The 65,079-nt window shown below is 41.7% G+C and overlaps 9 protein-coding genes across 10 annotated transcripts; 4 read left to right on the top strand and 5 right to left on the bottom strand.

The window, feature by feature from the left end:
• Window positions 1-1,073: 1,073 nt before the first annotated feature.
• Window positions 1,074-2,952, bottom strand: LOC106116142 (influenza virus NS1A-binding protein homolog A-like). Its single transcript, XM_013309922.1, has 4 exons — window positions 2,507-2,952; window positions 2,187-2,432; window positions 1,937-2,151; window positions 1,074-1,849 (listed from the first exon to the last, which is right to left on the bottom strand). Exons 1-4 carry the CDS (start codon window positions 2,937-2,939, stop codon window positions 1,652-1,654), a joined length of 1,092 nt encoding a protein of 363 aa, XP_013165376.1. The 5' UTR covers window positions 2,940-2,952; the 3' UTR covers window positions 1,074-1,651.
• A 281-nt stretch (window positions 2,953-3,233) lies between these two features.
• On the bottom strand, window positions 3,234-7,310 carry LOC106116240 (kelch repeat and BTB domain-containing protein 7-like; the record flags this gene model as incomplete). Its single annotated transcript, XM_013310032.1, has 4 exons — window positions 7,011-7,310; window positions 3,731-4,296; window positions 3,477-3,635; window positions 3,234-3,380 (listed from the first exon to the last, which is right to left on the bottom strand). Coding segments are annotated over exons 1-4 (1,074 nt in total), but the record flags the coding sequence as incomplete, so codon positions are not given.
• Window positions 7,311-8,844: 1,534 nt separating this feature from the next.
• Window positions 8,845-10,681, top strand: LOC106123559 (collagenase-like). Its single transcript, XM_013319996.1, has 5 exons — window positions 8,845-9,458; window positions 9,553-9,820; window positions 9,980-10,078; window positions 10,199-10,395; window positions 10,508-10,681. The coding sequence occupies exons 1-5, from the start codon at window positions 9,147-9,149 to the stop codon at window positions 10,610-10,612; spliced, it is 981 nt and encodes a 326-aa protein (XP_013175450.1). The 5' UTR covers window positions 8,845-9,146; the 3' UTR covers window positions 10,613-10,681.
• Window positions 10,682-11,805: 1,124 nt separating this feature from the next.
• Chpf (Chondroitin polymerizing factor) lies at window positions 11,806-16,269 on the bottom strand. The gene is given in 10 exon segments (XM_013306011.1): window positions 11,806-12,234; window positions 12,320-12,500; window positions 12,569-12,841; window positions 12,904-13,123; window positions 13,125-13,336; window positions 13,559-13,664; window positions 13,739-13,890; window positions 14,035-14,172; window positions 14,263-14,414; window positions 15,380-16,269. Coding segments are annotated over 10 exon segments (2,331 nt in total). The 5' UTR covers window positions 16,005-16,269; the 3' UTR covers window positions 11,806-11,962.
• Window positions 16,270-17,908: 1,639 nt separating this feature from the next.
• LOC106128845 (solute carrier family 2, facilitated glucose transporter member 8-like) lies at window positions 17,909-23,527 on the top strand. Of its 2 annotated transcripts, none has more exons than XM_013327312.1 (9): window positions 17,909-18,667; window positions 20,834-21,033; window positions 21,294-21,407; window positions 21,673-21,779; window positions 21,872-21,974; window positions 22,093-22,219; window positions 22,298-22,590; window positions 22,705-22,899; window positions 22,998-23,527. In XM_013327312.1, the coding sequence occupies exons 1-9, from the start codon at window positions 18,592-18,594 to the stop codon at window positions 23,505-23,507; spliced, it is 1,725 nt and encodes a 574-aa protein (XP_013182766.1). In that variant the 5' UTR covers window positions 17,909-18,591; the 3' UTR covers window positions 23,508-23,527. The 2 variants fall into 2 exon arrangements, with proteins under 2 accessions (XP_013182766.1, XP_013182773.1); XM_013327319.1 differs by having other exon boundaries at window positions 18,612-18,667; window positions 18,909-21,033.
• Window positions 23,528-23,787: 260 nt separating this feature from the next.
• Window positions 23,788-26,152, top strand: Arl6 (ADP ribosylation factor-like 6). The gene is made up of 5 exons (XM_013327328.1): window positions 23,788-23,990; window positions 24,212-24,371; window positions 24,813-24,941; window positions 25,012-25,140; window positions 25,279-26,152. The coding sequence occupies exons 1-5, from the start codon at window positions 23,790-23,792 to the stop codon at window positions 25,416-25,418; spliced, it is 759 nt and encodes a 252-aa protein (XP_013182782.1). The 5' UTR covers window positions 23,788-23,789; the 3' UTR covers window positions 25,419-26,152.
• A 10,512-nt stretch (window positions 26,153-36,664) lies between these two features.
• Window positions 36,665-45,431, top strand: NGR-A16 (neuropeptide receptor A16). Its single transcript, XM_013320969.1, has 7 exons — window positions 36,665-37,308; window positions 38,432-38,579; window positions 38,673-38,814; window positions 39,380-39,492; window positions 41,804-41,903; window positions 44,813-44,925; window positions 45,084-45,431. The coding sequence occupies exons 1-7, from the start codon at window positions 36,691-36,693 to the stop codon at window positions 45,272-45,274; spliced, it is 1,425 nt and encodes a 474-aa protein (XP_013176423.1). The 5' UTR covers window positions 36,665-36,690; the 3' UTR covers window positions 45,275-45,431.
• A 2,603-nt stretch (window positions 45,432-48,034) lies between these two features.
• Window positions 48,035-49,889, bottom strand: LOC106116327 (trypsin 5G1). The gene is made up of 4 exons (XM_013310148.1): window positions 49,629-49,889; window positions 48,720-48,978; window positions 48,439-48,627; window positions 48,035-48,247 (listed from the first exon to the last, which is right to left on the bottom strand). Exons 1-4 carry the CDS (start codon window positions 49,877-49,879, stop codon window positions 48,035-48,037), a joined length of 912 nt encoding a protein of 303 aa, XP_013165602.1. The 5' UTR covers window positions 49,880-49,889.
• Window positions 49,890-50,775: 886 nt separating this feature from the next.
• LOC106121335 (facilitated trehalose transporter Tret1) lies at window positions 50,776-54,117 on the bottom strand. Its single transcript, XM_013317000.1, has 7 exons — window positions 53,907-54,117; window positions 52,989-53,194; window positions 52,397-52,708; window positions 52,019-52,151; window positions 51,629-51,837; window positions 51,329-51,517; window positions 50,776-51,037 (listed from the first exon to the last, which is right to left on the bottom strand). The coding sequence occupies exons 1-7, from the start codon at window positions 53,986-53,988 to the stop codon at window positions 50,795-50,797; spliced, it is 1,374 nt and encodes a 457-aa protein (XP_013172454.1). The 5' UTR covers window positions 53,989-54,117; the 3' UTR covers window positions 50,776-50,794.
• Between the last annotated feature and the right edge of the window lie 10,962 nt (window positions 54,118-65,079).

A 65,079-nucleotide genomic window follows, 5' to 3' on the forward strand; every position in this document is an offset into this window, starting at 1 on the left:
AAAAAAAAAAAAAAAAAAAACTTACAATTCACCAACTAAACTCAATTATACTCCAACACGACCTTTAAATGTAATAACCATTTTAATTTCACCTTTTCCACTAATTATTTACTCTCTTAACCCACCTTAAAGCCTCCATTACCTAAAGTAGTCTATAATATTGCTCGCAGGGAACGCCCTAAAACAACAATGCATCGTAGCGACGGAATTCAAATGTCGCCCCTGACGCTACTCTCCTACACATGGTTCTGTGAGGGGCCACGCTGGTTCAACATGTCATAACGAATATTCTCTTGCAATTTTGTTTAAACTTGCTACGATTGTTTTATATTATATATTCCATTCATCCATATAGACAATAAACTAGTTCAACAACATTTAATATCATCTCATCTCATTTAGTAAAGTTAAAGTTAGTTCGCGCGAATGTTCTGCAATTCAGAAGACAGATGGCGTTGTAAGTTATTATTTATATGGACCTGTGTTATTTAATTCAATTAAATGAATTCAATACAATGTCTCAATTCATTTAACTTAAGTCATAGAGATTATAGTATAGTATTTAGTATAGAATCAGTATAGGATATATGTATGCATAGAACTAGGTATAGTGTTAAGGGAATTAGTAGGAGTACTGTACTCAGGCAGCAGTCAAATAATAGTATCAAATCGCTTAGGAAGACGGCTGTCTGGAAGCGTTTGGGATAACATCAGAGAAATAAAACACCTTCGTAGTTTTAATGCTTTGTTTATTCAATTAAAATAACAAACATTTCTAGCCCATGTAGGAGAGACACATGTAAGGTGGCGATTGCTATAGTTACACATGCATCAGAGCGAGACCGGCACACGGCCGCGCAGACGCCGCGTAGACACCGCGTAGTCGCCGCGCTAATGCCACGCACTGCACAGTGAGGAACCACACGAGTGACACTCGTCGCCTTACATTAAATGAATCGATGGTACTATTGTTTTCCGGAATACTGATTGTTTCAACCTAACTAACTCTGTCTCAATTACAACATAACAATGTTTATTTAATTGATTAAAAAAAAAATTATCTAATGTTTTTTTTTTTATAAGTGGCATTGCGATAACACATAAATTATATACGTTCACATGGAGTTATAGATACAGTTGCAGAGTCTATATGAACAATATAAAATGATTATGTTCCCAGGAATGTGTGTGTGTGTGTGTGGGGGGGAGGGGAGCTCAGGGACTCGGAGAAAGTGTTCAGCCCAATGTTGAAGGACGGATAGACATGCTGATAACACGAGAAATGTTTTCTCTCATTTCTTTTATTGGGCTGCAATGTCATTATAAGATAATGGAATTTTCCGATCGAACAGGAATGTATGTGCGCGACACGCGACACGCGACACGCGGCCGAGTTGTTCACGTCATGAGAATGTAACAAAAACTACAGAATGATAAAGTAGCCTTTTTACAATATTTCTATATTATATCTCGGCGCAATCGCACCAAAGGAAACATCAAACCAAACCATCGAAAGAATAGCTGGCGGTTGTCGGTGTTAATGTGAAGTAGGAAGTCGCGGTCTGAGCTGAGCTGAGCTGAACTGAACTGAGCTGAGCTGAGGGCGCGCATTTCGTCATAAACTTTAATTGTATCTAAAAGCGAGGTGCGCTCAGGCCCCGCCCACCGCGCCGCTCTCCCCCTCCCGCTCCACCGCGCCGCCTCTCTCGCCCGCACCCTTCTCCGCCGGTGCGCCGTCCCGCTCGCACTCGCTTCGTGCGCCCATCTCGTCCTCTCGCTCGGACAAGGCGTCGTGGATCCCGTTCACGAGCGGCTCGGGGTTTTCATGGGTTCGCTCCTCCGCGATTTGCTGGAAATTCAAAACGTACAACCGTGCATCACGATGTCGTTACTACGGTCTCGTGCCGAAGCAAAGTATCGCCAAGGAGGTGCTCACAGTGGCGGGGGAGCGCGGCAGCCACAGCGCCGTCCAGCAGCCGTCGGGCTCCAGCAGGCACTCCACGCTGGCCAGGAACTCCTGCCCGCTGAAGCCGCCCGCGCAGTACAGCACGTCGCGCACCACGCACAGCGCCGGCGCCGCGCGCGCCTCGCGCAGCAGCGGGCCCTGCCGGCGACACACCGTTAGCCCCGCGCCGGGAACCGACCATCTCCCTCCCCCACCGCCGGACCACCCACCTCCCGCCAGCCGGCCAGGTCGGCCGCGAGCCAGGCGGTGGTGCGCAGCGAGGCGCCGCCCGAGGAGCCCCCGGCCGCCACCAGCCGGCCGCGCCACACCGCCCCGCCCACCGAGCGGCGCGCAGTGGGCAGCGCGGGGCCCGGCGCCCAGCCGCCCGCGCGCAGCCGCTCCGTGCCGGCCAGGCAGTGCCACGCGTCACACCCGCCCAGCACCCACAGCTCGCCCTGCCACACCACGCCCGCGCACTGCGACCGGCCTGACGACACACGAGGCGACGGTCAACCGTGATGCGCTCGGGACCGGCGCGAGACGGCGACGCGATCGACTCACCCGTGGTCAGCGGCGGCGCCTCGTCCCAGGCGTCGGCGAGGGGCGAGTAGCGGTGCACCTGGCGCAGGCAGCGGCCCGCCGCCCACCCCCCGGCCACGTACAGCACGCCGGCGCGCTCGTCCGCGGCCGCGGCGGCGTGCGACCGCGCCAGCGGCAGCCGCGCTCGCCGCTCCCACGCGCCGCCGGCGAACGCGTCCACCGAGTCCAGCTCCGCGTGCCCGTCGCTGCCGCCCAGCGCGTACAGCGCGCCGCCCAGCACCGCGGCGGGGAAGCGGCCGCGCGCGCTGCGCATGTCGGGCAGCGCCGCCCACGTGTTGGTGTCGGGGTCGTAAGCCTCCGCGCATCGCAGCACGCGCGCGCGGTCGTACCCGCCGCACACCAGCAGCCGGCCGCCGAGCTCGGCCGCGCCCAGCGCGCACCGCGGCACCGACATGTGTGCCAGCCGCGGCGCGTCGCCGGGCTCCGCGGCGCCTCCCAGCCGGCCGCCGCGCGCCGAGCTGCCGCTGCCGGTGCGCCAGGCGATGCGCGCCGCCGCCAGCTTGCCCTTGAGCGCGAGCAGGGCGCGCGTGACGCCGGCGCCGGGCGCGGCGCGCGCTGCCAGCACGCCGGTGTCGTCGTCCGCGCGGTCGTCGGGCGAGTGCGCGTGGTGCGCGAGGTGGGCGGTGTGGGGGGCGTGTGCGGGGGTCGCGGGGGGCGGGGCGCGGTCACGCTCGGCAGCCCGGCGCCGCACGCCGCGCTCGCGCTCCGCCGCCTCGCGCCTGTACTCGTGCAGCTCGGGCGCGTCGCCGCGACTGGCCGGCAGCTCGCCGCAATCCCGCAGCGCGCCCTCCGCGTCCACGAACAGAAGATGCGGCCGCGAACATAGATCTTCTAGCTATTGAATATAAATTCGCCATTACTCCCAAGAAACGTTTCGTTTAAATCTTCCTCGTCGCCGGCCAAGAGATAGATATGGTAGATGTGTACGGACTTGCGTGCCGGCGGCGAGCTGGTCCCGCAGCCAGGTGAGCGCGGCGCCGGCGACGGCCGCGGGCGCCTCCTGCCCGAGCTCCGCGCTCGTCTCGCGCAGCATCTCGATGTGGATGAGCGGTAAAGCCGCCAGTGCGCCGCACGCGCATATCTCGTCGAACTAGAAACGGGTAAACGTTTAACACTGCCGTTTCGCGGGCGGGGCGGCGGGGATGGGGGATGGGGATGGGGTGGGGAGGGCGGCGCTGTACTCACGTGCTCTACGATGTAGGCGTCGAGCGCGGCGCGGTGGTGTCGCTGCAGGTCGGGCAGCGCACGCACGGCCAGCGCGTCATGCGGCGCGGGGCGGCGCACCAGGCGCTCGGCGAGGTGGGCGCGCGCAGTCTCCACGCGCAGACGCGCCGCCGCACGGTACAGCCGTCGCGCTCCGGCCGCGTCGCGTACTCGCAGCCGTCCCGTGTAAGCGTACTCGACCAACTCGCGCAGAGCATCGGCGTCGACGTCGGGCAGGCGCAGGGCGGGCGCGGCTGGGGCGGCGGCGGGCGGGGCGGCGGGTGGTGCGGCGGGTAGGGCGGCGAGCAGGCGCGGCGACACGGCGGCCAGCACGGCACGGTGCGCGGCCACCTCTTCGCCCGCGCCGCCCGCGCCCGCCGCCAGCAGCACGTCGTAGTGCTGGCGCGCCTTGCGCAGCGCGTTGAGCGCGGCCAGCACGCGCGCCGGCGCCGCCTCGTCTACCAGCGACAGCTCCTCCTCCAGCGCGGCCTCCTCGCCTTCGCTGTCGTCGGAGCGCGCGCCGCCGCTGGCCACGCTGCCGCCGCTCTCTGCGCACACAGGCCGAAGTCACGATCTCGTGTATATGTTGCTGTCAGTACGTATGCTGCGCTAGCGTGCCGTGCCTTTGCCGGTGTCAGTGCTCGGGGCGCCCTGCTGGCGGCCGACCGCCGCTGTATCGTCCTCGATAATCCTAATCTAAAGATTGCCGCGGCCGCACCGAGTCGCGGTAAAAACAAACTAAATTGACGCGATAAGCTATCGCGACGATGACATTGAACATTTTAATTATCTAAAATATCCAGAAAAAAAAAAGCCAATTCGATAGGTGGCAGAGAAGTGACCTGAATATATTATTATAACAATTATTGTAAACACTGCATACACGCAGTGTAGTCGCCTATCGCTGGCAGCGCACAGAGACATGCATTATGTTACATTTTCATACAGCTGTCAGACTCTGTGGAAGCGCGACATTACCACCACTATGTGTATGTCTATGTCTATCTACCGTGTAGTACCATGGAAAAGCTTATATATTGATCAAATTGAGTTCCAAAATCAAAGAGTTCGGAAGTGAAACTTCCATACTGTGTCACCTCCTGCATGTAACATATATATGTATATTCTAAAGCCATATTTGGAAAAAAAAGTTTGGTTACGATTCGTCAATTTTTATTAATTTTATACGCCTTTGAATGTGGCAGAAAATAAAAAGCATTTTTGCTTTTTGTTGTTCGATGGCGAGTTAGCAAAATTACTGCAGCCGAAACAACTGTAGAGTTTATTCGCCCTGGAATTTCCACAATTTCCAATCAATACGTATATTCCCATAATGGGAATAATTCTTTGAACACAACGTAACCCTATCATCTGTTTATAAATACAATATCAATATCTCTTTCATCAACAGCAGTCTGAAGCGAACCAACTCATTTAAAATGCAAATCTAGGTGTTATGGCTGATAAAGCTTACTTCACACCATCTGGTAAAATTCAGCAGATATCTAGAAAATATATAAGTATGTTGCGACGTATCGCGGACAGTATAATATGTATAACATGGTTAAACAACATTATTTATTCGTTATTTATAATGTAATCCGGTTGCGCGAACGTCACGTAAACAGCGGCGGCGGCGGCGGTGCGGCGGCGGCGGGGCGGCCTTCACGCAGGCTCAGCCCGAGCTCCGGCGCGGCGTCACGCGGCCTTTGTATTACATAATCTATCATTACCGAACGTTTGTTTATGTTTTTGTGTCGGTCTAGTGACGGCATTGTGCACCTTCACCATGACACCATGACACCATGTCACTAAAAGGGAAAAAGAAATATCGAGACCAAAAATGTAATACCTCCGAGATATGTCATGCTATACAATGTGACGCGATAAGACACTGAACCGCCCGCGGCCTTCGTCGCCGGCGCAGCGCGGCGCTTAGCATTTGATCGGCTGAACAGATATATTTATGTATAAATATATATTTATCATGTTTAGACATAAATTACTGCATATTGCAGGCAAAGGCAATAAAGGTGCCGCGACGGCGGCCAGCAATAAATAAGACTAGAAAAATACAATAACCATATCACTTAAAGAAACACCTTATAGGGAAGCAATTACTAAGATAAGAATAAAAAATGAAAGAATCTGTCTCGATGGAAAACTTTTGAAAGATTGTGAGCATTGTTTGAGAGTAGTGTTATTTTGTGACTGAGTACAGTCTGACTGAGCCACCATGTGCCACAATGTACAAGTAATCTCTAATGCAGCTCAAGACATGAAATTAGACAATCATCACTCCAAGCTCAATGCATATTACTTTGTCCCCACCTCTTTACCAAGTTCTCTGAAAGACAAACAGACATGCTCCCTCCGGTGCGCTGTACAAAGGTTTTCTGTGGAAAATCAACACACTTTTTGTTTATCAAAACAAATGTTGTTTGAATTGCTTTGAAGAATTCAAGAGTACACAAAATTATGCATTTATAACATTAATACTGTAATAAAGTGTAATTCAAAACTTTAATGTGTTAATGTTTAACTTATTTGAAGCTACGGACCTTTCAGAAGAGCTGAGCTAAGCTGCGGAATAGAATAAATCAGATTCAGATTATAATTTATTATAACTTTGTCAAGACAATAACATCTTTATAATGAGAATATCATTGTTTTAAATATTTATACTAAACTTTGAATGCAGCAACAAAGTCATAATTAATGTATAATTGGGGCATTTGGCAATGTCTTGATGCTCTAAAATCATTTGATAATTGAACAAATATAGTGTGTGTCAGGAGCAGCCTACTCCCGCCACAGTCATCACAGCCAATTTATCAATCAAATTAATTAACTACAATGTCTATTCAGAGGTTCGTGAACCGCGCAACAACACGACATCAGAGCCCCAGCATCTTCTGCATTAACTAAGCAGTATTCAACTATCAAAATAATTATTAAATCCGCCCAAGAGTTCACCGAAGTATGTTTAGTGACGAGATACTGTTAAGTTGCGCAGTGTAAACAATATCGTGTATTAAAACAACTGATTGTAATTGAACTTAGACAATACTGATCTAATATCGAGTGCATAGAGGTGGTTAATTTGTTCGGTAACTCGATAACCTTGAGTAATCAATAATATCATTATTGAACTAAACTTTTAAACTGACGGTCGTGGTAAATTAATTTTATTACTTATGGTTTGCTTATTGGTTTTTGTACGTACGAGTCGATATTTTTTTGTTAAGATAAGTCAGCTCACCGTGGCCGTTGATTCCGTCGTCGTGTGGCTTCATGTCGGCGTGGTGCAGTCCAGACGCTGGGCGTTCGTCAGCCGCAAACCGGATCACACCGGCGCGCGGGGCCACGGCGCTCGGCCTCGCCGCCTCTTTGTACTCGAACGGCCTCGCGACGTCGTCAAAAACCGGATGTATTGCTAAAGGACTATTTTTTAGGCTTTGCATCCGCCAACGAGCATTCGTCGTGTTAGAGCACTAGAACAACTGCCCGCGTGCCTCACGCGCCTTGTTTTGATCTTGATTTGACGTTGACATTTTGTCGTGATTGGTAATAGTGTTGCCAATTGCCTTTTTGTTTACCTTCTACTCTTTGGTTACCATCAAAGAGTATATAAAATGGTTGCCACGGAGTTTTGGTAGCAAAGAGTGATCGGTAGTTGCATTTAAAAAAGAAAACAACCAAATTCTTTTACCACGTAGGGTGCTGCATAATAATAATATAAGTACATAAAATAACTTAGAAAATTCTAACAGTGATACCACACACACACACAATATCTTAGCAATGAATTGATTGACAATTTAGATTTATAACAGAGATCATATAATACTTCGGTGGGCAATTTTAATAGGGCATATTCAATATCTATCAATTTTATTCATACTCTTGGGAAGTACTTTGTTTTTCAAGGCCTTTTGGCTTACGCATAGGGAAGATGAGCGGTGGTCATTTAACCCAAATCAAGCAGAATGCAACCTTTTTTTATAATTTATATAGATATCTATTTATTTATTTGCACATTTTACTTTTTTTATGTCATAAGGTGGCAAACGAGCGAGCGGAAATCGCTGAAATAGCGAAGTGACTGTTGCCGTTGACATACGCAACTGCATATGCGTTGCCTACCTTTGATCGACGGAGGAAAGGATGCACAGAAAGAAAATATTTTCCCTTTCCATACGTCCTCTTATCTGGATAGTCCACTTCCACTATCCATCCTTTCCTTATAAGAAAAAGGGTGGGAAGGGAAAGAGGTATAATCATAATTAGGAAACGCGGAAATGCTTCCACTTCACGCCTGTTTTCTGTGTGGTCGTGGCATTTCACTGGGTGAGCCGGGCCAATTCGTGCGAAGATGTTAAAGCGGGCTCTACCACTGTTAAAACTATTGTTTTTTCCAGGCTTTGTTACATAAAATTTCCTTATGATAACAAAATACTTAAGAGCGTAGGTGGCTCAGGTGTTAAGCACTTGACTTGTAATCTGCTGATCTTAGGTTTGAATCCTGCCATGTAGCATCGTGTTTTTCGAATTTCGATTTACATATGGACATTTATTTGACATTCTTACGGTGAAGGAATCAGCGTGACGCTACCTGCACATATTTGCGAAGAATTTAGAAAGATAAGTGTGAAGTTAACCAAGCCACAGGTTAGGTTTAGGTTGGGCCATCGCGGTTAACTATGTCCTAGTCACCCCTAACTTAAGATAACTCCGAGCGCCGCAGTGAGGTGATAGTGAACAAAATACTTATTACTAGTAACATGAAACATATGTACATAGGTAAGATAGGTAGAAAAGTATGTGTTAAAGATGCAGGTCGGTGAAGAGGACTTTATAACATATGTAATCTTATCTTTGTAGTGGCGGTTCGAGAGGTTCCGTGAAACTACATCTTGATATCGTTTTTAAAAGGACATTATTACTTAATTATTGGTCAAATAATCTTGTTTGTGCACAATCGGTAGAAATTATGGAAATAAATCCAATAAAACCAAATTTTATTAAAACAATATAATAAAATTGTACATTTTATAATATAGATTAAACAACATCGGGGAAAAATGTACAAACCGTTTAAGCAACAGATATTGCAATGAAACGGATACTGTATGTACACATACATCATACATAAAATGATTACCCTACTGCCGGCAGAGCAAAAACATAGATAACAAAAACACATCTGAATAAACGAAAGAGCAGAGACAGCGCTCGTATCTAACTCGCAAAGTATGGTCAAAACGCTTCACCTTGTGAAGTGTTTACGTGGAAAAGATTAGCTCGAGGAGGCACTCGGACGGAGGAAGTCCCTGCGCAAGCGTACATGATAAAAGGGTCCCTTCGCGGCTGAGTGGCATCACTGCGTCAGTACATCATGAGAGCGGCGACACTGTGCGCGGTGTGGGCGGTGTGGGCGGCGTGCGCGGCGTGCGCGGCGCTGGCGACGGGACAAGAGGCGGTGCGTGTCGAGCTGCACTCGGGCGCGCCGCCACCTGACACGCTGAGCGAGGTCGCGCGGGCTACGGCCGGCGAGAGCGGCGGTCCGACCCGCTACCACGAGCGCGTGGGCGAGCCGCTGGCCGAGGCGCTGCGCCGCACGGAAGCCGCGGCCGGAGGAGAGGCGGGCGGCAGGGCTTCCCGTATCACGGGCGGACTGGCATCGTACCTCGGCGAGCATCCGTTCTTTGTAAGTCGGAGGGAATCGGTAATCGGTTGAGTATGTACGATCGGCTAGGTAGTTGATTGACGACCGGTCCTCCGTGCCTACTGTGTCGCGACAGGCGGGGCTGGTGATCACACTGAACACGGGGCGCACGTCGGTGTGCGGCGCGGCGCTGGTGAGCAGCTACCGGCTGGTGACGGCGGCGCAGTGCTGGTGGGACGGGCGCGCGCAGGCGTACAGCGTGCTGGCCGTGCTGGGCTCGGTGCGGCTCTTTTCCGGCGGCACGCGCGTCTCCGCCAGCGCGGTCATCGCGCACGCCGGCTACGACCCCGCCACGCTCCACAACGACATCGCAGTGCTCGTCGTTCCTTACATCTCCACCACCAGTGAGTCGCTTAGCGGGGGACACCTCCGCTCCGTTCGCCTTTTATAAAATATTCGCTAAGTTTGCATCGACTTAACGAAGTCGAAGTGTAATTTTGTAATGAAATGTCATATTCGAATCGCTACTTCTTTACATAATTCGAAGTATTCGGTGTGCGCAGGCTACATCAGGCCGATCGCGCTGCCGGAGGGTTCCGAGCTGGGGTCGACATTCACGGGCCTGCGCGCCACCGCCATCGGGTACGGCAAGACCAGCGAATGTAAGTACCACATTTGCACGCCTCACGCGACGCACCGCCGGAACCGGCTGAACATTCGATACATTAGAGGCGTGCGAGATGGTAATGGCGGTAATGGTGTATGTGTGGGCGGGCCTGCAGGGGCTGAGATCACGTCGAGCGCGGGTCTGCGGGACGCGGGTGTGACGGTGATCAGCAACGCGGAGTGCGAGGCGGTGTTCGGGGCGGGGGCGGCGGGCGGCGGCGTGGTGTGCACGAGCGGAGCGGGCGCGCGCGGTCCGTGCGGCGGCGACGGCGGCGGCCCGCTGGTGCTTCACTACGCCGGCCGCAGGATACTGGTGAGTGCGGCGCGTCTTGTGTTGTCTTGTGGGAACGAATGCTCTAAGACGAGGCCCTCGACGACGACGAGATCCAACAGTTTGCGTAGTTGACGTAATTGGTGTTCGTCAGATCGGCGTGACGTCGTTCCTGGCGGCGGCGGGGTGCGACCGCGGCCTGCCCGCGGGCTACACGCGTGTGACGACGTACGCGGGCTGGGTGCGCGCACAGCTGTGACCTGCACCTCCGACATCTACTTTACGTTTATGTAACAATGAAAGTATAGCAACCGATGCAACACATGTACATTTTGTTTTCTTTATATACGATTCCTTTACAATTTTTACACAACAGTAGTAGGTGTAGAATGCGGGCGGCGCACACGAAGCATTTTCTCGGATTTTTTTTGTGTGTTTGAATCTGCTTTGTATGAATAAATATATGTTTTATAAAGGTAAATATAGTGAATATAGATGCTCACGGCGCTGTTACAAATATTTCCCTAAAAGACTACATTAAAATGGTGGATAATTCAACTATTGCAGAATTGCTCCTTATTTCCTCATAGATGATGTCTCTACGATGTATTTGGATTTTTGGCATACTGCATATCGCGACCACTGGTGCGATTTTCAGGTTTTTTAAACGCTAAAGGTAAGAAAATTAGTTATTCACGTTCCACGTTCAGCAAAATGGTGAGTTTTGTCAAATAGTTACCTGAGACAAAATTGTAGATGATAAAAACTCCCTATTACAAACCCATGCATATCTTTTTTACAAGTTCCACCGTTTCTGAGATATAACGGTTCAAACTTCAAAAAAAGACATATTTTTCACTCGTCGGCGACTGAGACATCCGGAAATTTATATATTTAGATAAACATTTTTTTTATATCATAAGGTGGCAAACGAGCGAGCGGTCACCTGAAATCGCTGAAATAGTGAAGTGACCGTTGCTCATAGACATACGCAATTGCATATGCGTTACCTACCTTTAATCGACGGAGAAGAGGATGCACAGAGAGAAAATATTTTCACTTCCCATGCATCCTCTCATCCGGAAAGTCCACTTTCACTATCCATCCTTTCCTTATGAGAAAAAGGGTGGGAGGGGAAAGTGAACTAAATTAGGCCTCTGGGACGCACACTCATCAGACTGTACTTGGAATTGCTTCCACTTGAGGCGTGTCTTCTGTGTGGTCGTGGTATTTCACCGGGCGAGCCGGGACAATTCGTGCGAAGATGTTAAAGCGGGCTCTTACACTGTTTAATACATAAAAACACAATAAAAATATCCGAAGAAAACGTCTACGAGAGCCAAAACGTTTGGTCAGTTTGCGGCGGCTGTCGGCGTGTGTGCCGTTCTATGGCTGCTACCTACTACCTACAGATAGTACGTCTACGTGTAATGCTGTTATTATGAAAACAAATAATGTGCACAGTAACATAATAAAAAACAAATATTATAGAAAATATTTAATTGTAGCAAAGTTGTAAGAATATGTATAATTTGAGAGATTGTACTGAGGAACGGAACAAACATATTGTACTTGTATTTTGTACTCCTCGAATGAGTCGCGTGTGACGTCACTCGAGCTCCGCCTGCGTCTCCAGCAGCAGCTTGGCGAGGGCGTGACGCGCGCCCAGGTCCAGCTCCGCGAACCCGCCCTCACGCGAGCGCTGCAGGCACGCCAGCCGCTCCTGCCCCTCCTCCTGCACCAGCGCGGCGCACGGCGGCGGCTGCGGCGTCAGCAGCAGCGCCGGCTCGGGCGCGCTCAGCGTCAGCAGCGGCCCGTGCGCGAGCACCTCCGCCGCGCCGCGCGCCTCCGAGCTGCGCGTGCGCTGCCACTGCTCCAGTGCTGAGCGACAAGCGTGCGCGTGCGCGTGTGAGCGTGGAGAGGGGCGGGGTGGGGCGGGGTGGGTGTGGGGGTTGCGGGAGGTTACCTGCGTCGTAGTCCGCCTTGTAGAAAGCCAGCACGTGTCGGTGGCGCGCGTTGAAGCGGCCCGTGTTCTGCTGCGGGCGCGCGCCGGCCGCGTCCACGAAGCGCGGGTGCGCGAACTGCGCGTAGCGCGCGAACGCCACCGGCAGGAACCACTGCTCGCCCGCTATCGTGTTCATGCGCACCTGCCAAACACGGAGCCGCTGGTACACCACGCCCGCCGAGACACCCCTCCGCCCACACTCCTGCATACCCTGTTGAGGAACTCCTCGTTGAACTCCATGTGGGGCACGCCGAGCAGCACCAGCGTGTCGAGCGGCAGGCGGGGCAGCGCCTCGCGCAGCGCCGCAAGTTGCGCGCGCGCCAGCAGCTCGTGCGGGTCCTCGGAGGCGTCGGCGGCGTCGGCGGGCGCGGCCAGCGGCGCCTCCAGCACGTCCAGCTGAGCGCCGCGGTGCGCGCCCGCCAGCGCCTCCACGGCCGCGCGCACCGGCTCGAACGCCGCGCTGTCGTTCCGCGTGGCCAGCACCTGCGCACGCGCTGCGTTAGGTCGCGGGGATGGGGGCGGAGCGGGGCGGGGCGAGTACGCACCAGCATGAGCGCGGTGTTCCTGTCACGCTGCAGACAGACGGTGTCGTAGCGCGCCAGCAGGTCGAGCGCGAGGGGCGCGTGAGGCGCCGCCAGCGCGACCAGCAGCAGCACGCGTGCGCTCTCGGTGACGTAGCGCGCGGGCACGAGTCGCGCCGCGCCCAACGGGCGAGCCACCTCCACCTGGCGCACCACTTCGCCGCCCGCCTCCTGCAAGCGGAACATGTCACCTCGGTGAGGCACGGTGAGAGGGAGGAGGTGGGAGGTAGGAGGTGGGAGGCGCGCGGTGTACCTGCGGCGGGTCGGGGCGCAGCGCCAGCAGCAGGCGGTAGCGCAGCGCGTGCGGCGGCTCCCAGCACCAGGCGCCCTCCAGCAGGCGCACGCCGCCCGCCGCCCAGCGCCTGCGCGCCCACGCGCCCGCTTCCGCCAGCGCCAACTGCTCACACATACACACACACACTCGTCTCCACTACTTCATACTTCGCACATTCAACGTTATATACTTTTATGTCTGTTCTCTGAATGTCGTATCGCAGGCCTAATTTTAATGCTCTTCTCCTTCTCATCTTTCCTTACAAGGAAAGGATGGGATGTTTGTGAGCAGCAGTCGTTTCGCTATTTCGGCTAATCCAGTTGATGATGTAAAGTGTCGACTGACTTGTATGGCTTGCTTGGTGGCGGCGGCGAGCGGCGCGGCGGTGCGGTGGTCGTCCGGCATGAGCGCGTGCGTGGCGTTGAACGTGGTCCAGCGCAGGTGGTCGAACCTGCAACACGCGCCGCCGTCAGAGTGTGCGGGGGCGTGGAGGAGGTCGGGGGCGTGGGGCCGGGGGCGCAGTACCTGTTGTTGGGGGGCGGGGGCGCGAGGCCGGGCGAGTTGCGCAGGCCGGGCGGCCAGGTGGCGTTGCGGAAGCCGCGCGGGTGCCGGCGCGCGCTGGCGGCCGCCTGCACGCGCAGCCGCGCCACCTCCGCCTGCGCGCGCTGCAGCAGCACCTGCACACATACAGGCGCCCGCGCACAGGTCACGTTTATAATCTATGTAAGGAGCGCGGCGCTATCTCTTTTTTCAAATCGCATTGCTGCATTTGTACGTTGCGCGTTCAGTTTTCGTAGCTATCAGAGAAGGCTTGTACTCGCCCTGGAGACGTAGGCGTGCAGCTGGTACATGTGGTGGGGGTCGTGCACCGGGTGCGCCGTCACCGCGTCGGCCAGCGCGGGCTCGAGCTCGGCCGACGGGACCGCACCACCGACGCGCCACGACACGTAGCTCTCGCCCTGCACACGCACAACAATGTCTTGTAGTATCACTCGTGCTGTGCAATAGCCCGGTGTCGAGAGAGCAGTGAGAGTGAAGCGGGAGGAGACCTGCAGCGAGGAGGTGCAGGTGGTGTGCGCGGCGTGCAGCACGCAGCGGCCGATGTTCTCGTGGTGGTGCGGGGAGTAGGAGTTGCGCACGCACCAGTCCAGCGCGCCGTGCACCGCGCGCAGCACAGAGTTCGACAGCAGGATGCCGCTCTCTGCAACACGCACAAATTTTTCCGACGCCCTGACCTGTGGCATTCTGTCCAGCGCCCTAGGCAGTCACCCACTCTTACCCATGTCCCGAGTGTTCCTGAGTGTGTTTTGAGAGTGTGAGTAAAGATGTTTAAAAAACAATTTTCAATAATTTTGTTCCAACTTATTTAATCTTCTACTGTTAATTATTACATAGCCAGGGTAAACTGGAAAATATTTAAAATCTTACCAATTTTGTAAAAATATAGTATAAGGCGACAGCTAGTAAGAATAAAAAAGTGGTGGGGTACTACCGAGTATATTTTAGAAATATTTGAATGTAATCAATTCATTTATAAACAAGTTTTGTGTTGAGAAAAGAAGTTTGTTCAAATAAGAAAAGTTTAGATATTGCTTTATGTTTGCTGGTGCATTGCCTAAGCCTGTGTTAGCTGTGTCATGTGTGTTGCAAGTGTGCTGCTTCCGCAGAAGGTCTGTTGGCAAACTTGTGGCCATGGCGAAGCTAACATTCATAGATCCTTTCCTAACATTTGTTATTAGAGTAAATCATTTAAATTTTAGATTATGTACAACTTACATGTATCTAAAATTTACACTCAAATTAAATATAATTCTGCATAAGTGTAAACAGGCACGGCAGGCTATAATACTTATAAAATACCCATTGACAACATGACAACTGTCAAAAATGTCTAAATTTATTAAACTACTGTTACAAGTAATTAATTTGCTTTTCTCAACATGGGGAAGTTTTCTCTTATCTGAGCAAGTATTGAATAGTAATATTCAATGAGCTAATGGCTTTCATGTCATGTCACACATAAAAACCTCTCGCAGAGTTAATTTTTTTTTTAAATCATAAGGCGTGTTGAATCACACAAAAGATACAAATAATCCATAAATTAATTTACTTTCCTTCTAGAATCTTAACTAATAAAAAATTCAATATAAAAATTGACAGTTATACCTAATGTGCAGTATTGTGTGTCATCATCGGCTACTGTTCCCATGTACACATCCTGGCTGACACTTAGCTTGGAGACTAGCTCAGTCAGCCTTTGGGCATTCACATAAGTTGCGTCTGTCACCAGGAAGAAGAAGTCGTATTCCTCCAGATAGTTGTCAGCGAGATACTTCAGTGCATGGAAGGGCTTGAGCATTTCTCTGGTGTCGGTGAAGCCGACCACATTGGCGCCGGCGGGCGCGGAGCGCAGCGCACTGGCCGTGATAAAGAACCGCAGCGCAGGCAGCAGGCGCGCCGCCGTACGGTTAAGCGCCGCCGCTCTGCCCGCCAGTGCCGCCTCCGAGCTGAGCGCTCCTGCCAGCAAGCCCGCACGCATGCCTAGCTCCGTGCTGTAATAGCGCGGCCGCTGCACGCTGCGCCCAGCAGCGCCTGCCGCGCCCATTTCTCGCTGCTCACGCACCGGCTCCCACTCATCCACAACAGGCGGCGGTACTGCTGCGTTGCACGCCACCGGAGTCACATCATCCTCCAGCGGGACCGTGGCCAGAGCCAGCCACAGCCCCAGCGCCAGCCCCACCAGGAAGTACGAGTTGTGTTTGACCTGAGACACAACGCATCGCGACAGCATCTTGACACGACGACTATTCCCGAATGTGAGTGCGAATGTTAGACATTCGTAGCGATAACGGTCTCTTTGATGATAACTTTAATTGAAATAGATTAAATAACATAAATTGACACATACACTATACACTTAAACATGAACACAATACAATTACTTATCAAAAACGTAGATAAGAAATGATATTAACAAAAACCTAGGTCTTCAATGAAATCATAAATAACATATAACCAAATTGACATTTGTATTTTCCAAAACGACAGATGACAGTGACAACCGACAGATAAACAAAAAGCGCATGGCTTTGGCGCTACAAAGTTGCAACTTTCGTCCGGCGAGCTTTTATTGAATATTTTTGTTACAGTTTCTGAGTTTCTCAAAAAGTTTGTTAGTTAACTTCCCGTCAAAATCCCGCGAAAATCGATTTAACCGTTCCGGAGTTTATATACAGAGAAAAAAAATTAAAACCTGTTTTTCGTTATAAGCTATGCAAATCCATCACATGTAGGTACGAAATATGATTTTATTTCGATATTACTCACAGATACTCCAATTTTATTAAGATGTATAGATGTTTAGATTTATTTTTAACATTATAACATATATTAAGGGCATGAGTACTTTAATAGTATCATCGTAATTTGTTTTTGCTGCTCTGATGACAACAGAATAAAGGTTGACGCGCAATACTAAAATCCTCGTCAATATACAATGATACAAAATACAATATCAAATACATATGTTCAAAGTCATATTCAAATGCGAACTACAAAGCACAAAAATCTCACCAAAAAGACGGCATAAACAAAATGTTATTCATCAAAAACTACATGTTTATAAAAATAAGAGTTATTTTAAAACAGCGCGAAAAAGCTGCAGACAAGTAAACGACATTGCCTCTTTTGGAGACATCAACACGTGCGCTCGACTTCGATATTCGTTCAATTATTTACTTTTAGCAATTATCTAATAAACCGCGTCCGCGGACAATGCAACAATCAAACAATTAAAGTTTCATGATTCTCACTCTCTTACTATTGGGAGACACAAACCGATTGTGTACTTAACTACCTACGTTATACATTTTTAAAGTATAACGTAGGTAGTGACTAGGTAAAGTGTTTGGTGATGAGCGATTAGTGACCAGGCGTCGTGTTGTGGGGCTGCACTGCATTGTATGTACAGTAGCGCAATGCATTCAGGTCAGGAGTGTCACAAAGTGCACCGGTCGTCGGCCGAGAGAGAGCTTCCTTCCGCCTGACCTCGGGTCAGGGCCAGCCGAGCTGTTTGCGGAAGCCGCGGAAGCTCTCACCGACAATATCGACGTCATCAATTTACAATTATCCCAATTTAAATGCCAATTTACAAAAACAAGACCTACTCGCAATCTTTTATCTGAAAACATGATATGTTGGACACAAAAAACTGTTATATCCGCCAAGAAGAAAGCATACTTACTTCCCATCGTGAAGGCAGGCGGTGAGGATGACTACATAGGGGCCGCCACCGCAACTGACCCCTGGAGCAACTATGCTTTAGACTTAGTGTTTAGTGGTCATTCCTAGATGTACATATGTCCACAGGTGGTAGTGATGACTGTCTCGAGATCGTTGCCGTTGTCACTAAGGATCGCACTCGAGAACCACACAGAGTGGCTTATCTTATAGAATATTGGTTGTTTGGTAAAATATTATTGGCTATTAAGAATTAAGATGAAGCCTGACTCCGGGGTGACCCACGAAAGATTAAGAGAAGGTTATACCTGCACTTGTCTTATGTGACGTCACTTCCTTTAAAGATATTTCCTTCAATTTAGAATAATTTTAGAATTTAAAATTTGATTCCCCGATTTTAGATAGAGAGGAAAATTGTAAAGATTGGGAAGATACAATGGAAAAGAGGATCAGGCCCGAGGTCCGGTCGCTGGAGACGTATCGACGCGTCAGGGAGTTGTGTAATGACGATGCTGAGGTTGATCTGTTCTACTATCGCTTGGCCATCGATGCGTTTGTAATGTTTGAACATTCGGAGGGTCAAGAGTCAACACGTGACGTCACAACGCCGCGACCGGATAACAAACTTAGCGACTAGAGCGGTGGCCGATAAGCACACGGCGCGACACGTTACCAGATATATCTCATTCTTCGTTATACAAAAATCACTAGACACTCTGTAACTTTTCACGACGTTTAATAAAACAAATGAGGAGGCGGAGGCGGGAGACAGGCAGCAGGCGGCGACGTTCAGTTAGTCTGCGATTCCTGGGGGTCATAAACAAATTCCAGTAGCCTCCCGCTCCTAGAGCTCAAGGATTTTCCGAGTGCGCGGTTCGAGTTTCCTGAAAGACAAGAACTGAGCGGATTAAATTCATTCAAAGTCGTTGGGTACGCTGTGCCATGCCGTACATAAAACTAGGCGCGACCGCCGCCGGCTCACTTCGCAACCCGCCTCGCAGCGGACAGCCTCTCTGTTCGCCATCCTCACACTGCGGCCGACGTAGCTTCCTTCCAACATAGGCTTAAGTTCATTTGGCGCGTGTTTGTGCGTGAATGTTGTGCTAATATTTTGAGGTTTTTTGTGCTTTTGGCGCGCGATGACGGCAGGCATGGGCGCGGCGCGGCTGGCGGCGGCGCGCGGTGCGGCCAGACAGCTGCTGCTGGTTGTGCTCAGTAAGTGAACTCAATTGTTTTTATCTCCATTGGAACGATGAAGTGTAATGTCCTGCAATTGTTCAAACATTTTGTATTTTAAAGAAATCCATAAATGCATATAAAATTGGAGTGTATATATGTAATGCCGAAAACAGATATCATATTTAGTACACATGATGTACTTATTGCGTTGTTGTGAATTAATTTTAAAAACCAATCTTTAAAATTTTTGTCACTCTGTCTGTCCTTCTGTCTATAGGTTTGTCTGTCCGCAAGGCCACGTTTATTCCAGATAATCTTCAGAACTGCCGGAGTGATTTTGACGGGACTTGGACGAGAAGGTAGTTGATGCACGCAGGCATATTGAAGGCTACTTTTTTAAATTCGGCGCAGTGGAAGTCGCGAGCGGGCGCTAGTTATAAATGTAGTAATTGTGTGTGTAGCGCGCGGGTCGGGCGCGGGCCGCATTCGTCCCACCGCCACCGCTCACGTTATCACAGACGCAGTTCATGGTCAACTTTAACTTTTGCTCAATCTCTAAGAATATTTTTATTTTAATTTAATTTAAACCGAAAAAAAAATCAATATAGAATCGCTGAATAAGATGACAAAGCTGAAGGAAGAAAATATTGTTTGCTGGTAATCTACAAAGGCTATAATATATAGATTTTTATTTCATTGAAACGCCAATATCTTATTGAAGATGATCGGAATGCGGACTGTTGTGAGTGACTGACGTGACCGCGTGTCCCGACTGCTGTCCTGAACCATGTCCTAGCTTAATGTTTACTTGGAATTGTTAAAATAAATATTAATAAAAGATTAAGTAACTTAGTAATGTTTTTCGTATTTAACCTTTTATAAAAAAATAAAAGCGAAAATGACGAGGCTAAAATAACAATTACATAAATTATAATTTAAATGAAAGAACTGGATGGGAGGCCGGCAGCACTGCCCAGTGATGTCAACACGATGTGATGATGAATTGTTTACGAGCGCGCCGCGTGCAGGACATTAGAGAAGATATCGCGTCAAACTTGTAAGAAATATGATACACAACACAGATATATTTAATGCCAGATGAATTAATAATAGCAGTATTACTGGATATACGACCACGTAAAAAATGGACGACGCGACGACGTTCATTTCCGAGCTGTTTCTAGCAAGTTTCGCGATAATGTTAGACATTGTTGTCGACTTAAGGTTGAAAATTGCGCTTTAATAGAGGGGCTAATATTTGAATGTCAATTTTGAATTGTGAGAACCTGCGAAAATAAGGCGAGGCGCGCACTTACATTTTTTCTAAAAAATGAGAATTTTTTATATCCACTGTTTAATTTTGACAATTGACACTGTTAATTTGCAAAAGCAGACACACCGTAGAATGCCTATTGATACCACTTCCTCCTCCTTCACGTTTTCTATTAATGTCGACCCTTTTGATCTTACGAGTAGATATACGTTATAAGCGTTATAACGTTGAGTTAAAGTTGGCCAAGTACCCGCCGACACGGCACTGCATGCCTGTAAGCCGCTCTAACTCTATAGCCTGCTTGCAGCATGTAGCCTATACCCTGAATATAGGTACCGTCTTTAATCTTTATTATACACGAGAGTCCGATGTCGTCGGGTGCAGATCAGGTGACGGGTGTTACATCAGCTCGCCGGCGGCGGCGCCACTTGCGTCGTCCGAAGCGAACAGGAAAATGTTTATATACATACATTTTATGACTTTTTATAACAAGTTAATTTTAATTTATTATTTGTGATATGAGACATGAGTGATAAAAACAACTCACAAACTAATACATCTTATTATGTAGATACTAACTAACCGTTTATTTTCTTTATTTTACAATACGGAACCGATACACTTGTTAAAAAGGATATATTTTTTTTGCAAAAAATCTACGTTCCACAATTTTTTCTTTATTTACGTTCATCTTTATGTAGACAAATAAAATCGACAAAAGTGAATTTGGTTATCCAGAGTTATTCCAAATTAATTGAATAACTATTAGTCAACAGCGGAATGTGATCGCCTACGCTGCTTGCTACTGCTGTCACGACAAGACCTCGACATTTGTAGCCAGTACTTGCTTTAGGGAGCAACTATAGCATTGTGACAGTGTAACAGTGTTATGCTCGGGGGTGATAAGTGTGTGTGCGTCGTGTTTGCAGTCAACGTGCCGACGGTGTCGTTCGGTCTGGCGCTGGGCTGGGTGTCGCTGGCGAGCGGAGAGAGCGGCGACGGAGCGGCTGGCGCGGTAGTCGCGGCCGTCACCACTTTTGCGGCGTCGCTGCTGGGCGTGCCGCTCAGCGCGCACGCGCTCACATACGGCAGGAAGTTCGCAGTCATAGCCACCTCCGCCACATTCGTCGTGAGTATTATAACACGATCATTGCGAAACATTAACATACACAACAATAGAAAAACCTTTCGAAAAATAAAAGGTAAATAAATACATCAACTTCACGATTGCCTAATATTATATATATGTAACACGAATAGTATTTACTTCCAAATTCTACAAATTATATCTCATAAATATTATTTATCGGTTCAGATAAGTATTAGGGTTCGGTAAAACACTGGTTGGTGCATGAGGTGAGGTGAGTGCAGTGAGCGGTGTGTTGGCAGGCGTGCTGGGCGCTGAAGCTGTGGGGCGGCGCGTGGTGCGTGCTGGCGGCGCGCGTCGCGGCCGGCCTGGGCGCCGCCGCCACCTGGGGACAAGCGCCGCTGCTCGCGCAGGAGGTTTGCTCAACATTGTGCTTGTTTCAAAAGGGAAGGTGATACATAGATGTAGAGGTGGCAGTACGTCACGCCTGATGTTAGCTGACGGCAGATAATTACTGCCTACGACTAAGGCAGTCGTCGCCTACCTTTGATCAATAGAAGAGTGCATAATATTAAAAGTATATTTCTTTTTTAAGCACATTGACAACTCAGTAGATGGCCAATTAAAAAAAAACATTTTTAGTAGTATGAGTAGTATTTGTGATTGTATTATATAATGCAGATGTGCAGCGCTGGGTGGCGCGGCGCGGCGGCGGCGGCTCTGGTGCCGGCACACAACCTGGGCGTGCTGCTCATGTACCTGGCCGCGCAGGCGCGCTTGCCGCACGCGTGCGTTTCTCACACTGCCGGCACACTTCACACACAATCAATCCATTGTTGCCGACATCCGAACTACATTAGCTGTGGTAATGGTGTTGCAGAACAGTGCTGTGGTGGTGCCTGGGGCTGTCCGTCGTCCACTGCTTCGCTTTCCTGCTGATGCCCGAGTCGCCTGCCTTCCTCGCCGCCAGCGGGAAACTTGATGTAAGTCGACTGGAGAATGTTGGTATTCTGTTAAATTGATAACGTAACAGTTTTAAAATAATGTTAGACATCGTAGTTTGTTGTTTGTGTACGGGTTGTGATATTACTTGCGGTGCAGGACGCGGAGCGGGCGCTGCGGTGGCTACGCGGCGCGCCGGCCGCTGCGACGCTGCGCGACGAGCTGGCCTCGCTGCCCGCGCCCGACACCGACGGCTCCTCCTGGTACGCCCTCGCCAAGGACATGAGTAAGAGACTCTACCATTAGCGGCGGTAATCGGAATCGGACCCCGAAGGCAATCTATTATTTTTGTAAAAATTTTTAGTGAGCGACAACTGCCGGCGTCGCGCTTTCCTCATAGGCGGGTTTGCGGTAGTGGGGCAGGAGATGTGCGGCGTGCTCGCGCTGCTGCAGTACGCGGAGCGCGTGTTCCTGCTGGTGCAGGACGCGGGCGGCGACGGGACGCGCTCGGGCACGCTCGCGGCGATCAACGTGACGCTGGCCGTGTCGGCGGAGCCGGTGCTGGTCTCGCCCGCGGGACACGCCGTCATCCTGGGCGCTGTGCAGCTCGCCGCCTCCATCGCAGGTCTCTATCTCGTCGAACGTCTCGGCCGCAGGGTGAGTGTTGTTTAGACATCCACGTAAATAAATTTCAAAAACGTAATTTACTTCTTCGTCCGGCGACACGAAAGTGGGGAGAGTGAGTGTAAAGTAACCGTGTTGGGTTTTCAGCCGATGATCGTGTGGTCGGGGGTGACGACGGGGCTGGGGCTGGCGCTCGGTGCCGCGCTGCTGCCTCTGCGCCCGCTGGCAGTGCTGGGCGGCGTCGCACCGGCCGGACTCGCACTGGCCGCAGCCGTCGCCGCGGACTCCGTCGGCCTGCAGCCCGCACCCTACGCTCTGCTGGCCGACATGTTCAATTACAAGGTGCTCATTAACCCTTGCAACACTTTTTTTAATTGATAATTTTCGTATGTCCGATCTCATAGTTTTGTGACAAAAATAAAAAAAATGTCCGTGTGCAGTATCGGGGCTGTGCGGTGCTGCTGGTGACGGCGGCGGGCTGCGTGGCCAACGCGCTGGAGGCGGCGGCGTTCCCGCTGGCGGCGGCGCTGGGCGGGCTGCGGGGCGCGCTGGCTCTGGCCGCCGCGCTCACGCTGGCCTACGCCGGCGCCGCGCACTGCCTCGTGCCAGAGACGCGCCGCCGCACCCCTCTGCAGATCTACGCAGCGCTCTGCCCCTCAAACTCCGATAAACAAACGCACCGGCGCATCCTGGCGCGCTTCAATATATTCAGGTTGAAAGATACCACTGGCAATTCTAGCATCGAAAAAGGTGAAGGATACATGAACGGTGACATTGATTCAAAGGTCAAAAAAATGAATAAGGAACACGATGCAAATGTAAAAAAGGTGAAAGAAGACGCGAAGGCGAAGGGCGATGGGTGCGGTGTCGCGGGGCGCGGGGCGGCGGACTGCGTGGTGAGCGTGCTCGGCGCTGGCGGGGGCGCAGGGGCAGACAGTACTGATCTGTGATAATTGTGCAACTATTGATAGATTTGTTAAGATTGTTGAGTTGTTGACATTATAAACTAATTGTTATTAAACCTAAGCTTTAGTAATTAATTCTCAAAACTTGTATAATTATACAAATTCAACTATTTACACTCGTCTTTAATATTTAGAGGGACTTTAAAAAGGTTCAGAAATCTATATTTCACTTTGACCACTCCTCCTCCTCTATCGCTGAGCTTCGTGCGCGGGAACAGTCAATCGGCGCTGGCGAAGCGACCTCGTGTGTACGTCGCGTGCCGGAGTATGTCTTACTGTAAAGGCACGATGTTGTGTCGCCGTTACCTAGCAACGGGTGTCGCGGTGCCGTCGCGACCTCGGCGCCACGCCACTCGATGCGACGCGGCCGACTGCACACCAGCACTTGTTCACTCGGACAAACCATTGTGTAGATATGGTTATCGCCTGCTTACCCAACGTGTTGTATTCACATTAGCACTAACATTGGTGAGTATTGATATATATTTAACAGTGTGTCATAAACGTAATTGTATAATTTGGATCGGTCAGTGTCGAATCAGAGACGAATAAATAACCTCGTTTTCGAATATTTCCGAATGTCTAGTTATGGCATTATGTTAACAGGAACAAAAATAAATTTAACATGTTATTATACATACTACTGCAAGTTAGACATAACTCTCATATGTGATGTGACCGATGTACAGCTTCAAATGGGGCTGTTGGATCGCGTGTCGGGCTGGCTGAGTGGCGCGCGACGTCGGGCCACCGTGCTGGTGTTGGGCCTCGACAACAGCGGCAAGAGTTCGCTGCTGCGTGCGCTGCGGCCGCATGACTCGCCGGCAGCGCATGGAGACCACTTCGCCAGTATATTTCGCCTTCCTCTTAGCACAGAGTAATATTGGGGCGGCTCCACTGCAAATTCACAACAATGCTGGATCGTCAGGCGAACTAGCGCGATCTCTTCTATATATATATATATGGTCTGCGAGATGTAGTACGATTTTTTTCAATATTTCTCCACACATTCTAATTCTTCACATTGGCTAGAAATGCGTTCATATCCCACGTGCCTGCCACTCACTCCTCGCGGAGGTCATAAAGTGGCGATGTTGGTGATATCACCTGTGAGCTGCTCGTTTATACAAATGAAACCTAACACTATGATAATGATAAAATAATAAAAAATATGTAAACAGTACTTTATAATTAGTGTTTTTAGCTTTAAGTTAAAATGTGTAAACAAAGTGTAAACAAATGCGTACCATCTAAGTATGGAGTGGTTGTAGAGGTGGGGAATGTGTACAGGCGGCGGTGTGACGTTTGAGGCGCACGAGGCGCCAGGGGCGGCGCGGTTGCGCGCGCTCTGGGAGCGCCACTTCTCGCGCGCCGACGCCATCATCTTCGTGGTAGACGCGGCAGACCACCTGCGCTTAGGTCGGTGAGGTTACGTCTCCCTCCGTGCATGGCGGCCGCAGAGTACACTAACGGCAGGCTTGTGGTGCAGTGGTAGCGCGAGAGGAGCTGCAGCTGGCGCTGGCGCACCCTGAGCTGCGCGCGCGCCGTTTGCCGCTGCTCGTGTTGGCCAACAAGAGCGACGCGCCGCACGCGCTCTCCACCGCGCACGTCGCCGCCGGTACGCCACACATAGCCGCATACGCATGCACACAGATAGCTCTCGCACATCTGCTAACCGCACAGAGTTTCACGTAGTTCGCCGAAAACGAGGTAGTGTGTAACATGTTTTGAGTTGGTGAGTGTGTGTGTTGCGCAGCGCTGGGGCTGGAGCGCGTGACGGACAAGCCGTGGCATGTGTGTAGCAGCAGCGCTGTGTGCGCTGGGGGCGCCGGGCTGGCCGACGGCGTCAGCTGGCTGGCGCGCCAGCTGCGCGAAGCCGCAGAGCAAGGCCACTAGCGCGACCTCACAGCGACGAGCCGGTAGATACAATCTAAGCACAATTTTGTGTCCATAGTATATATAATACATACATCAATGTCAGAATTCTAACAATAACAATAACAAAATACAGTTACTTATAATACTTGAGTAAATATAATTTATTTACGAGCAGGTTTTGAGAATTTGTATTAGATGTTCAGACAAACACGTGAAACAATCTGTCTTGACTTTGTTTCTTAACATAACTGATTACCTCGTTACCTGCTTTTGTTATTAATCAAGGTCTGCTTGGAACAGGCGCAACAATATTTCACGTTACAACACAACATTGTTAATGTGAGGAGCGTGAGGAGATGCTCTTAGGATTCAACTGTGTGGGTTCCAATATTATCGAAGACATTTTGTAATCACGTCTAGTGAGAAGATTTGGAGACCAAACATTTTCAAATCACTACTTAATGTTGTTTGTTTGAAAGAGTTTAGGAAATCTATGGTATTGGAAAATATAATGCCCTATACATGAATCGTAGTGAGAGTGAAGTTCTTTATATTATTAATTAATTAAATAAATATTTTACAAACTGTAACAGCGTAATAAAAATGTTTGCATTTATATTTGTATACAGCTCATCACCGCAGGACTAATTGTAATAACTTTACTATCACTTAAACATTAATGCTGTTGTAACAATACTTGGATTATTTTCAATAACATTAAATAACATAAAATAAATAAATCATGTTAACACATACAAAAGATGTCGTAAATTATTATACCTTTAATTTTTTTGGTTTTGTAACAGAGCAAGGAAAAGCTAGCGTGTCGTGGGCTGGGGTGAGGACGGGGGTGAGGGCGGCGGTGGGGGGGGGGGAGCGCTATCGGCTGCCGGTTGTGAGCTCGCTGCAGATGATTGATGAAATAAAAGCGGTCTTGTAGTACAGCGACTCTCTGCTGCTCTGTGAATGACAACCAACACACAAGCAAAGCGTAACGAGAATAACATTTCTTCATTCTCCAACATTGACAGTACATAGTTTAAATAACAGGAGATTTACTTATTTCAATAGAAAAGGAATCTTACGCTTGGTTTCTGCCCTGTTCTTTTCCCTGATGATAAAAGTGGCACATACCCGTTTACCTTGGTTCTGATATCAAATAAGGTTCTTTTCCTAGCGGTAGGGCGGGCGGGCAGGCGGGCAGGGGGTCAGACGGGCGGACGCAATATTACGTTTGTTAGTTTCCCTCGAGACGCGTTTGTGTGGCTGTAATTAGCGACATGCCACACGACATGGCCGCGCGGTAACGGAAACAACACTGCTATCTACTTATGTATAATAACATTCATATCTATAGCATTTTGTTGACTTCTCATGCTTCTTAATACAATATTTTCTCGACTTTTTTGGTTTTCTACATATGTTAGCATGTACATATGTTTCTATTTCATTAAAGCCATATTTATAGAAATTAGGAGATGAATTATTAATTCCCGATGTTTGTTACATTTATGGCGTGAATTGACACAACTCCACTAGAACAAAGGCGGGCCGCCTCTTTGCTGTCAGGCGGAACATTTCATCTATAATATTGTTTTTGTTGAATTTAGAAACAACTGATTAAAATGTATTCGATATAAATGTGTTATTATGCTCCTCACACCGCACACAGCACGCCGCACACCGCACGCCGTACACCGCACACCGCACGCCGCACACCGCTCACCGCACAGTGGCCGCCTAACACAATAATCCGTTAGTATACCAGCATCTTTTTAATGTAAACAAACTTCACTAAACAGGGATCCTTCAAAGAGTTCAATGTTATTTGTCGTTTTTATGAAACTAAATGCTCTATTCTTTCTATAATTTCAATGTATTTATTTATTTTAGATGCTTCACTAAAATAAAATGTAATTATAAACACTGTCTCTTTATGTTGTGCTAATACGAGTTAAATAACTCTGGTGGAGCTTTAAAATTCATTGTCCCGCAGAAGTTTGTGCTCAGAATCCGGAAGTTTTAAAGTTAAAGGGGCTTATTTAACTTATACCGCATATAATGTTCGCGTCTGTTGTATTGTAATTAAAATCAATAAATATGCAGTCGTGAAGAAGCTGTATTTTTATGTTAATTACATTCATCTCACAACGTATGTCACTTGCTTGGAAACCACAAATTGCAAGCAAAACATCCACTACTTATAAATCAAATCGTAGCAAAACGGTGTCACTCGCATGTATTCAGAAGCTCAAAATGTTGTGTAAACAAACGATTCGTTGATTGAAGGGATTTTTGTTGTTTTGGTTTTCCTTGGCTCAGACGTTCCCTTGACACAGTTCCAAGAGATGCCGCGCTGAGAGCGGTGTGGTTACTGCGGCAGTTTTGTAAACATCACGCTTCTCTAAATAAAAATCTATTTAAAACGATTAAACTATGGTTTAGGCACAACTACAACTGATGCAGGGTGACTGATGCTAGACGATGTATAGCTACTATCTATAAAGTACCTACGTTATTAACGGAGCACAACAGATGGCGCTGCCCTCCCTTTGGGGACAATATGTCGGCATAATAATGTCGAGGTAGGTTACATTGAATAGCGTGCACGCTACTATTCTTTTTCAATTCCGCGCTGATGTAGTCGCAGGCACAAACTAGTCTATATGATAAATATTCATAAAAGAGTGATCCATGAATGAGTTAGTTAATATCCTCGCACTAGACAATGTGACTCGGTTTGAAGTTCACTTAATTCAAATTCCATTTGGAATTGTATTGTATTAATGTCATATTATTATTGCAACTAGATGGGATAATTTCAAGGTCAGAGATTTTTTTATTTTGATCGTTTTATGAAGGATAACAATAGAGTTAAAAGGAGCAATTAAATATTCAATCTGTTGAAGTTTTACAAAGAAACAAGCCGCCACCGCATGCGTTTGCTCCAGCAAGATCAACAAAACAATCATTTATAAGTGTACAAACAAACAAACATATGTTCTTGCGCTAAAATAAGGTTTGATTCAATTTTTTATAATTACTAGTTCAGTTTAAAAAAATAAAGAGCACATTTATATCATAGTAACCGTATGGCAGGTTGTCGCTGGAGTAATTAAGTCGGTAGACTTATTATCACATATACTCGTACAATATTATGTACATATGTATTATACATACAGCCGTAGCCGGTAGCCGGTGCTCCCTCTTCTAACTAATTATCTTTTTGCGAACTGGAAGGATGGTGTGGGGCGGAGGCGGAGGGGGCGGGGGGTGAGTTCTGTTGCTTCGAATCGGATGATGACGAAGAGAGAGTTTATTTACGGATAAGAACAACTCAATCTGCTTGACGAAGGCTCGATCTAACTAATCGGCCCTCGGCCCGCGATGACGCATCAACTTTTATTTCGCAATGGTCGCCAGGTCGTTGACCCTTGCCGCCCATTCGTTTGAATAAAACTCTATTTATTAAATAAAATTCTTGTTTCTCAAGTTTAATCGAATCTCTTCGTAGCGAGCGGCAACGACTCGGCGCACCGGCGATGATCAGGCAGGCAGTGTGACGTCATTGTCACAGCTGTTACGTCACAGCAGACGACAACAAGAGCTATACAACAGAATGACGTCACTTGAAATATCTTCCATCAATTCCATCACACTAAAACGCACTCATAAAACATTATATTTCGTTGTATAAGCTATTTCGGCTGCGGTAATGTATTATAGCATTGGATCGAAGTTGGTGACCAGTGAATGTTGACCTCTCACCCGCGGCATACTGGCCGCCTACGAAGGTCAGCACGGGTGCTCCTTCAGCGCACAAAGTTATTTATCAAGACGATGTAACGAACTGTCGGCTGCTGGTGTTGCGGGAGACATTTTAATTAACAGTTGATCATTTAATGCGATATCACTTCTGAATAAACTCTTGACGAAGTTGTAACTAATCTTATATCTCATGAGTTCGCAACCTGGTGGTGTCTTTAAAAAAACATATTTAAGTTGCTTGTGTTTGTGTGTGTGTGTGTTAACAATATTTAGTTGTATATTTATTTTATCGAGTTTATTATAGCAAATAGATTAATTCATAGAAAAATGATTTCCAGTGAACTGAACACGGGAAGTTTGAAATGATAACGTGATAATGCTATAGGAAACTGTTATATAAATATATGAAATGATTAATATGCAACAAACAATCATCATATGAACACAAATATTTATATGAAAATATAGCATCAAAGAAGGATGTTACATTCAGATACATTATCTGAAGTTCAAGCATAACATTTTACGTAATTAACAAAATCACAAAAGTCTTTATAATAGAATAATGTAAATGTTGTTAATGTGAATTTGTTACAAGTGTTGCAACACTTGCTTTAAAATTTCCTGATACGGGGTCCCGTACCTGTACATCCGGGCTACGCGCTACGGGCTACGTGCTACGACAGACCTACAGGCTGCGATTCTCGGGCAGCACCGATCATGGCACGGCGCCGTACCGGAGTGGTGTCTACTATCGCCGGCCTCACTCAAAATTACTCAAACTTATATTACTGTACAATTAGTTTACTTTCATTTTAAATAAGAGTAAGTACGAAAGTGTATTAAGGAAATATGTACATACGTACATATATACGCGAGTATGAAAGGTGCGATCGTTATTTAGCAGCAAGGCGCTCCGGCCCACTTACCTATTGCCGTAATAAAGTGCCTTGTCACCGAAAAGGATTAAGACGAAGCGATTCGTTACTGTAAATGGGTCGGCAGTTCGGCAAACGCGGATATCCGACACCGAAACCATATTTTATTTTATATTTGACCGCAAAAACCCTAGCACAAGTGTGGCACCACCAATTACTGGGATTCACTTATTTATAACTTAATGTTTCATCATTTAAACATTCTATTGAATTAATACTTATTGTTTAAAATCGCAATGTAATTAAACGCAGATAACTTACATTACTACCTTAACAGCTAAGTTAAGTAGATTAAAACCTATCATTACGTCTCTGTGTTACACACAATATCAATCACAGCGGGAATCGACATAAACATTTATTGCCGAATTGAATATCGAAGTTGACAATTTAACGGTTTTTAGATTCTGATCCGGGACGAGAGAGCGCCCGCGTGACGTTGACGTGGGTCGACGTTTGTTAAAACTTAAAACTATTGCGCAGTTGCGGCGACCGTACTCCAGTCACCCTCGCGGAGTATTTAATCGTTCATTAGAAGATAGTGTTATAGATTTACAATTGTATGTAATATTATATATTATATTGTCTCGCAAAAATTAATTAACGAATTCGAATCCACATATAATGTATAAAGACCCTAAATTTCATACATACATTGCCATTGTATTTTCTTTAGCATTTCAACGGATGAGGTGTATAGCTGCTGCTTTAAAAGATGTTTCGGATACTGTTTATCTTATCTGAAATTTATCTGAAAACAGGCAAAAAATTTATCATGAAACGTCAAAAAAGATCGTAACTTATTAAGAATAAAAGATCTGGTGAATGGCAGTGTAATGTTTCGGGAAGAAAATATTAAAATTGTTGCTTTATGTTAATTTAAGTTCTGAAAAAAAAACAATTTCAGTGATATTTTTGGTATTTTTGGTTTGTCGAAGTGAAACTCCACCTCAGAGATGATTGTGTATATGTTGGAGTTTAGTTTCCGTGAATAATGTTACTTGTAAAGTCAAACAATTATTCCCAAACACAAAAGTTTATGAAGAGCTGTAGGTGTTTCATGCTGGTTATTTACTGAAAAAACATTTAGCTATATCATAAATATAAACTTGAGAGATATAGCTTTAGATAGATAAAGTCGACGTAATATTGAAACAACAGCGATGTAATACCAAACTGACTAGATAACTAAGTGCTGTTGTTTTCTGTCCACTTTAGACGAGGTGCCGGTTTCCTCTTTCTATGAAAATACATTTGTTAGGGTCCAGTATCGGGTAACGGTAATTAAAACAAGATCAGATATCAGTGACGTCATCGACCACCATTGTTTATCACATTCCACTTTAATACAGATGTAATTTAACAAAACGAACCGCTTTACACCAACAAATATAACAGATGAATCTACGCAATCATTTTTACAGTTTCAGTGTAATTATTTTATTTCTTTTTAATTCATTTTTTATTTTTCTTTGAACTATACTTACATTATAAAATATTTTTTTATAAAACTAACCATGAGTTTCCGAGACCAAAATCCCCGTGCAAACCTTATTATCTCCTTTTTTAAGATAATGACAGGGATGACGATATCTTTACCACAATCATTTTGGTCTCTGAAAATGACGGTTTGCCTACAAAAATCCAAACATTAACAGTTCTTACGCACAGTAACGTAACAGTAAGTATACAGAGGGAATGGTCTCCAGCAGCCAGCACTGACTAGGTGTATAGGACAGGAACAGAGGCAGAGGCACAGAGGCCGCACTCCGCACCGCCGGCTCTCATCAGTCTATTGGCACCCGCGAGCCGCCGCGCGCGTCTTCACTACAACACATTAAGGAAAGCTTCTGCGCGAAGAGCTTTCGCGAAACTTTCAGTGCGAATACAAGTTGTTAAAAAATAAATTGTGATATGTTTTAATTTGTGTTTGTTGTAGAAATTATTAAAACATTTTCATTGGTAAGTGGTTTATAATATTTATTAAATTTTAAATAAGATTGTTTAATTTTAATTATAAGGTATTTATTTCTATAAGAATTTACAAAATATAATACAATTTATAAGAAACAATTATAGTACATGTGTAACATACAATTCAAATTATTTCATTGTTAAGGAATTTATAAATCGATATTTTAAGATACTTATTGCTTACTGTAATTATCGACATAAATGCAATAGTGCTTGATGCAATAACTTGTTAATTAACTTGAAGCCTTGTATGAAACGTTTCCCACATACTGCGGAGTAAATACAGGATGTCCCATACTGAATGGATAATACTGAAACCCCTGATACTACATTCATCAAGCGCTCAGAAGTTATATTAAAAAAAATAACGGGTATTCAAAATAGTAAGCCTGTGAAAAATATCTGTTTTGGTACAATACCATATAATTTTAAGTAAAAAAATCTCGTAGATAAAAATGCTTCGAGATGGAATATTGAATTCGTATCCGATCGTCCCTTAATAAATTCTAATATTTATTTGCTTATTTTTCTAACAAATTTTAGAATTTAAAACAACCTTCTTAAAGCATATTAGAATCACAGAAATTAAATGACTGATTAATGTATATCTAAAGTAATAAATTATTATAGTATGATAGATGGATGTGGGGAGCGGCGGGTTGTCGTGCCGGCGCTGTGTCGGCGCGGTGTCGGCGCGGTGTCGGCGCGGTGCCGGCGCGGTGCGGGGCGCACAATAATCACATACTTTTTATGATTAGTCCATAACCGAGCCAATTTAGTAGATAAGAAAATGTTAACAAGGATCGCTGTCAGCGCCGCGTTTGATTAAATTGTACTAATACACTAGTTATCTCCCCCTGATCTGCCCTACTCAACTAGGCACTCCTGTCTTGCTTTGCATATGAGTCTTTTTAATTTTTTTGTAGCTTAAGTTTTTTCATGTTCTCAAACTCAAGCTTTTATTTATATCCCTCTCCAGCACACACGCACATACATACTGCATAGATTAGAACCTATATAAGACCTAGTTTAAGAGAAGGCACTATATACTGTAGCACAGCTTCCCACCTACCGCAGGAGGCAGTTCTATGATATTGTAAACTTTTGTGGATCAATATTTATTTATTTATCCGTTCGCGTAATGACAAAGTCTTATAACATTGATAGAACGATCACATAACTATCATTAAGTTGACTTCATTACATTTTTTCAATATAAAAATTCACCTTCTTGTTTCATTTTGGTTTAATTTGATATCGTTACGAATGTGATTAATGTAATATACAAAAGAAAACAAAAAGTTTTGTAAACAATAATCTATTTCCTAAATATTGTACAAACGCTGCGCGGCAAGGAAAGAATTCTAATACTCCGGAGAAAAATTTATTGCCTAAGAATGTGAGGAACGTATCCCACCCATCCCCACGGCGTGGGCGTGGGCAGCCTGACTCAGTCCACCTTGGCCAACATCACATATTTCAATGTATCGAGAAAAGTAAAACTGATAATGTTCTTTCTTATGTACAGCTATGAACATTTTAGCCTATTTTACCTTCGCTATGTGTACGTGACTTACTTATTCCGAATTTTGATTGTATAACAACAATAGTTTTCAAATGTTACTATTATACATTAATGTGAGGATAAGTAAACCGCATAAGAGTTTATAATATATACTTAGAAAAGGGTTCGAAGCTTTCGCTACGATAATCTCAAAATATGATAACCTTCCAAACCGAAGTCGGCTTTTTAAGTTAACTTACTGTTTGTTTCCTACGTAACTACGTCTAAAATTTAGATAACTCGACCAAAGTAACGAAATGACAACTATCGCAACCAACAAACGCAAAGACAACCGTGAACCAAACAACACAGAACACGTGACCTGCAGCTATCTATATGTGGCGGGACAAGGTAGTCAACATCGCGTTTAGACAAATACGGTCTCGCCACAGCGCCATCTGTTAGGGTGTAGCAGAAACGACGACAACATTTATTAAAAACGAAAATCAATGGTTTTTGATGCAATAAAAAACTGTCTTACCCGGACCTAGCAACGATCAGAATATTTTTATTCCTATGTGTACTGTGAACGACCGATCCTATATATTCTTTCAGGTTGATGAAATAAGATATGTGATAAGTTATTGTTATGGGTTGAAATATCACAATGGAAGCCTTTGTGTGTGTTTAATTATTGAAGCGAAAGTACAATAGCCTCCATTAGAGGTGTCCGTATTCTTTTGTTTGTTGACATGAAGGAAGTGCTCACACACTTTTAGGATCCTTTTTCTTTTTGCTCTGCTCCTGGTGTTAAATGTCCTTATAGCATGTTGGTAAATGCCCTTCTCTAGCTAATCTATTAATCTAGTCTTAAATTTAAATTATAAACAGTGCTTCTAAATTAATACGGGGTTTATAACCTTTTTACAAAGTCAGTTGATCGGAGCCATAATTTTAATGAACAGTAAAATACTTTCATTTTGTGTCTAAGAAATGATATATATATAATTGTTGCGGTATTTAACATTTATATATATATATATTATATTTTTCTCATTTACTTTGAATTTAAACAAAAATTATGAGATTAGCCCCGAAAAAATTAAACTTTTATGTTGAACTTTGTGTTGTAAGTGGCCAACAAACTCTATAACAATTACGAGTACAAAGCTACATAGTATTTTTTTAACAACATACAATTTTTAGGATAACCTATTTCTTGTTAATTTTATTAGAAATGTATGTTTTTGATCTAATACACATTTAGTTTACGAGGTTATATTTCCTTGCTAAGAATCTCTCACCGAACTCATCGTCGAGGTGTCGTGTTATACCCTTCGTACACAAGGCAACATATTTTTTCGAAACTAATATTGTATACTTGCGTCGTGAGAATCGCGTTGCGCGCGCTCCGTACACACAACGTTGAATCGTCGACTCGAGTCGTGTATTCGCTCATTACAGGCATTGCGTCTACATGGCAACTGAATAGATTCGCTCCGACATCTTTAAACCACTCTATTATCCTTAAGCATATAGCTTTATGATATCGTATTTCGTAAGTCGCTTAGCGACTAAAATCTCAGGGTTTTGAAGATTTATGTTACTTTGTGTACGCCGGGCGTTATCCGAGGCGATATGTACGTATTCTCGCGACAGTCGATTTGACTAAGTTTAGGGAAGCGTATATTCACACCTCAGAAGCAGTCAAGCAAAATTGGAGCGACAAAATTGAAAGCTATGAATTTTCATAATGAAATAAGGATAAGAAAAATTGTCCGGAGCTCTCATTCCTTTGCAAAAGATCCATAAGTTCGTTGATCTTCGTTCCTTTAGAAATGATGAGCTCAGCAATCTCTGGCACAATTTGCCTTCGGATGTTTTACATTATAAAGTGGAAGGATATTAATAGATCGCACTGTGGGTTTCGACTTTAGAAAACTTGTATTGAAACACTGTAGTGTCTTATTTCAATGAGAATTGTGAGGGAGGTTAACATGTGTTAACTTGTTAAGCAGAGTATGTGTTCCTCCAGGCAGTGTCCATACATCAAAACTTTCGCGTGTATAAAATTAGTAAAATGTAAATTAAATTCAAACTTTGTTAACTATAACAATTCACGTGCGACGCGAAAATAATTGAACATAAATATAATATTATAATATATATAAACTAAATTACAAATATGGATAAAATGCAATTGTATAGAGGAATTTAAAATCCTAGTTATATGAATGTGGTGACCAATCATAAATGACATTGTGTTCGGTCGCGGCTGTAATGGGCTCCGACGTGCCTCCGCTACAATTCGGGGCCTAGTGAAAACACATAATTATGTCAAAGATGGCTGATTTAAATCGTCGAGAAAAAAATAGAACGGGAAAATAATGTTTCCCTTCTATTTTCGTGTTTGTTCGGTAGACAGTTGGTATATATAGTAACTAAGGTTCTTTACTTTGTTTAATATTTTCTTTGCTAATGTTGTATAATTTGTGTATTCTCTGTTAAAGTTTGGTTTTTGATACCGCAGACTATAAACTTTACTAAATAAGCTCTCAATATTGTTTCGACGACTTCAGCAGAGCACGAACTTAATGTAAGCCGAGATTGCAAAATTGTCAGGCCGCTTCTTTGTTTGTTTGCCACCCTTTGCTATGCAACAAAAATAAACACGCAACACCACTTTTTTTTCTTTTATCTATTTTTTTGATACCGACGTAGCTGCCTAATTTTACAGATAAGATTATGATGAATTAAAACAAAACCAGTAAATGTCACCGAGCTGTGCCAGTGCTGGTACATCGACCTGAACACCCTCCCCTCAACCCTCCCCCGGCACACGGGAATTATTGTCTTCTAACCTCCTAATGAACCCTTGATATTGTGTTCCGTTTCCAAAGGGATCAAAGGGGTCACACCAAAAATTTAGTTTAAGACAAGTAATTTGAGAACTTTTGATTCCATAACTTTATACTCTAATTCCCTACTCTTATCTCATAACTCTCAAATATAAAAGTTAAATGTATACGGAGAAGAAGAAGATGTAACTCTATGTTTCCCTTTTGTTCCAGATTGAACGATCCAGTTGACATTTGAAAACGCCAAAATGAATTTCAATCTTATCAAATGTATTAACTCGATAGTTATTGTTAATTTATTTTTAATTAATATAATCGTTTGTTTTGAAACTAAAGCAAACGAGGAATTTGCTTTGTACCGAGACAAAGATGTCGCGACAGTTAAAGTGGGTGACACAGAGGAGAAAGTGCTATCCGTTAGATTCAAGAGAGCCGTGCAGAGAGACAGGAGCGCCGCCAGGACTGCGACACTCGAAGACATTGATAGAAAGCAATCTGCAAACCAAAGTGTGATAGCTGTGAATGGTACAGATGAGCCGTGCGTTGGCTCACCGGAGTTCTGCAATCTAACCAAAGAAGAATACGTGAAGATGTTGCAGGAGTACATCTACCCGCAGACGTATGAGTGGGTGCTGATAGGCACGCACTCCGCAGTTTTTGTGATAGGACTGGTGGGCAACGCGCTGGTCTGCATCGCCGTGTACAGGAACCACACCATGAGGACTGTCACTAACTACTTCATTGTAAACTTGGCGGTCGCCGACTTTATGGTGATTCTGTTCTGTCTGCCGCCGACAGTACTGTGGGATGTCACTGAAACTTGGTTTCTAGGAGACGCGCTTTGCAAGATACTGCTGTATTTTCAGGTCAGCTTTTTCTACTTTCATACTTAATTATATTTATGACTTTGTTGAATAATTTTGCATTTTTGCTGTGTAATTGTTATAAGTATTCGTAGAGGTGATTGCTTATCATCACTTTGAAACAGTATTACGCACACTCAGCGCCTACGCCTCGTTTAGTGACGCTCTATTTGCATCCTTTTTGCTTTTTACGTCTCTTTTCACTCTAATATTTTCAGCAAATAATTGCAGATGTTAATTTACTTGAATAAATCTTTAGGTATTTTATTTGTAAAGCGAACAACTATGTACGTTGTCTTTTGTCTCAAACAACAACAAAGAAACTTGTAATCTCATAAACTTGTCGACTCTGACGTGAGATGAATGATTTTATATTGAAACAAATAATAATGTAGATAGAAGTTGGAAAAGTTAATTTAAAATAGACTTATCACAACAACAATGTCCACACAATATATAATTTATAGAGAATAAAGCAGGTGTGAAGGCTCATTCAAACATTGGGTGCGCGTCATAACGGACGTGCGAAAAAATGTTGCATATTTTCGAATATTGTGAGGAGATCTGTACGGAATGTAAATTTATGTTGAGCTCGAGCCTCATCATCACTAAAATAAACGGATACAAACATAAACAATGTCTATGGTAATCCATAATTTGTTTATGTTCAGTAAACGAGAACGAGTTTGTAGCGAGTGGTGTTGCGCTCTTTAATGTGATAAAATCAACAAGTCGCCAATATTAGGGAGTTTGTAACGCAATAACACATTAACACCCGCTCAGCCGTTCTGCCACTCGCTCCACGGAAACTTATATCCAATTCAAATTTAAAACTTCCATGTGTTCAAGGATTGTTTACACAAATTGCGCGTAACGTAGCAATGTAACAGGCGGACTTAACACTCGCTAATGTTCGCTGTTGTAAGCCCTTACAATATCAGAAATATGGAGGGGGTCCCTTTATCATCTTCCCATAGCTAGTCTTTTAAAGCATAATATTAAATTTTATAAGCTTTGACTAGCTTTAAAAACGTTATAATTTTCGTTAACCTCAAGAAATAATTTCTCACAATTTCTAGTTCAAGGTGGCAACATTTTCTATGTGTGTGTGTGTGTGTGTATGCAGTCGGTGTCAGTGACAGTATCGGTGCTGACGCTGACGTTCATTTCGCTGGACCGCTGGTACGCCGTCTGCTTCCCGCTCGAGTTCAAGTCAACCACGGGTCGCGCCACCACCGCCATACTCATCATATGGACCGTCTCTCTCGTCTTTAGTAAGCATACCCTTTATACATATAACTATTATCAGGCACATCCAGAAGTTACCGTGTAGTTATCATTGTTGTGTAACGTGTGTATGACATCAGACGCGCCCGAGCTGGCTGTGCTGACGACGGTGCAGACAGTGCCACTGCGTTTTGGGCTGCGGCTGCTGGTGCAGTGCATGCCCACCTGGTCTGCCACCAGCGACCTCGTGTGGCATGTCATCAAGGTCCTCTTCATCTACACGTGAGTACCGATTCTCTATTGCCAATGCTCGTGGTATTGAAAGACCGATGAAGTCAATTGTAAAGCCAACATCTTAGAATCTGGCAGAGGTGTTTGATGGATGCGACCAATTTCCGCGGTCACTCTTGGTAGTAACCTACTTATGCTACTTACACATGATGGTAAGTTAGTTTCGGGTTTGATCTAGTTTATTTACACATGAGTACGAATTTAGTTCGATCCACATAAATTTATATCGATAATGGAAGTCGTTAAGCCTCTGACGTTGATTTGGCGGCGATGGATTTATTTAAGCCATGCTCAATGAGAGCATGTGATGTCTCGCGACGATACTGTGTTCACATGTGTTCTTTATACTTTTGTTTGTAGAAGCGTTACTGTCTTAAGCTTGTGGTAATAAACTATGAAAACAGTGAAAACTATTTGTGGGTCTCGACTGCTGAGACATGCATGTATTGACACATATTGTTGTCTCTGTTATTTTAAAAAGAAAGTGAGGGATGCCAATATGTGCATATCACTGCTGTGGAGAGGTACACATGGAGAGTGTTGTTGTGTATGTCAGGATCCCCCTGCTGGTGATGACGGTGGCGTACCGGCAGATCGTGCGCGTGCTGTGGCGCGCCGACAACGTGCCAGGACAGGCAGAGACAGTCAAACTCGCTACCGCGGAACAAAGTAAGTCACGCGCCCTGCAAGAATAAATGAAACGCACAGAAAGAGGAAATTATCCCTTCCTATGCGGCTAAATCAAACTCCCCTTCCCATCTCTTCTTATTAGTATTTAAAGTGGACATGTAGATACATATCACCTTAATTCTAGACATGTCTTACGTAACCAAACGATACATACATATTTTCCCAAAACTCTCAGTAAATCATGTTGCAAAGTTTGTCCACTGCTCAGCTGTTAATATTTGATTACATGAGCCTCAGAACTTTTGTATATAAATATCAACAAACATAATGAGTTAGTGTTGTCTTTTCATTTTCATCAGAATCGTAAACATTCTATATTTGCTTCGAACAAAGTTAACAATATTATTAGATACCAAAAATAAAATCAAATATGAATATTAAAACCACAAGAACACTAAGTTACTGAGTGCCACTGAATACCAAGCCAGTTTTAACAATTTTTTAATGGGTATTTTAGAGAGTTGTTTGCAGTTAAAAGTATTTAAGATTTTATATATAAAAGAAAAAAATCAAAAACAAATATAAAATGGAGCAATGTTTATATAAAACATTTCGATGTTGACTCGTCGATTGGTTACCATCGTAAAATATTGCTCCGTACGAGTGAATTGGCAACAGGTAAATTAGCTCACGAATTCCAAACTGCTGACTCGCGCACATTATTATTTAATTTATATGTAATATTGTAGTTATATATATATAATATGATTATAATAATACCATAGATTAAATATTTTGATTTAGTCTTCGCACAATTTCAAAGAATTTCAATAAAATAAAATATTATATAAAAATTATAACATGATTAATTGAATCACAACACAAATACAAACTGTAGCCTTATACTAAGAAATATCGGCGGCAAATAATATTGTGAGCAGCCGAGCTCGCCATTATATAAAGATAATTATGTATATTTACTTATATTTTTACAATGAAATAAAAAAGGTCTGCATATTCGTTCTTTAAAATTAAATTCTTCCATATTTATTACTTTTATTATAATGCTACAACTAAGGTTATAAAATATGAATATTTCTATTTACAAATATTGTATCAAATCTAAAACAATTTGCGGACACTTTCTGTTTAACTATAAAATCTTTTGAATTTTTTTACATGAGTAGAAAATCAATTAGATGTAATTAGAACGTTTGTGCTTCTGATAAAAAAGCGTGATACATTTTGAATATTATTGTAATTAAATTAAACAAAAATGTAGCTTAGAGACAACTCGCCCCCTCCCCGGGCCCCCTCCCCCCGGCCCCTGCCCCCGCGCCGCCTCGCCCCGGAAATGGTACACCCGTTAGTCAACGTAAACATTGTTAAAATACACAACAATATAACTCATATAACATTATTGCTTTAAATAAAAAGTATTACTTTTCCTACGTCACATTAAAGTACTTTGCGTTTTTCTGTGCATTCCCTCTTCCATCGATTCAAGGCAGCTTTCGGATATCTATGGACAACGGTCGCTTCGCTGTTTCAGCGAATTCATGTGGCCGTTTGCTCTTTTTCCACCTTATGATATAAAAAAATTGCTTGATGTACTTTGAATTTGCGTAGTGTTTGTCCAATGAAAGGTACGAAACTCGCGTTGTAATTAAAGCGGCGGCGCGGCGCAGTAGAGCGCGGAAAGAAGGTGTGCTTCCGTTGTCTAATAGCTATAATTAACAATGTTTCAGCCGCGACATGTCTTCTTACGAATGCTTTCATTTTGCGATAACTATAGAGTGGAATTAACGACCGGATTGTATCAGTATAAATAGCTGACAACATGTATGTACATACATACATAACCTCACATTTATACAAACATACTGAGCCGCGAAAAACATTACCTTCCTGATATTACCGTAAACTAAATCTATGTAACAGTGAACATGTTATTTTTATCCTCAATTACTATGGACGAAAGGCGATTGACGTAAATCATCGATAATATTCGGCGACGATGCTTTCACAAATTGGAAATAATGGCGAGAGATTTTATCTTTCGCTCACACAAAGTGTCTCGCTTAAACGTCGATCGTGAAATTGATTGCATCGTTACGATCTGTTCACGCGACGACTGTGATTGCTTTCATGTGAAATGTTTCCATTGCTTTGTGCAACTCAAATAATTTAAAGTCCTTACCTGCTGATGTTCTTCTTCAAGCGATGCGTCTGCAAACTCCGGTCCGTGTATGGCGTCCTTCAGAGGCTGATAGTTTTAATTGAAGCTTCAGATACCGACTACTTGAATCAGTCCGTTTATGTCACCCCTAATGAAGCATATATTACATAGGTCAGCTGCGGTCGCGGCGCAAGGCGGCCAAGATGCTGGTGGCTGTGGTCGCCATGTTCGCTGTCTGCTACTTCCCCGTGCATCTGCTCTCTGTACTCAGGTTTGTTTACTTTATTTATTATTTTTTTTTATATCATAAGGTGGAAAACGAGCGAGCGGTCACCTGAAATCGCTGAAATAGCGAAGTGACCGTTGCCCATAGATATACGCAATTGCATATGCGTTGCCTGTGTTGAGAAAATATTTTCGTCTCTTATATGGAAAGTCCACTTCCACTATCCATACTTTCCTTATAAGAAAAAGGGTGGGAAGGGAAAGAGGACTAAATTAGGCCTCCGGGACTCATCAGACTGTACGCGGAATTGCTTCCACTTGAGGCGTGTCTTCTGTGTGGTCGTGATACTTCACTGGGCGAGCCGGGACAATTCGTGCGAAGATGTTAAAGCGGGCTCTACCACTGTTAAACTGTTATTATTATTATTCATTTCATATCTCGAAAAATTCTTAGTAGTTATCGCTTGTTTGTGTGTGCTCTAATTGTTTAGGGTTTTAGCAGAAATGTTGTAGATATTAAACCAGGATATAACGTGATTTGTAATAAATCGCTAAATGTTTTTTGACTAAGTTAACAATATTTACATCATTAGGTAAGTACCGATGAGTTAGCAGAATATGATAGCGTGGGTTGAAACAAAAGACGACGTAATTTTCTGTAACTAAATTTAATTCGCATCTCGATTTGAAACGAGATCAAATATCGAGTGAAGGCTTCATTATTTAACTCACCGTTTGGGTTCTTTATTAACGGCACGTAGGGTGGTGCGGAGCTGCTCGAGCGACAACATATTATATACTAATAATGCTTTATTTCAATATTGTATTTTAATTGTACGAGTATCATCGCTTCAAATGAAAAAGTCATTATTAAAGGCCTGACCTGAGAGACGGAAGGGTTTTAAATTAAAGAGCTCCGAAATATATTGTAGTATCCGATATTTCAAGTGATTGCTTCTTGAAATTTTGTTTTATTGTAAATTAATGTAATATTTAATGTAACAGTAATGTTGTGTGGGCGAGGGGCGGTGAGGGTCGGTCAGTCCGCACCAAACCCTTTTATTTACATCATTACATTTGTAAATATGCAAATTTATTCTCAAACTTTAACACTATGTTGGAGGCCTCAGGTTTCTTATTGTCGATACGATATACTGTTATACATGGAAAGCAGTTGAGAACTTTAATTGATAATTATGGTCTCAATTTAAATTTACTACGATCCTTCCTTTGCGGAAATCTATTACTTTGATGACTGGACATAAAAATAAAACTAATCGTCAAACCTGTTGGTATAATTAATTTTCTTAACAGTGGTAGAGCCCGCTTTTACATCTTCGCACGAATTGTCCCGGCTCGCCCGGTGAAATACCACGACCACACAGAAGACAGACGTCCAGTGGAAGCAATTCCGCGTTTCGTCTGATGAGTGTGTGTCCCGGAGGCCTAATTTAGTTCTCTTTCCCTTCCCACCATTTTTCTTATAAGGAAAGGATGGGGTGTGGTAGTAGACTTTCCGGATGAGAGGATGCATGGAAAGGGAAAATATTTTCTTTCTGTGGATCCTCTCCTCCGTCGATTAAAGGTAGGCAACGCATATGCAATTGCGTATGTCTACGGGCAACGGTCACTTCGCTATTTCAGCGATTTTTTTATATTATAGAGTCGCCGCTCGCTCGTTTGCCACCTTATGATATAAAAAAATAATAATATAAAGCTTACAACACAATTTCTAATAAATAAATAAATATTTTCCAAACACTTTTATTCAATAAAGATATTAACTATTAAATATTTCTGTATTAGATAGAATACGAAATAATAAATATTATAATAAGCAACAGTGCGTTGTACTTTGTTGTGCCTCAAGTCGCAAAGTTCAACGACCTCTCATCTCCTATGTACATTTAATAATGCTCCTAAAACAATAAAACCTTTTATGGTAACTATATTATTACCTGTGAGACAATATCACCGTCTTTATGAAATTACGAGTATTTATTTTATGCTCGCTTTCTTCCAGCGCTACAGATCTATGGATAATCATGAGTTCGCTGTGTATTTAATAAGGTTCTAGTCTAATTATCTTACTACTTATTACGTATGTGATGTCTTCTATATCAATTCAGTCGTTTACTGCTCTGTTCTGTCTGTTCTGTCTGTTTGAGCTAAGTAAAAAATTTTCAAATCCTAATGTGACCGATAATTTAATCAAATCTGATTAGAGTTTTTATATTTAAACAACCCAGTAAATAGAGATCAGTCAGATCAGAAACCGAATGAAAACACAAACTAATGCACTAGCAGACGGAGATTGAATAAAAAATTGCCCTGTAATCAAACAAGCAGTACTGCGGACATTATAGTGTTACTCAATGTGTGTGGTCGGAGCAAACAGTAGTAGTTGCGTGATAATTTATGTGTCGCGTCTCCTCGACACCTCGACACCTCACCGTTGAGACGGTGAATAATAAGAGTCCAAAATTAAGCAAACATTGGTTGAGACCAATGTTTGCTTAATTTTGGACTCTTATTATTAGATGCTTCTTATTAAATCACATCTCACTTTAATGTAACATCGCAATTGGTAACTTTTACTGTATTTCAACACAAAAAACATAAAGTTGAAGTTATTCCGCGTTTTGTATATATCCTAATTTTAGTTCTCTTCCCTACCCTCGTCCCCCGTGTCTTTTAAAGGAAGAATGGGAAGGGAAGGTGGTTTTGATGGAGGGGCATAGGAAGGGGAAATATTCTCTTTTTGCGTCTCCTCCTTCGTCGATTAATGGTACCAACGCATCTGCAGTTACATACATGCGTACATAAATCTATTTTGTCAGATTCCGTGGCAGCTTGCTCGTTTGCCGCTTTATAGTATAAAAAATTCCCCAATTTCCCCCTGCTCTAACGTATGTGCAAGGTGTTATAATGTGGTGTCATGTGATGTGGTACTAGGTACACACTGGATATGGAGCAGAGCGACGTTGTGACGTGTGTTGCGCTGCTGTCGCACGTCATGTGCTACGCCAACTCCGCCATCAACCCCCTCATCTATAACTTCATGAGCGGTCAGTACTCTCCTCTCACTATAGTCCACTATACTATACAATATACTCAACTGGTTCAATGTAGCTCTCTAGTACATAAAACTTGTCATTCGATGGATGTTCTTTCTCATAGTGTCGCAGACCGTATTCACTGAAATGCTAAAAAAATCGTCTTACAGGCAAGTACCGGCGTGAGTTCCGACGCGCGTTCTGCTGCTCGGCGCAGGAACATGAGGCGCTGACCAGCTCGAGTAGGTCCCGCTCGGCGTCGCGCACCGCCTCGCGCAGCAAGCGGCTCGTCGGCGGGTACCTGTGTCATCCCGCAGCTCCAGCTGCCGGGAACGCATATAGGAATACATACATGTCCTAGATGTACACTTAAACCAAGTAGTATACAGCGAAATGTAACCGTAACAGTTATAATTTAACACGTATGTTTTTAGCTTTACACGTAGAGATTCATCATCGAATGTTCTTGTATTACAGGTTCGGACATCGATAAATCAGCAATTCGTAAATCAATTTTAAACTTTTCCATACAAAATATTGGTCAACATTCACATGTGTTGTGTAATTAAATTGGTAATAACGTAATAAAAACAGTTCAAAATATTAAATAATTGTCAAATGTATTGGAAATAGTTTAAACTATTTAATTGTATACATATGTAACAACAGTTTAGCTTTTCATAGTAAATAATGCGTTATGTATAAAATGTTAACATGATTATAATAAGTGCTATAGTTAACTTATATAAAATTGAATTTATACGAATCGTAAATACTTGTAGAGACAAGTATGTGTACAGTTAGATAAACACATAAATGACAAAGTTTTGATATGCTGTGACTTAATATTTTGTAGTTTTGAATAATATATGTGATAGCGTTCCTGGGCGTGCTAGAATTGTCATAATTATAGTCACGCATTTTTCGAAATTCGACCATAATTCCTAATGAATGATTTTTATTTAATTTGTTTTACTGTACATCTAACGCCATCTGTTAGAAAATTATAAAAACAAAACGATATATAAAATATCCATTATAATAATCTAATTAGTCTTTTTTTTTCAAATATATTTAAAAACTTAAGACAAGATAGGTAGCTAAATTCTAGTATAACGATAACAAACGTATTAAAACTAAAGAACTTTATACGTACCAATAAAATAAAAATTGATGTTGACAATATAAATTATATGAGGGATAAATATGTACACGGAATTGCGACAACACAGTTCGTCTTTCCGTCCGTTAATCCATCATCGTATTGTGATTGAAGACGAGCAACACTTTGATTCCTTTTCCTTATATATGTATTGATTTTATACGAATTTCTCTTTCAAAAGCAATGTTAACCTTAAATCATATTTAAACACTATTAAATTTTAATTTAATAACTTTTCAGGCTTTATAATATTTATTATTAAAAACTACAGACATGTATACAATTAGGTAATTGATTTAATGCAGCTGGGATGTATTTTTTTTACAATGGATGTGATCATTCGTACAAAATATCTTCCTCCATCATACAAAATAATATTAAATGTGTTTAAACATATTTGTATATATTGATGTATTTTTAGAATTAGTGTTTTTATATTAAATAGTCAGAAATCTTTTTGTGTTTTTATTTCGTTAAAACATCGTATCAGTCTGCTAGACAGGAGGATGAAAGCGAAAGCTTGCAATGAAACGTCGTTCAGTACCAGCCTAAAAGATGGCGCTAGTGTCGCTATAGTCTTTTAAATTATTAGATTATAATATTTGGATTAGAATGAAGGGTTTGAGTGCAACATTGAACGAAATGGACAAAACAATTCGAAAACAAAAGTTATTTGGTTCTATACTTTATTTGTCAAATTCTCATAATAATTATTGTCATAAGTAAGTGTGTATGTAAATTGTAACTGATGTTGAAAACAAGTGAATCGGCCAAAGATTCTATTTCACAAACGAACAACAAAAATTGTATTACGGATCCATCTCTAGAAAAATAAGAACCAACGACGCAAAGAAAATGAATAGTCATCAAACCCAATGACTTAAAACCTTACAGTGCCATCTATTATCGAATAGCGGAATCTTTACGCCGTTTTCAAATTATTAAAAAAACTATTTCTGTAGGAGATCTTTTTAAACCAAAAGATGGCGTTCAAACGAAATAATTTCCGATTTCATAAAAATAAGTATTTAAAGAAAATATTATATTATAATATAAGCAGTGCGTATTTCAAAACTTCGCAATATTTTTTGAAATGGAACCAAGTAAAAGCAGTAATTAGTTTTTTATTTACATACATACATTTTACACTGATAAGTTACAATGACTACAGATATTGTTATTGTGTCACATTCATTTGGAAGCCGCAGTTATTTTAAAAATGATCTCTTCTCTATCCTGAACAAGATTTCGAAACTTATAAATGAAATAAGAGCACGTCTAACCCAGGAAATGGAATGCTTCAAACGTCACGGATTTCCGTTCTTCTCGGGATAAATTATTCCAGCTTATGATTAAATTAATATAAATAAATGAAACAAAGTAATAACTTCAAATTACAAAAGGTGGGCGCGTATTGTTTTCCGTGTCAGCAAACAGGTTTATAATAATTAATTCACGTTCCAAAGACGTTTCCCATCAGCGCTGTGCGGAAACACCAAATTAATAATGTATCGTGACGACAAGCCACAAACACACTGTTGTAGCGCAATCATTACTCGCATCGTGAAGCAAACAACAACATCGTACTCGTCGTACATATATACATCTGCGTCTTCCACTCAACTATAACTCTCTGCAGATTGCGAGGTATATTAGCAGTGTTGTTATATTTGTATTGTGTTATTTACTGAACTTTAACAAGTTCTATAAGTACTACTTACATATATATGTATATTACAGTATGAATAACTTCGCCTGAAAATAGATTGGAGAAGTGAAGAATACTCGTGTTCACCTTATCGAAACAGTTTTTTTTTCATAAGATTTGATGATTTAAGATTAAGTACATACTTAGCTCTGTTCCCTCAACTTAATTAAATTTACAACCGACATTATTTTATTGCAGAAAAAAACTAAAAGTGACATGAATATATTTAAACAACATTTATTACAATAAAGTCATATGAAATTGTCATCGTCAAAGTTGATCTCCCTGAGTTTCCAGTGAAAATCGCGGGTGACGGCGTCGAGCCAGGCGCTTATGTCGGGCGCCGCCACCAAATTGACGAAGCTGGCCCCGGCGCCGTCCCCCGCGCCGCAGCCCGCCGAGCGCCAGGATGATACCACGCCCCACAACACGCCGCGAAGCACCACCGGCGCACCAGCGTCCCGCTGCAAACATACCCAAGCCTCACTCACCAGCACTGGGCCCTTCCACTGGTGGACAATGACATCAGACAATGAGATGTTTTTTTAGGTCTTGAAGCCAAAGGTCGAGTTTCATATCTCGAGTCATCGCACCCTGCTTTGCGTGAGATACTAATTAGCTTCGTCCACTGCAATGGCAGTTGTAGTGCGCTCACCCGGCAAGGAACAGAGTCGGCGAGTGGGTCGAGGCAGAGCAAGCCGGCGCTGGCGTTGAGGCCCAGCTCTTGCTGCTCGCGCTGGCAGTCGGTAGCGCTGCGTGGGTGCACCTGCTGCACCTGCAGGTTGCGCGCGCGACGGATCGTCTCCAGGGACTCGTGCACGTTGTCACTGTTCGCCGTGGGGTTCTGCAAAAAACAGGCGATGTTTGTTTCGATGCAGGCCTTCTAAGAACTTCTTATATGTAGATGTGTAATACGTTAGTAATTGTAGTACTGACGGCGTAGTGCGGTGCCCAGGCGGTAACTGTGAAGTGGGCGGCGGTGACGGGGCGCAGCTTGCGCTGTAGGCGCACAGGGCGCGCGGAGGGTGAGGGCCGCGTGGTTACGGACAGACGCAATAGCGCGGTGTCATACTCGGGCCGGCGGTCGTCGAAGTACGGATGGATGCGAAGGTACTTGACGGGTACCAGCGTCCCACCCTTCTTGTAGTTCACGCTGCCCAGCCGAACGCGCAGCAGCCGCACAGACTCTCGTACTCTGCACGCAAGTGGCATGTGTTACGGAGGCTACTATCGTTTACCTAGTAGTAAAATATTATAATAATACCGAGATTGTTGGTTAGAGACTTTCCTAACGTATGTTCGAATATCATAAAAGTAATTTTAAAGTGATGCAAAATAATCCCTTTAACATATTTCTTTGATGTCATATTTCCCTAAATTCCCCGAAAATAAATTTATTTTATTAATGACTAAAAAACATATTCGATAAGAGGAAATTACATAGTTAAGTTTGTCGTACTCGTAATATATATAACTGGTCCGTTCAGTTTTAGTGCACACAGAGTCCTCTCGACCTTAGCTAATCGTATCGGTTACGACGGGCGAAGGTCGCAGGGCGCAGGCCGGCTTGTGAAAAGGGATCTATTGCCATGTAATACATAACTAGGTCAAGTAACAAATTAGTAGCGTGTTATACACAGAGTACTGACTTAAACAGATTTCTCGCTTAGTTTGAAGGTTTTGTAGTAGAAACTAACTCTGCGCTTTCTTTAAAAAAAATTGAAAAAAAAATTCAGTATTAACTAGTTGTGCTTTCTTTCAGGCTGTGAACATTAACGTACGTAGCACAATAATTTCCATTGTGTTACGTTGCTGGTGGCGGTGCTGAACTAGCGCGATACGTACAGGTAGAGTCCGTCAGCGGCGGTGAGTATCCAGTTGTCTTTGATCATGGCACCGGCGCTAAGGTAGCTGGTCATCTTGAGCACGGCCGCCACGTAGGGGAAGTGTTTCTTGTCGGTGACGGTGTTGCGGTCGAGCAGCGCCGCATACGCGTCCTCGTCGCTGAGCGCCGACTGCGCGCGTATTTGTGCCACATGTGCCAAATGCAGACACAGTATGAGAAGCACATTAGCACTTTTGTAATGTCTACTCATTGCAACGACTTACGTGTTGGTGACTGTTGATGCGGTAATGTGCTGTAGCTGGAGTTTACTAAACAAACCGTGAACGTGTTTTGTAAATAAAGTTAAGTTGTTGATGATTATCGGCTACGTTTACACTGTTCTGTACTTCACTTTGTAGCATATTTGCAGGTGAACATTTGTTAACATATCCTTGTGGTGTTTGTTGGATGACAGAGATGTTTGACTGCCGGAGATATGCTATGTCATGTTGGAATACGACAAATCTAATTGCAGTGCTCTGAAGGATTACGTATCAACACGTACATACGTGTCATGGAGATTAGTTAATAGTATTAACAAATTAAACTTGTAATAAAATTAATTTTTATGTTTAAATGTTGAGACACATTAGCACAAGAAATATTACATTGAAGTAAACTTTACATTGATAATTTTTTGGTTTTGATTGAAATTCCAGGTTCGGTTTAATGCAATTAACTGTTGGTAATGTAGTAGAAAGAGGTTTTTCCTACCCCCCCTCCCCTTATCGCTCCTCGTTCCCGCGCGCCTTTGTTCTTGGTTAAAAGCTTCGTTATTGGCTAACAGCCTATGGACTTCAAACCGACTTCACTCTAATACAATCATAAAGCAATTATTCGGGAAATAAGACGTTAAAGACTTTTCCATTTAAATTTATATGCCATTACAATCCCAATCAATGTCAATTTGTATTTGTATATCTCACTAGAGTCCTGGGAACATTTTTTTAAGAGAGTCACTTGTATCCCACGCAGCGCCACATTCCTGAGAGAGAGGGATAAAGCTCTACTCTTCTCCCGAGTTCTTAACGAGGTGCTTAGTTGACTAAAGTTACTTTAATGACAGTACTTTTCTACAGTAAGGTGCATAATAAAAGTCATGTGATATGTATAAAATAGGTGTATATCATAACTGGCAGAGCGGCACGCGGCGCGCGCGCAGCTGGCGCTCGATTTGTCGCACTGTACGCCCCCTGGCGGCGGGCGGAGTACTCAGCGCGTACACTCCGGCCAGCGTGTTGATGCCCGCGCATATGTACAGCAGGTTGTACACGCCCACGTACTCCTCTATGTGCTGCAAGGTCAGCGTGTGCGCCAGCTTTATCATCTGACTGTATACGTACACTACCACCATAGCCCTTACTCGGATCTGAAATGTAATTTTATTTTGTAGCCGTGAATATGATTAATTTATTATCGATTTTACAGATTTATGGAAAATTGTTTAAACTGGCTTTTCATAAAATCAAATGCAAATAAATTTAATAACAGTCACCGCCCTCTGTTAATTGGACAGGCTATAAGCTGAGGTATTTTACGCCTACTTGATTTACGGCATTTTGGCGCTGTTGGTTGTGGTCGGTATGCTGTCAGGAATTACTAATTGTTTAAATCGGAACAAAGGAAAAGTATCTATCCGTACAGATAGTATAGTGCGTACCTCCACATTAAGCATGTCGACCAGTATGAGTGTGGGCAGGGCCCAGAGCATGCCATAGGCGGCGACGAGCAGCGCGAGGGCGGCTTGTGGAGCCCAGCGCAGTGACGTCACCGCGAGCCCGGCCTGCGTGTACACCGCCAGAGTGCCCATTGACAACACCATGACGCCGCATGCTCCCGTTACCACGTACTAGTAGTAAGCAGTAACTATTAACTGTACGCTTATAAACTCAAACATTTGTAGGAAATTAGCTTTCTTTTATGTTTATGTATAGCTTGATAGTATATCTTAGTAACTTACCTTTCTCTCAACGAAGTGACCTAATGCTACAGTGCACGCGGCGCCGGCTAACAACGACAATGGTACGAGCAGTCGCCGCGGGTCGACGTCGGCGCCCAGACCTGACAGCGTTTTCTCCGGCTGAAGGAAGATGGAGCTACCGCTTAGCACCATCGTCGTGTTTAACACTAATCCTATCTTTATTTCGTCCCTGTATATATTGTTCTTCACTGAAAATATATGTTTTTACTATCATTTAATTTTAATTCAAGTTGTAAATTGTAATTTATTACTTACCAGTTATATTGAAAAATGAAATCAAAATTAAAATACTGAATGATCACTTTGAGTTATGACTTTGTTATCAAGTAGACTCTTTAATTCATACATTACATATGTAGATCAACTTACGTATTTGAAATATAGTAAGTTTTCCATTTGCTTTAGCCCTATCACTCTCTTCCTTTAACTTTCTAATATCATCGACAACGAAAGGGTCGTCATTGCGTGAGCACATTAATTTCGCAGCAGCCACTTTAGCATCCTGTAACGGAAAAATATTGCATTTAAAGATTTAATTTCATGAACATCTGAAATACATGATTTTTTGCCGAAAATATTGTTTGTCATAAAAACTAAATTGATATCTCGAAAAGTAAAATTTCATCACAAGGGATTAGCAAAATGTTCTATATTTATAAAATTTTAATGTGGCAGGATTTTTTGGTAAAGACGAAGAATGCAGACATAAGAAAACAAAGTCAAAATTAATGTTACATTTGTACTAACCTCAACTTTGTCAGCCTTAACCAAGTACGCCGGACTTTCTGGGATGAGAAAGACGACGAGGAGTTCCAATGCAACAAGACCGAGCACCAAAAACAGCATCTGGTCGAAGGTGAGTAGCAGCTTCATGGCGTTTCCAAGTGTCGTCATGGGCATCATAAGCGTCAGAGTGGCTCCCCGCACCGCGTCGCCGCTGACCTCTCGCACGTAGACCGGCAGCACGAGGAACAGGCCCCCTGTTGCCACGCCCGCTACTGCCGCGTGCACCAACACGCTCAACTCCGACGTCGAGAACAGCAGGGGCACGCTCGTCATCTGCATGTTGAAAGACAAACTTACTGTTTTAGAAGTGTCCGTCTGTACTCTTACTATCATACCCAGCTAAATGATAAATGGAGCAATTCAGTGTTTTTAGATTCAAAGACTTATGGGATTCTATAAACCTTAAAGCAAATGTCTAGTAAGTATATTATGATACATTAGTTCCAACCATAACTATGAATTAACGTCTTTCAAAATTACTATAAAAAGTCTTTGATATCACAGCCTCTTTCTGTAATCTTATATTTTAAGAGTAATTTTAAAGTGTACTCACCCCTTGTAACAGCACTAATACATAAATGCCAATTCTCCTGCCATGTCTGTCTATGAGGATGCCGTGTGCGGGCGCGGAGACCAATGCGGCCAGGAGGAAGGTAACCTCGGTCCATGGCACGTGCGCCGCCGCTATAACCGGAGCGAGGTGTGACGTAGCATTCAGCAACTCGTTTTCTACTCCATGTGTTATGAATGGAATGCTGACTGAAACAATTATAAATAGATCTTTCTTATAGTGATGTTATAGATCTATTACAATCAAATAATACAGTCGCTCGTTTACATTAATGCAGTAGACCTCTACATTATTTTGCTCTTGCAAGCTAGTGATCAAATGCACATCTTGGATAACCGATGAATCTTAGAAGAGAATAATAAAAAAAATTATATAGTATAATAATTCGACATTTGTTAGTGTTTTTCGTTCGATACACTACTAGCAGAGCTATTAGTCGTCCTTGTGGCATAACGTCTTAATATGAACTCAATTGGTCGCCAGCGCCGGTTGGAGCCAATCATTGGCCGGGACGTGTGACCGTAATTCACCAATATGTCTTCTTACTGAAGGTGTAGTTGGCAGATATTCTAGTGCATATGCTACTGTATTATTTGTAAAATAATGTTTTGAAATGTAGACAATTTCATAGATAGCCAGTTCGTGCACAAACTTGCACGATTTACTCATCATAAACATAAACTGTTCATAAAAATTAAACAGTAGGCATTTTTGTAAACAAAGTTGATGTCACGTACTAGTTACATCCGTCTATTTTGTTTATGTTTTAATCATAGTTTGAGAAAGTCTTTGTACAATCCACTCATAAAACTTATCTTAAGTATATTGATAATCATTATGTTTTTCAATTAAAATTGACAGATCATTTAATGTGTTTTAAAAACAAAATATATAACTCACCGAAAACAGATATTAAATATTGTTTCCAAACAACAATGTTCTTTTGACCGGGGTCCTTATTTTCAGTGAGAGTATAGACCATTGTACCATTGCGGGCGCGCACACTCACCACTCAGCACTCACGAGTCACCACTCACCTCGCTCCTCGGCCGCTCACAAACACTGCGACGACTCGACTACATCTCTCACACAACACGCGCGCTCTTATCAATACCAACTTAATTCTTAACGTCATAAACATAAAAACATTTATTGCATCACAAGACAATTATTGTCAGAGTTAATACGCAGTAATCTAGTGAATGGGGCGCAGGTATTTGTACAGTGCTTATTGCTCGGTAGCTACGTGACGTGAGGTAACACACAAAATGTACTCACTAATAAAGTCATTAAAGTCTATTTATATTGTAAATTATCAATTTGATTGTTACATTATAACGTATCATTGACTTACCGTAGCTTTCTGAGATCTAAAATACCGTTTAAAAAATATTGTTATCTCTGTTTTGTCAAAGATAAAGACAGGGATAACGATATGTTATATAGAGATTTTGGTCTTAGAAAAAAAATGTTAATTCGTCTTGTAACTTTAGTCACACATTTTTGTGGCCTACAAAAGGAAATACTAGATAAGTTACATGCATACAGCACAGCTGCCGTATGTTACATTTATATAATTAAAAATGAAAATTCATGCTAATTTTATTCCAAAGTCATCTTATAGGAACAAAAAACAAAACCGGGGGAAATAAGAATGATAAGAGAGCGAGTCTGTCGGCAATCTCTAGTGTTAATTTACGAAGATAGGAGATGAGTAGCCAACGATGACGTCACAGTACGTGATGTTAGGCGCATCTGAACACAGTTGACGATTATCTCATTATTTATATATAGAAAGGACGATATTAAGAGCACCGAAATCGATGAGCATGCGTACATAGATTTGAAAGTTCGTATCTCTGTTTATTCCTCAGTGTTACGGGAGTGATTGTGTTGTTGTTCCATATCGTCTTATATTAGATCAAGTCATCTCATTTGGTACAACTGCTGGCAATAATTGAATTAACCTTGTATTTGCTCACTGAGGTCGGCGAGGCTCGTCTCCGCGCACTAGTTGCGTAGTTTGCAATTTGTCTGTTATTATACAAAACTTCGTTATTTTATACAACAACATGTATACGGTACAGGCTAATAATTAGCTAGACGCACTGGGAGGTGATAATGCTTGAGGATTATCCTCTTCACACGTGTAGAGTCACAAAGCGCGTAGACAGACGCCGGCAACAGCGCAGCTACTGATTTATATATTCATAAGATTTATATTTAAAACATTAATCAGTTAGGAGTGTTACGTTCTACTTCAGTTTCCGATATCAGAATCTCTAAATAAAACATATTGTCATCCCTGTATTTTATCTGTGACAAAACAGATATAACAATATGTTTTAAACAGGGAAATTGGTCTTTGGAATTATATATAGTATATTGTAAAAACTGTATTGTTTATTTTTATATCGGCAGTGATTTGGCATCAATTATATCAGGACGTATGAAAGCTTTAAACTAACCTTTAAATATGACAGCGATGTTAACAACAAGAACGGCTGAATCCATCTTAAAAGATCAAACAATAAAATGTTAGAAATTAAAAAGCGATTGAATAACTTTGTTATTTATTTGTTTGTGTCATCAAAAAAAGGTCAATTTATAACAGTAACTCTTTTCATCAAGGTATACGTGTTAATTTTTCATGTCAGAACATGTTGTAAACAAATTGTGTGTGGACTGTAATTTAATAAAGTTGTCGGTGAAAATATTGACAATCTGTCAGTTGACGATGTCCCGTTGCTGAGGGTCGGAGCTGGTCCGAATTAAAATATATATACATTCGGGAAACGGATTTGAAAAACATGTCACCTTGATTACACTGCAATCATCCGTACAAAATAAAACAATATTTTATATGGTTTGAGTTATTTCTTTGTCTGTTTTTCATATAATGCATTTACATATTTGTGAATAAGACCATTCGACCTTAGCAACTTTATGTTGAATTCTTGTAGCATTTCTTCGAAGAAGTGACGTAAAGATTACCATTTGCTGAGTATAATGTATTCAGTGAAGCTTGCAGGGCGCAGGACGTGGGGATATTTCCGGGGGCTAAGGCGGGCGCTTCCAAACGGAAATATTTAAGATCCTCGGGAATTCTTGGGTTGAGTCTGAAATACCAATTAAACGTTACATTTACCCACATTAAAGATTTAACTTATAAATATTGTTATAATCTTGTAAAATGTTTGCTCGCTATGTATATTCTTTCCGTATTCCTTATTTTTCTTTCCCTTCTTTCACTTTTCTTATTGAAAAAGGATGGGAGGTGAATTGAACGGAGACAGGAACATATCTTCTAAGCATCTGCAATTACGAATATCTATGGATAGTTTGCTCGCTAACTTATGATATAAAATATATGTATTTTTAAAGTGGCAATGTTTTTTGTTGAGGTGTTTTGTAATGGAAACTAACAGAAATATTGGTAAAGTTGTGTTTTGTGATTAACGATTTCATAATTTGAATGTTTAATGAAATAAAGAGGTCGTTATGAAGCTCTGCAGGCAGGAGTCAGGTTACATTGCTGCTGCGTACGATAATATTTACAATTTTCTCGTAAAATTATAATTAACACGCTTTGTAATTGACTTTAAAATATCTAATGATTGTAATTAAATGTTAATTTAGATAATATAATACGTTATACAACAAACTTTATTAAACTTGTCTTTATCAATGAACAGCGTGAATTTAATGAAGCAATATGAATAACAAAAGATATTTGCAAAAAGTTCATGACGTAGATTATTTAAATTTCTTCTTTTCAATAAGAAACGACAAGCAATTAAATTTTAAAGCAATTTCTATAGAAAATGTACGCGTTTATGAATAATTCAAAATGTATCTTAATGAATGGTGTTTAGTTCGGAAACCAATTTGAACTTTTGCAATTACATTGAAATACTTATTTCAAATTCGATACATTCGTTTATTTAGAATTTGTCGTCAGCAGAACTCCGGTAATATCTACGTAGTTATTTTATTTACTCCAAATTAATGCCGTCAAAATAATCCGTTTTTGTACTTTGTCACTTTGAAATATTGTCCTCGAGTCAGTTAAGTTACAGCAGTTTTCTAACTTAAGTTATCAGGTCGTGCGGGGCGAAGGGAGGGGGGAATGAAGTTGTATTCTACTTCTCATATAGAGTGTAAGTTAAATTCTTAAGTTATGTTTGACTTGGATATAAAACTTAACGAGATTTTGTTAATTAGCGCCAACTTATCAAACCGCTTGTATTTTATAAACTATTCTTCTGAATGTTTTCTTTCTATTCATTAATAAAAAAATATGTTCAGGCCCCTTTGGAGGTTACAACTTTTTCACGTTCAATGTCAAAAACCTAAATTATGGAAAAAATTGTAACATCTTAATGGCAATTAAGTTCTGTGCAAAGTTTTAATGTGAACATTTGTATAAATAGCGATTTAATCCGGACTCGAATGTCGACCATTGCGGAGCGCGAGTTCACAACTTACATTACTTCTTGACAAATTATTACAATTAATTATACTCAAACAGAAATCGTAGTTTAAACATTGAATGAAGTTTAAAGTTAGAATGATCGACTACTGTTTCAGGTTTAAAATTAAAGGAAACCCTATTCGCACCATTCTTCAATCCGTAACCCATGTCTGGTATCAACAAGATCGTAACACGACCACTTGCAAAGTCTCTGTCTACCCCTGCATGTCACGTGCGTGAATATGATTCGCAGAGGTAGCAACAGCAACTGTTGTAACGTCACTTTTATCATGATATAAAAGTTATCATAAAACCACATGATTTGTTTCCGCATTATATTCTTTTAATATAATATTTTCTTGCAAACGAAATACAATAAAGTGTTGTTTATAGTCCTGCCACCGCCGCCCCGCTCGCCGCCCCGCTCGCCGCGCCGCTTGCCGCCCCGTTCGCCGTGTGCCGGCTCAGCGGCAGTTATGTTTAACTGCTAATGGAAGCTAATTCACCTTTAATGCTCACCTTGTTCTTATTACACAAGAACGGAGCTCTAATTGGATAACCCCAACTGTCATACTCATCTTACTGTCCGCGCGTTCGTTTTAAACATTTTTCAACAGAACAATTCTTTAAAAAACGATAAAAATAACGTAGGTTTTCAATAAAATCTATTGCTGATGTGAGCAATTTGTCTTGCGCCACCCCCCCCTCCCGCCCTCGGCCGCTTTGACGAGCAAAAGATATCGCTTTTATTGCGCGGACTTTTGTCAACGTCGTGTTGTGTTGTGAAATGCTTTGGAATTTTCTTGACATTTTTCACCTTAAAGCTTAACAAATGCGAACATGTATGTATGTTCATAATGCTTCTCGAAAAAATGATACATCTAGTTAATAACATTTGAAGAATTATTTGAATATGTTTTTATGTATCTACATAAACATGTGTGTGTGCACAATAGTTTTAATTTAATTAATTTGCGATGAAAAGTAACGTTGCAGCAATATGGTTGATAAACCACACGTGTTAGACACCGCCTGTAAGAACTTGGAAAGAGAACACAAAGGAGGCGTTACGTTTATTTTCTCGCAGGCGTTTGAATTTAAAATGCGATAATTAATTGTGGTTTATTTACTACATATGATGCGCAAGATTTTTAATTTTGATGGATAAATCAAATTACATAAAATATGTGGAGTCGTTATGTTTTTTTTTAAAGCAAATATCAATAATGATTCTCATAGATAAGAGAAGGCGATAGACTTGTTATGTAATTATACTGCAATCAAAATAAAATGTAAACAAAGAGGCTAAGCTGAGCGTAACATAATATAATTGAGTGCACTGAGCACTGTCTGACATCTCCTCAACTTGTGATGATGATCGCACATAAAACTTGGTATACACTCAACTTAATGATCTGCGCACTCCCGGTATTGTCTCTGTATTCAACCTAATATACACAATATTTTAATTAAAGATACAGATTGAAACGTTTGTAACTGTGGCATAATGTTAAATTATCTTTAAATATTAATTATTAAATATCTTACATTGTTATTGAAAGCCCTTGTAAAAACTCTTGGTATTTTAAACTTACGAATAAAAAGGATAGGTCTTTTAACAAACTAACAATTCTTTTTTTTAATACAACGGTATTAAGATAAAGTTAAACTAGTTAATGTGAATAAATAAAAAGTTGTAAACTCTTTTTAGTGCGTAAAGTAGTGACGTTAATGGGAAATTAATTGAAGAGTAAAACAATGACGACGAGCAGCGCATTGGTCCCGGCGTCGAATAGATATTTGATGAGTTTTATCTTATTAGTTAGCTCAAAGAGAACGTTTTGTGTTTCATTAATATTGTTCAACTATTATTATAGAATTTTCGACAGTCACATATTAACAATTATGTAGCCATTTATTTTCTTTTTATTTTATATCTTCTAACATAATCTGTTTTTATTTCTAAATCTAATACTAATATCGTATACGCAATAAAACAGTTTTATGCAAATCTTACTTGTCGTAGTAGCAATAGAAATAAAGATAATATTTTGAAAATGGGTATTCTAGTAAGGGTCTAAAGATGCGCATTTTCGTTTTAAAATTTGATTGTTTTTAGTTAAACTGAGATTTTAAATGCGAAAGAAGTAAATATGTTTTTTGAAGTAAAGTACAGTTAGATGCATGAATATGTAAACATTTAACAAGTTTTAGAAATTTTTAAACGTCCTCGGATTCAAAAATTTGTATATGCACGTATCCTTCCCATCACAAATTCATGTTAATGACGTATTTGTGCATACATATAATATATTTAAAAGACGAAACCCTTTATAAGTTTGTAAAGTTTTGAAAATGTTTACATATTTATGCAGCTGACTGTACCGAGCTTGTGGGAATGTGATTCTCTTTCGAGTGCACTCCACAAACTGACATGTCACTACTTATTTATTTTATTACGTTCACTTTATTTTAAGAAAATACAAACATTTTCAAATTCAATTTATTTTATGCTGCTCTATGTGCTATGCTTTAGATTATTTCTGAAACGATATTACGATTCGAAATCGTTTTCATACGAAACAACTGAATGATATTGTTTCATTTTCATATTCGAGTAAAAGAAAGTGGCTGTTACATATTATCGTATTATTTTTTCATGTCTTTACGACACCTTTGGTACACCGCGGTGGGCGGCGCGGCGGGGCGGGCGGCGCGGCGGGGCGGGCGGCGGTGGCAATATCTTTGTTTTACAACGCCACCGCCGCATCGTAAGCCTGAATATTATACATATTTACGTGAGATTAATTGCCTCATAATATTCTACACATCTCATTAATTTTATTGACGTTCATAGCGTGTGGATAGCACAATAAGTAAAGGTCAACCGACAAACATTTTGAATACTATCGAATCCGTGCAAATAAATATTATAATATAGATAAGGGTGTGCCGTGCCGCATCTGAAGAAAATCTGATTTTTTTTGTTACCAATTTTATCTGGATTTAAAAGACGTAGTATATATAAAGTAAATCTTAGCCGTTTAATTATTTAAACCTCGTCTACTTTTAAGTGGAGGAAGTGTGCAAACAAAACTCATGATAAAGTACACTTTATTATCTCGAGCAAACTTCAAAGATTTAACTTATTTCATGATAACATCTTTATTTAGGAACATCTTAAAATATCACCGCATTTTTGTCCCCCGGGTAATTACTAAGAGGGGATACGGTTCTAAAATTTTTAAGTCAACCAGTAATTGGACGAAATGTTTTTTCACAATCCAACAAAAGTAATTGATAAAATCACTAGTAAGTTTAGTGATTCTATTTTCTATCATATTATTTATAATAGTTTTAAACACGTAATAGTAAAATAACTTTAACAATTATTATTCAACTTAATAGAATGACTGAAATGAACACAAAGAATTTAAAATAAGGAATACGATTACTTTAGTAAAAATCATCAATAATATAATTATCTTCCTAAACACAGTTTTTTCTGATGTTTTTTTTTTACTTGAATAACTTAGCGTTTAACCACTATCCTACTTGATGTAAAGTGATGTGGTCCAAAGACAATACGCTCTGTTTTAATGAAACAGAATATCCACTGTGAAAGTGCCGCTAATTTAATTATCTTGTTCAGTAAAAATGTCCAAAGACTTTATCCGTAGCGTCGCGTTGGTACCCGGCGAGTGTAAATACTCCCCCCACTCACGTGTCTTAATATCTGCCACACTGACATCTATATGTTGTCTTGGTTACTTTATTCTATTCAGGATCGTAACTTGCTATTAGTGTCTTATTTATTTATAGCACAATTAACCTAGGTATATCGTATAGGTGAGAAATAATTGTTAATTATATTTTGCAGACTAGTTAATTTCATACGATACTAATGATAGTAGTGAATAAAAATTTCTTTGTAAAGTTTTACATTTTAGTGGAATATATAAAATTACTACGCTTAATAAATATTCTTAAATATATATGAGTTCAATATAAAAGAAGATAAATTCTCTTTCAAAGTTTTCAATGAATTAGAGGTTGTTTTATTACCTCTCTTGTTTGTATGTGTACACATGAGTGTATGTGTGTATGTGTGTGTATGCATGAACGGTCTTTGCTCGGGATCTTTTTAATAAAAGCTTCGACGATGACAATAGGAACGATACCGTCCCTAAAATCACGTAATTACGTGATAACATGAAAAAGGACGTCCCTAGAAAATTATTGCTAGAATAATTAAAATGTAATCTATAAAAAGAAGTAACCTTTGTTTTAAATAATTTATCATAACATTTTCGAGATTGTTTTTTTAATGTTATTTTTATTATGTCTAAAAATGTACAGGTAACATTACGTTAAAATAAAAAAAAATATTGTTCGTGTAGTATCTCGTCTATGGCACCCGACATCATGCTTGGGCCTAATGTATCACAGTACATTTAAATTAAACTTAAAATTATAATGGTAGTATTTTATGGAGAAACAAAAGTACATAAACTATTTCTTACACACTGAGCGCTGTAAGGGACTTGAGAACTATGCGGGTGTTATCAACCCATACATTAGTTGTATTTAGGACGGGATAGAAGACCCTACCTGTGCGTCGTAAATCAAACCTTTTTGCTTCCGCACTATCTCAGTCACGTAAATCAATTTGCGGATAGCAATGTAAAGTAAAGTTGAACCGTTTGTTAACATGTGACGTTACCTGACGTGGCATATGGTTGATTTTATAAAAGAAAGAAAGAAGGAAAATTTATTCGATACCATGTTTTATATTTTTATATGTTATATAGTAGCTACTACGATGTTAGAATATTCCTTTATTTTATTTTTTAAGTATTTGTTGGCTTGCAGTAGAATATGGTTCACGACAATAATTGCTTGGCAGGAATTGAAAACATGAAACCTTGATCGGATGTCCCTACTTTTAATCATTTCATTCATAAAATCATTTACTTGTTCAAAGGAAAAGTTTTGAATATGACCATAAATACATCATCTGAATAGTCTTTGATTGTCACAGCAATAAATACGTCAATGTTAGATTTACTGCGTTCAGTTCGTCAGTCAGTCATTCACATTCACTTGTGCCGTCAAGTTAACTGCGCTTATTAAAAACTTGATAGATTACTTATTTTGTTACATACACTCAATTTAAATAAATATGTATTTTAGAAAGTACCAAAATATACAACACTTTATCGCTGCGGAAATTAAATAGTCATAGTTGATTTATGTCTTTGCCCAAATGTAAAATTATATTATGAGGAAATTTATTGCAAATGAATTTTGTGCCGTCTAATAATTTTAATGTTAAAGGATCATTAATCGGTATTTTTATGGGTCGGGGTAAATCTTTAAAAGATACCGTTCCTTTACGGGGGAAGACCGGGTTATACGAATAGCGTTTGCCAACTTTCCTTCTAAAATGCGAAGCACGTTTTAAGTGCATTAGAAAGGAACTGTATAAAAAACAAAGAGAAACATTAGAAGTGCAATTCAAAAGAAACTTGTTTGTTTTACGTTTCTAGAAAAGAAAAGAGAATTCTACAAATATTTGAATTATCGTGGAAAAAAGTTAAATGATAAGTTGAAAATGGTAAAATTTTAATGTTTTTTTTTGGTTAAATATGATTTGAAAGTATTTTTGTCATTAAATTAAATTTGTGTCAGTATATAACTCCCTGTGACAAATTTTATTTGTTAGTTAAAACTTTTCAAACAGATGAGTAAATAAAAAAATACAAATTGAATCAAGTAGGAAATAACTTAACTTAATTATCACTTTGCGTAGAAGACAAAGTACTACTACACTTTATTCAGGTATTTTTCGTTAAAGCGGAAATTTATAAATTAAACTTAAATTGTTACAAAATTTCTTTATCTTCGTTAAGTTTTTGGTGATCGTATACATCTGAGGAACGAAAATACGCCGTTTGTGGACAAAATATTTTTACAAGTACTAAAATCTTTTCGAGGAAAAATTAATTTCTTGAAGCAATTAACTTTTCTTTGAAAACCAAGTTTGCAGAAGGTTCCTGTAATATTTTCTTAAAGATAAAAATAATCATTTTTGAAACGGTTCTGATTATAAATGTTATGATTTTAGGAAGTTCTATTAGTAATAAATAAAAACTGTGAAATAAATTTTACAAGTCAGCGACGTGATATTAGTCAATTTATGGTGTTTTTTTTATTAAATTCAACATTGTCGTCAGCTCTCCCCACTACATCCCCACTGAGGGTCTCGGAGCTTACCATAAGTTAGGGGTAACTAGGCCATAGTCAACCACGCTGGCCAAGTGGGGGTTGGTTGACTTCACACATATTTTTGAATTTCTTCGCAGATTTGTGCAGTTTGCATCACGATTTTTTCTTTTACCAAGAATGTCGGATAACTACGACATTTGAAAGTGGGGGAATCAATTCTAAAGGTGTCAATTTTGGTCCGGTCCGGTCAAACGTTTGACAACTACGCCGCAGTCGTACTACAGGATGACAATGATATGCTGCAGACGCTAATAGGAAATATACGATGTCATAACAAAATCCTTGAATACAAACAAAAAGGGCAATATATTTGACATGTCTTTCCTTATTGCAAAGCTAGCTATAATATTTTTATTCGTCCGATGCGGTCGTAAGGTTGACTCTCTGCGACGTTTATAGCTCATTCAGATTTATTCCACAGTTGCAGATAATAAATTTATTATATATTTTTTTCTTCCAACGCTATTTGAGATATATTACTCTAGTTAAAAAAACAACAATACGACATTATTGAAATGACTGGTTTATGTGTATTAATGTTCATTGGAGTAGAGTTATGTACAGGTGAGTTTTAAAGAAATATATTAAATAATGTAAGGCAAATAATGATCACGAAATACAATGAGTGTGGCAACGTACTCATATGTGTGCCTCCTTAATACTTTTTTTATTCTAACACATTATTATTATATAAGTTCTTTTAATTTAAATTCCAATGCCTTTTGTACGCAACATTTCGGAGGCAGTTAGAGAATCCATTAACCTAATAGAGGTCTGAGTACAAAGTTTTAACGCTAGTGCTTCTGCGTCTCTTTCATTTGTCAACAGGTGACAATGTAATTTTTTTATCTTTTTTGGAAGAATTATTTTTCTAAACCAACATATTAATAAAATTGGAGATACAGACAGTATGTTATATTAAAAGTGTCGGTCCGCAAATCCGTGTATGTTGCGGATAATCTCCGAAACAGTTGGACTGATTTTGAAACTTAAAATGTAAGTATGTTCAATAACAAAAGGTTTGGTTAACACATTATGATTCTATATTACAGTAATGAAGGAATCGAATCGTAAATAATTATGTCGCTGGCAAACTTTAATTTGTTAATTTACATTTGAATTAAAACTTCTCATTTTATTAAAGTTTCATATTTTGACAACATTCGAATGCAAATTGATAATTAGTTTGAAACAAATATTTCACAAATGGAATATTTCAATGGAAACAAGCCGACTTTATTCATCACTCGTATTTGACTTTCCAATTTACAAGAAGCGAACTAAAGGCGCTCTACAGTTTGTTTAGATCTT

Source organism: Papilio xuthus, unplaced genomic scaffold (genome assembly GCF_000836235.2).
Source record: "Papilio xuthus unplaced genomic scaffold, Pxut_1.1 DF829758.1, whole genome shotgun sequence".
In the NCBI taxonomy this organism is placed as follows: Eukaryota; Metazoa; Arthropoda; class Insecta; order Lepidoptera; family Papilionidae; genus Papilio; species Papilio xuthus.

What these genes read in the sequence shown, in the direction of transcription:
- LOC106116327 (XM_013310148.1), bottom strand. Translation starts at nt 49,879, where the DNA reads ATGAGTAGACATTACAAAAGTGCTAATGTGCTTCTCATACTGTGTCTG. An exon ending in CCTGGGCACCGCACTACGCC is followed by an intron (nt 48,628 to 48,719) that starts GTCAGTACTACA and finishes TGTTTTTTGCAG; the next exon opens with AACCCCACGGCGAACAGTGA. An exon ending in CCGACTCTGTTCCTTGCCGG is followed by an intron (nt 48,248 to 48,438) that starts GTGAGCGCACTA and finishes GTATGTTTGCAG; the next exon opens with CGGGACGCTGGTGCGCCGGT.
- LOC106116142 (XM_013309922.1), bottom strand. Translation starts at nt 2,939, where the DNA reads ATGTCGGTGCCGCGGTGCGCGCTGGGCGCGGCCGAGCTCGGCGGCCGG. An exon ending in GCTCGCGGCCGACCTGGCCG is followed by an intron (nt 2,152 to 2,186) that starts GCTGGCGGGAGG and finishes GCGGTGGGGGAG; the next exon opens with GGAGATGGTCGGTTCCCGGC. An exon ending in TGCCGCGCTCCCCCGCCACT is followed by an intron (nt 1,850 to 1,936) that starts GTGAGCACCTCC and finishes TTGAATTTCCAG; the next exon opens with CAAATCGCGGAGGAGCGAAC.
- LOC106128845 (XM_013327312.1), top strand. Translation starts at nt 18,592, where the DNA reads ATGACGGCAGGCATGGGCGCGGCGCGGCTGGCGGCGGCGCGCGGTGCG. An exon ending in CCACCTCCGCCACATTCGTC is followed by an intron (nt 21,034 to 21,293) that starts GTGAGTATTATA and finishes GTGTGTTGGCAG; the next exon opens with GCGTGCTGGGCGCTGAAGCT. An exon ending in CCGCCAGCGGGAAACTTGAT is followed by an intron (nt 21,975 to 22,092) that starts GTAAGTCGACTG and finishes CTTGCGGTGCAG; the next exon opens with GACGCGGAGCGGGCGCTGCG.
- Arl6 (XM_013327328.1), top strand. Translation starts at nt 23,790, where the DNA reads ATGTCTTACTGTAAAGGCACGATGTTGTGTCGCCGTTACCTAGCAACG. An exon ending in GCATGGAGACCACTTCGCCA is followed by an intron (nt 24,372 to 24,812) that starts GTATATTTCGCC and finishes GAATGTGTACAG; the next exon opens with GCGGCGGTGTGACGTTTGAG. An exon ending in CACCGCGCACGTCGCCGCCG is followed by an intron (nt 25,141 to 25,278) that starts GTACGCCACACA and finishes TGTGTTGCGCAG; the next exon opens with CGCTGGGGCTGGAGCGCGTG.
- LOC106121335 (XM_013317000.1), bottom strand. Translation starts at nt 53,988, where the DNA reads ATGGTCTATACTCTCACTGAAAATAAGGACCCCGGTCAAAAGAACATT. An exon ending in TATTAGTGCTGTTACAAGGG is followed by an intron (nt 52,709 to 52,988) that starts GTGAGTACACTT and finishes TTCAACATGCAG; the next exon opens with ATGACGAGCGTGCCCCTGCT. An exon ending in TCGACATGCTTAATGTGGAG is followed by an intron (nt 51,038 to 51,328) that starts GTACGCACTATA and finishes ATTACATTTCAG; the next exon opens with ATCCGAGTAAGGGCTATGGT.
- LOC106123559 (XM_013319996.1), top strand. Translation starts at nt 9,147, where the DNA reads ATGAGAGCGGCGACACTGTGCGCGGTGTGGGCGGTGTGGGCGGCGTGC. An exon ending in TCGGCGAGCATCCGTTCTTT is followed by an intron (nt 9,459 to 9,552) that starts GTAAGTCGGAGG and finishes GTGTCGCGACAG; the next exon opens with GCGGGGCTGGTGATCACACT. An exon ending in GTACGGCAAGACCAGCGAAT is followed by an intron (nt 10,079 to 10,198) that starts GTAAGTACCACA and finishes GCGGGCCTGCAG; the next exon opens with GGGCTGAGATCACGTCGAGC.
- NGR-A16 (XM_013320969.1), top strand. Translation starts at nt 36,691, where the DNA reads ATGAATTTCAATCTTATCAAATGTATTAACTCGATAGTTATTGTTAAT. An exon ending in CATCTGCTCTCTGTACTCAG is followed by an intron (nt 41,904 to 44,812) that starts GTTTGTTTACTT and finishes ATGTGGTACTAG; the next exon opens with GTACACACTGGATATGGAGC. An exon ending in CATCTATAACTTCATGAGCG is followed by an intron (nt 44,926 to 45,083) that starts GTCAGTACTCTC and finishes ATCGTCTTACAG; the next exon opens with GCAAGTACCGGCGTGAGTTC.